Here is a 72,089-nt window from a genome sequence, read left to right as displayed (position 1 = left end):
ATAAAAATAAAGACATGAATTTGAATAAATATTATCTCTGTAGTAAGAAAGAGGGTAGTGGGATTGGGGATGGGTACAAATGGATCTTCATTTGGATCTATTGTATTTTATTTATTACATTAAAAAAAGAGTAAAACATGAAACAAGACAAAAAAGTTAAAGATGAGTAACAGGTAAATTTTTTAAAAAGAAAAAATTGTTCAGACAATTCTTGACAATCAGATTGGAAGCCTTAGATAAGCTTAAGAATTTCAAATAATCTACTAACAGTATAAATGCTGTCCACATGGGGAAAAAGAAAGATGTTTGGCAGTTAATTGTATTGGCATTAGACATCTAAGCTTAAAATTTGCATGAAATTAATTCATGTGAGGAATAAATTGTTCTTAGGTATTTAATATTGATCACAATTATCAAATATTAAAATTCCCACCATACTTTGTAAGATATGGAAACTATCTTATATGTATACAAATCTCCAAACAGTCCAGCTAAAAAAAAGTAATTTGTTTCTACACCTGGCCTTACTTAAGAAGAGTAATGCTTTATTTATTCAACATCATTGTGAAATGAAGTGTTTCAAATAATTTTATGCCTTTACATGCCAAGACTTTTTTATTAATAATTTTAACCATTGGAATCATTTTTGGATAACTTACCATTTGGATGTTTTTCTTCCCTCTTTAAAACAGTAGTCAGAATATGATTAAGGTTTTCATGTTGACCTGGGGTCAAGACCAATTAGGCTCCTAATCTCACTTTGTTTTATGATTCCACAGGACCCTTGTCCACCTTTGCCTCCAGGTAATGTATGTGGTAATAGTAGTTCCCTACATAATTTGAGCTGCTAAACAATTGATGGATATTTCTCCAGGAAATTGCTTTTTCATATCCATTTCAGCCATTACTTTGGTCCAGCTCACTGAGCTTGAATAATCTTGTGCTTGTGTGTACCTATTCATAAACACACATATGCCAATTCCCTTTTATTTCTACAATGCTTCTGACTGATCTGTCCATATTTCATTATTATCTTCACCAAAATCAATAGCAGTAATCTGTACATAAGGATTGTTTATCGCAGCAGTAAATGACTATGAGGCTGGGGTTTTGAATTGATGCATCTATTTTAAGCCTATGTCCTCCTTTACTCTCCAGTTGTTCGCTTGCTTATTCCCCCTTACTAATTTGCTGATTATGATCCATCCAAGGCTAGGAAATTAAGTAACTTACTCTAAGGTAAGAGTAAATATGCTGTCTGCCATACTAGAGTCTTTCCAATAGCTTTCCTGTTTGAGCTTGGGAGCACCAACTACTACTTTTCAACCTCTGCATGTGTGTCCATTCCTTGCTCCTCTGCAATGCCCCAGATAATCAAGCCACTAGAGGGCCCCCCACCCCAAAATGGTGGGCCATTGCTAAGCATGTGCCCACTGTCTGCAAAACAGGTGAATCACTTCCAGTAGCTCAGACTGTAGAATTTGCTCTTTTATTCCTCCTCTGGACAGACACAATGGCATCTGATATTGGTTCTTTCTTATTCTTGAAATTTTTCGGATAAAATTCTGATACTTGGGAAGTTTTCTTAAAGGGCTCCTGTTAGAGAGATTGGAAAAGCAGCCATTGTAATTTTCACACCATGCTAGATTTTATAAGTTGCTTACTAGCATTTATTTAATTCCACTTACTTCCGAAGGAAAAGTTTGAAGTGGACATTCTACTCTCTAAACTACAGTCTGCAGGCCAAATGCTCGCAGTTTTTATATATAAGTTTTTGTTAGAAGTCAACTCAGTATATATTATCTGTGAGTACTCTCATGATACAATGGCAGAGTTGAATGGCTTAGAGACAGAGACTATATAGTCCAGAAAGCCTAAAATTTTTATTTAAAAAAGTTAGCCTACTTCTGATTTAAGCTAAATAGTCACTCCCACCTAAACAGGTTTATTTCCACAAAGAGGTAATTATCAACAATATCTTTCTTTGTTGAAATACAAACATGGAAAAATGTAAACTAATCAGGCAGATTACTGGGCAAATGAGTAATAGTTTCTGAGCTACTTTAATGTTATTAATCAGTCTTAATGGCTGACGTTGTTTCTTACTGGACGAGGGCAAATAGGCAACAGTGGAGCCACCTCCCAAATCACCAATGATGATATCCTCTAACAGCAGCAAAAGTGAGTGAAAGAGTGTACATTACACTTTGCCTCAGACATAAAATTAGATAAGAAATAGAAAATACCTTAAATAATAGTCATGCTATACAATACAAGGCATATTGATGTGGCTTTAGACCAATGGTTAGGAAAAATACAGACAGAGAAATTGCTGGTAATTAATAGACTATTATTAAGGCAATCTAAAGTTTACTTTTTAAGAAAAAAAACACAAATGTTATTTGGACCTACTTGCATTTTACCTGGGTTGTCAATATAATATGAAGAAAAGGATACACAACATAATTCCTTCCAAAATGTGGTACCAGAAAATATACTTAGTACTTACAATTTAACTGTTATACTTTATAATAAATATCAAGTATTTACCTGATGGATATGGTTATGTTTCAAGACACACAATTTGACCCATGTTAACCTAAATCCATGAAATAACTATTTAAATGCCACATGAGTTCTAACATATTTATACATTGGACATATACATCTAATAGACCCATTGAGTGGGATTTCATTAATTCAACTTTATTTTTGTCTCTCCAGTGCCATTTGAAACTATTCAGCAAATGAAGATTTACACCTGCACTAGATAAAAACTCAGCAGATTTCTATTCATTTTAAAGTAAAAGACACTGACACACTTTAAGTAACAGAATACAATCTCATTTCACAAATTAAGTGTTCATTTCAGCACATTAATCAACACTTCAATTTCCACCCAATCTTACTCTCATACCTTAAGTTCATGTAGTTCTTACAAGGTGTGGGTAAAATTGTAATATTCTAGAATCTCTCACCTGGCTTTAGTACATCTCCATATCAACAGGCATTCCTAAGGGGTGGAGAGAAGTAGTTCATCTCCATATCAGTGGGTAACTGAGGGCTTATCTGAACCTGAGAGGTTGGGGGGAGATTTTGCTTCCTTCCTCCAGAACAGGAAAGGGACTGCCCCCAGACCACAATTTGTAAGCAATAAATGGGTTTTAAGTTTTATTTCTCCTTTTGACTGATTTTGGTTTTAGAGATATTTTGCCCCAGGATTTCCTCTCCCCAGAGTTACATAAGAGCAGGTACTTCTGTGTATTTTACCTAAAAAATAATCTTAAAAGCCACAATTATCAAATCAGCATGCATTGATGAAAGAATGGAGACATATATTGGAAAAGAACAAAATGGAATAAAACCCAGGAAAAGACCCAAACAAATACAGTCAACTGAGTCAACAGCTGATCTTTGAAATAGGAAACAGCAATTCAATGGAGAAAAAGTCTTCTAAAAAAATGCTGTTAGAACAATTAGATATACATATGCAAAAAAAAAAAATCAACCTAGATACATACGTTACACTTTTTACAAAAATTAACTCAGGTTAATTTTTTATGTAAATGTAAAATATGAAACATAATTTCTAGAAGAAACATAGTAGAACATATAGATGACCTTGGGTGTGGGCAATGATGCAGAACAATCAGAGCTCTCTCATTCATTGTTGATGAGAATGCAAAATCATACAGTCACATTGGAAAACAATTTGGCAGGTTCTGAGCAAGCTAATTATAGCTTTATCATATACTCCTGGGTATTTACCCAACTGATTTGAATACTCATATCTGCATACACATGTTTATAACAGCTTTATTTATAACTGCCAGAAACTGGAAGCAACCAAAACATTCTTCAATAGGTGAATGGGTAAACAAACTTTGGAACATCCATACAATGAAACATTATTCAGTGACAAAAATAATTGCACTACCAAGACACAAAAAGACATGGATGAATATTAAATGCATATTGCTAAGTGAAAGAAGCCAGCCTGGAAAGGTCACATACTGCATGATTCCAATTATTTTTCTCCTCACACTTTATTTTGGTAAACAGCATCTTTTGTATCTTAATATCTCAGTTGAAACTTCAACTTTAATGTCTTATTATACATGTATATAAGCACATATTCAGGAACTAAGAAATATTTAGCCATAAGACAATTCCAAATATGAAGTTACTAACTTAATAAGTTAACTCTTTGATCATAAACTACTCAAGAAGTATAGTCATATATCTACTTTTCTGTAACATGTACATGTACACACACACATAAACAAACATGATTTTTTCCCAAAATTGGCTCAATAATTTTTACTTGTTGGTGATGTTCCTGTGTATGCTTAATTCCACAGAAGTAATCATACATGAATCTGCAGTTGGAACCCATGACGTGGAGCCAGAACTTGGACTGCTGAGTTTTCAGCTACATCACTGGCTGACCACTCCAGAACTGGCAGTGGTTAGTGCAACCATCATCATCCACAGAAAGATCCAGATGAGACAGTTAACTTGAAGATCAATGGAATGGCCAATGACATCCAGAGCACAGTGAACCTGGAAATTACTATAATAATACATCACCCAGGTAAAGAATTATTTTGTACCATGTAATTAATTCATTTGAATCTGTAAAATTAGCATTTTCAATTGGGAGATTAGCTTCTCTAGAATTGGTAGACACAGCACTTAAAATATGGGTGAAATGCATCATTTGACCCAGAAGCTAGCAAACAGCTCATTCATACTGAAGTATGTAACAGTGGGAGCATGCGCATGGTTTCCTTGCATCAAACAGAAATCCAATTGGTTCTGAATAGTTGCTCCCCTGCCAGGGATGAAGTTTTCCTTTTATATCCCCTTCTCACACAAGGTGACCGAAATTCCTACCCCATTGTGCAGGGGCTTACAGGAATCCAGGACTGCAAACAGTCTGTGCAGGGGTGGTGAATGGACTGGTCGGTGCCAAGGGCCCGACATGTGCCCTGAAGGGTCCCCACCAGTAAGATGGCGAACTTCCGGCTTCTTTTCGGGGTCCTCGGTTCCCGCCGGCGCCACTTGAAGCCCAATCACCTCTCGCCCCCCTCCCAATCCCAGCACCTAGCCAACAGCCACCAGCCCCGTAGAAGTAACACCACAATCACCCTATGCCCCATCTTATATAACCCAGTACCTTTCCCTAATAAAGCGGAAATCTCCGGTGAATTGCTGCTATGTGTCGCTCCTTTCCTTTCATTGGTGCCGAAAGCCGGGAGACGGGACACCCCAACTGGGCCCCGTCTTCCCCGCGACACCAGCAGCAGCTTGCCCTCGTCCTCTTTTTCCGGCGCTGGCTCATAACACTCACCACTCCTCTCTAGCCATTAGGTAAGTTTTCCCCCCGGAGTGGGCCACTCTTCCCCAAGCTATCGCAGTGCCATTGACCGTGATCGTCCGGCAAGGCCCTGACGCTCGGGGATGAGGAGGGAACGCTCCCCGCCTCAGGCCTTCACGGCTGCGGCGGACCCTCAGGCCCCTCCCCAAACAGCCATAAATCCCCACCTCAAGCCTTTACGGCTGCAGCGGACGCTCAGGCCCCTCCTCCGACAGTCATAAATCCCGCCTCAAGCCTTTACAGCTGCGGCTGACTCTCAGGCCCCCCCTCAAACAGCTATAAACGAGGTGACTCCTTTGTGGATGAGAACGCTCCCTTTTCCACCCCTCCTCCTTCTGCTCCGTCCGCCGAAAACGCCTAGCGCTAGGTACCTCGTGACTCCGGCACTCTGCCTTCTTAGGGAAGTCTGGATGAGGACCCACACTTCTCAAGAAATTCCGACTCGTATACGAGTTTCCGTAGACCACCAAGGATCATCAGGGATGCCCTTTGTCTCCTTGTGGTCTGCTTACAGTCCGAGGATCTCTGTTCGTCTTCCCCTGTTTGTCTCCTTCTCTGTCCTTTACCATGGGAGCCTCCTCATTCCTCCCTCAAAGTTCACCTCTTGAATGCCTGCTTAAGCATCTGGATACCCTCTCCCTGATGCCTGATATAAAACCAAAACTTCTCCGTAAATATTGCTCCAAAGATTGGCCAACATACCCCCTAGACAATAAAAACCAATGGCCCGCAGGGGGAACTCTTGATCCTAACATCACTCGCGATCTTTTTAACTACTGCCAGCGCCTGAAAAAATGGAAGGAGATTCCCTATATCGAAGATTTCCGCCTCCTCCTCTCCCCGCCCCCTCCCAAGTTCTCCTAGCCTGCAAGCCGCCGCTCCCGCAGAAGCCTCCCGTTCACTCCCTTCCCCTTCTTCTCCTACAACAGCCCTTCTCCCTTCCTCCTCAACCATCTCCTCCCCCATCTCACCTCCTCCACCTTCATTCCCTGCAGATTAAGCCTGAACCTTTCAGTCCCCCTTTAACTAGGTCCCAGGGGCCTCCTCCGTCTTTGCCCTCATCATCTGTTTCTCCCCTGTTAGGGACGGCCTTTGTCTTCTCACATGTTTGTAGAGAGAATGGGAAAGCACCTCCCCCCATGTCTGAACGCAGCATGGGAAAGCACAAGCTAGAGAACAACCGGTGCAGTCCTTAGAAGTTATCTGTCCACAAAAACATATCTTGCCAAGACTCCTCACTCTGAAAATAGGGAGACCTTGAAGATGTGTAGAAACACCGCCCCTGCTTCTAGCTATGCCTTTCCCCACTTGCCGATGTGGCAGGAATAGAAAACAACGCATTCCATAAGCAATTAACTGGAGCCCTGCTGTAGCTCAGTAGAGCATGGGACTCTTAATTCAGAGTCATGAGTTCAAGCCCAACTAGAGCGGCAGAAGTAAGCAGCTGGGCTGCTAGCTGGCGACATGTGGGTCCGATTCTATCTTTCTTTATTTTCTTTGCCCCCCTTCTGAACTTCAGGACCTGCTCGACTAGGCACGCCTAGACCGCGTCACTCCCCCACAGACTGAGCCAGAACCCTTCAGTCCCCCTCAGACTCAGTTCCGAGAGCCTCCCAAAATTATCGCCCCCCTCCGGGAGGTAGCAGGATCCGAAGGCAGCGTGCGCGTTCACATCCCTTTCTCCTTAAGAGATTTAGCCCAACTAGAGAAACGCCTAAGTTCCTTTTCCACTGATCCCATGACATACATTAGGGAGTTTCAATACACCCTCCAGTCTTACAGCCTCACACATCATGACATTTTCATGCTCCTGCCCAATACTCTCCTCCCTGAAGAGCGTAGACGAGTTTAGGACATCGCCCAAATTCAGGCTACTGAAACCCACAGGACTGACCCCACCTATTCCCCTGGCCCCACTGCTGTCCCCGAACAAGACCCACACTGAAATTATAACACCACCATGAGTCTCCGCTCTCGAGATATTTTTGCCTCCTGCTTAATAGCAGGTCTGAAAAAGGGCAGCTTGTAAAGTGGTCAATTTTCAAAAGCTCCAAGACAAAATTCAAAAGAGAGATAAAATCCCCTCCGAGTTCTTAGACAGACTCACTCAAGCCCTATTACAGTATACCAGCCTGGACCCAGAAACACCTGAAGGAAGACATGTCCTTATGACATACTTCCTAGCTCAAGGCTACCCCGACATCAAAGCTAAACTCAAAAAGTTAGAACAGGGCCCCGCTACCCCACAGACTGAGATCCTAACAGTGGCCTTTAAAGTCTTCCATAACTGGGAGGAGGTAAAGAATGCCGTAAACAAAAAGTTGATCAGGCCAATTTCCAGATGTTGGCCTAGCTGATAAAACCACAACCTGGGCGCCCCTCTACAGACAAGCCCTCCCCAGGAGCTTGTTTCAAGTGCAGAAAAGAGGGACATTGGTCAAGGGTGTGCCCCTCCCCCAGATCTCCTACCACCCCATGCCCCAGATGCCACAAAAAGGGCCACTGGGGGTCTGATTGCCCAACCACCCGAAGGGGAGGCTGGACGAACAACCCCCATCCTAAGCCCGCCGTAGTGGGGCTGGCAGAAGAAGACTGATGGGGCCCGGGGGCTTCTCGCGCAACCATTTCCATCACCAAACAGGAGCCCAGGGTTACTTTAACAGTAGACGGTCGCCCCATCTCCTTCCTCCTAGACACAGGAGCCACCTTCTCACTCTTGAGAGAATACCGGGGCCTTACCATGCCTGCCATTACTCCTATAGTCAGGGTAAGAAGTAAACAGATTTTCCCATTAAACCCCCCCCCCATTTATGCACAATCCAAGACAATCCCATACCTTTCTCCCACTCCTTCCTGGTTATGCCCCAGTGTCCCATCCCTTTACTAAGATGGGACATCCTTTCCCTCCTCCACGTTTCCATAACTATATCCACTCCCACAGCCCCCAGTACTCCCTTTCTGATGGCCCCTATAGCCGACGACCCCACTCTACCCAATGAAAGCTCCGGTTCTGCCCTCATACACCCTGTAAATCCCAAAGTTTGGGACATTACAAGCCCCTCCGTGGCCCTATGTCCCCCTGCCTCTATCAAATTATGTGACCCCTCTCAGTATATCTGTCAGGCCCAATACCCCCTAACCACTTCAGCCCTCATGGGCCTCCAACCCATCATTCAAGCAGACCCACTCATTCCCCATTTAATACCCCCATATTAGCTGTTAAAAAAACCAACGGATCTTGCCGCCTTGTCCAAGACCTTTGCCTCATCAACATAGCCATTGTCCCTATCCATCCCTTAGTTCCAAATCCATACAGCCTCAGCATCCCACTTCTCAGTCCTAGATCTCAAAGACCCATTTTTCTGTCCCTCTAGACCCCTGCTCCCAAGATTTTTTCATCTTCACCTGGACGGACCCATACACAAGACATTCTAAACAACTCACTTGGACAGTTTTGCCACAAAGCTTCCGAGATAGTCCCCATATTTTTAGACAGGTCCTAGCTCAGGACCTCAAACAGTTTCATCATGATCACTCCAAGTCCACCTTATTATAATACATGGACAATCTTCTACTCTGCAGTCTCTCGTGAGAACAGTCTCAACTTGACACTGCCTCCCTACTTAACCTTCTAGCTTCCAGAAGTTACCGAGTATCCCCCGTCAAAGCTCAAATCTCTTCCCCTCCTGTCACTTACCTCAGATTCCTTCTATCTCAACAAAGAAAGTCCATTACCTTAGACAGAAAATAGCTCCTCTCTGACCTGCCTGTTCCCAAAACCAAGACAGAAATCCTTTCCTTTCTAAGCCTGGCTAGATATTTTAGAGCGTAGATCCCTAACTCCTCCCTGCTCCCTGTTGGCAAGACCCCTATACAACCTCAGCAAGAGCCCCCCCTAAAAAACCATTATCCTCACCCCGACACTCCTTCATTAAGCTCCATCAAGCCCTTGCGGAAGCCCCAGCTCTCCATCTTCCTGATTTGTCGAAGCCCTTCTCATTATACATTCATGAGAGGTCCAGTCAAGCTCTAGGAGTCCTAAGCCAATATTATGGCCCATGCTTTGCCCCAGTAGCTTATCTCTCTAAGCAATTAGACCCCACAGTTCGGAGATGGGCCCCCTGCCTACGAGCATTAGCCGCTAGACAGCTCTTGCAGAAAGAAGCTCATAAACTGACATTCAGAGCGCCCCTTACCATTCTGTCCCCACATCACCTAAAAGATCTCTTAACCTACAAAAGTTTACAGACTCTCCCTCCCTCCAGACTCCTGACCTTACTGTCCTCTTTCCTCCAAAATCCCATTCACCCCCTTTGCCATCCATACCCGAATCATGACTTTTTCCTCCTTTACTGCTCTCTCACTTTTTTTCCTCATTCCTATTGTCTTCCCCACCACCCCAGCCTCCTTTGTATGGCGATTCAAAGTCAGACAGACTTACACACAGCATCAAACAAAAGTTACTGCCCTCATTGCCACACCAGACTGCCCTCTGAAAAGCTGCTCTGAGCCTTTATACCTCCACTTTCCTCCCTCCACTGAAGTGTTCACTAGCAGCTACCCTTATTCTCCCTACCTCTGCTTCCTCTATGACCAAAAACAAGCCTATTGCAGGTGATAGCCAGGAGATGGTGGCACCTACAGGAGATGTCCCTACTAGTCTTGCACCATTCACTACATAGGTAACTTCCAGTACCCACAGTATTACTCCTCCAACCATTTCATGAAATATCCCAATGGCTCATTCTCCTTATCAATCCCAGATCCCTGGGACTCTCGATGGGCTGCCAGAGTCACAGCCTCAGTTTACTATGGGGGGTCCTCGACACCCCACAGTACCCTTCATATCTCTCGAGAGTATGTTCCCTCTCGCTCCCAGATCTCTCAAGTTGCATCAGATATCAGACATTCCAAAAAAGTCATTATCCAAACTCTTGACGGCGCCTCTTCATCTTCTTATTCCTCCTACTCTTAGTTACAGCTCATTCAAGACACCACCATCTTTCTCAACCACACCCTCAACACCGCCAATTGTTTCTTGTGTGCATCACTACAGCGCCCACTGCTGGCCGCCGTGCCCCTTAATATTTCCAACTACTCCTTCCATGCAGAAGGACAACCCCTCCGTCCACTGGCAGACATACCCCTATGGGAACCAGAATACCCAGATAATCTCACCATCCACCACTGTGTAGGCCCAACTCCACCCCCCTCCAGTGCACTTCACTGCCTCTCTATCTACACCCCTACCTCCAGCTCTAAGACTTTTACACAACCGGGACACTTCTTTTGGTGTAATGGCAGTCTTTTCAACTCACTACCTCTCAACTCCGATACACCCTGCATTCTCGTCACCCTAATCCCACAGCTTACACTTTACAGCATGGCAGAATTCCTTGAGCTCCAACCTCCCTCGCACTCGCGCACAAAAAGGGCTGTTTCCTTCCCATCATGGTCGGTATCTCTTTAATCACCTCAGCCATTGGGGTGGGGTTTTCGGGAGGAGCCTTGGGTCACTCTCTATGGGCAGTTAGAGATCTCGACGCCAAACTTGAGGGAGCCCTGACATCCACTGCCGATTCCCTAGCCTCTCTCCAAAGACAGGTCACTTCGCTAGCTAAAGTCACCCTTCAAAACTGGCGGGCCCTAGATCTGCTTACAGCCGAGAAGGGCGGCACCTGCGTCTTCGTCCAGGAAGAGTGCTGCTATTACATCAACGAATCCGGCATTGTAGAAACTGACATCACCAAACTCACTGACCTTGCCTCCAGCCTCCACTCTGCTTCCAATTCCAACCCATTCTCGTCAATACTAACAAACCGCCTCCTCACCTGGCTCTGACCCATTGCAGGCCCCATAATAGTCATTCTTCTCATCTGGCTCTTCTTACCCTGTATAATAAAGTTCATCAAATCCCAAGTCGGAAAAATCTCTAATCAAGCTTTCAACCAGCTTTTACTCAGGAACTACCAGCTCCTGGCCACGGAAGACCCCTCACCCTCACGTAACCTCCTCACCACATGCTGAGATGGACCCCTCTCTCCGCTAGAAACTGTTCATGGAAACAATAGCCGCAGACGCCTGGCTCCTGACACCCATATCCTCTTGGCACCATTGGAATCAACAGGTCCTCAACCTATGGTTACAGGGAACCTTCATTGATTTCCAACCTGAAGAAGTCCACATCTACTCATCCTTACTGTGGGGAGTCCTATCAACCCTTTCCTCCCAATCCTCAAGCCCTCACTCCCTTCTCCGCCCCTGTTCAGCAGGAAGCAGCCAGAGAGAAAGCAACGTCCACAAACCCATAGAGGAGAAAGGGGGGAATGAAGGGTCCCCACCAGTAAGATGGCGAACTTCCGGCTTCTCTTCGGGGTCCTCAGTTCCCGCCGGCGCCACCTGAAGCCCAATCACCTCTCACCCCCCTCCCAATCCCAGCACCTAGCCAACAGCCACCAGCCCCATAGAAGTGACACCTCAATCAATTCATGCCCCCTCCTATATAACCCAGCACCTTTCCCTAATAAAGCGGAACTCTCTGGTGAATTGCTGCTATGTGTCTCTCCTTTTGTTTCATTGGTGCCGAAACCCGGGAGACGGGACACCCCAACTGGGCCCCGTCTTCCCCCGACACCAGCAGCAGCTTGCCCTCGTCCTCTTTTTCCGGCACTGGCTCATCACACTCACCACTCCTCTCTTGCCTTTAGGTAAGTTTCCCCCCCGGGGTGGGCCACTCTTCCCCGAGCTATTGCAGTGCCATTGACCGTGATCGTCCGGCAAGGCCCTGACGCTCGGGGATGAGGAGGGAATGCTCTCCGCCTCAGGCCTTCACGGCTGCGGCGGACCCTCAGGCCCCTCCTCCAACAGCCATAAATCCCCGCCTCAAGCCTTTACGGCTGCGGCGGACGCTCAGGCCCCTCCTCCGACAGTCATAAATCCCCGCCTCAGGCCTTCACCGCTGGGGTTGACTCTCAGGCACACCCCTCCAACAGCCATAAACGAGGTGACTCCTTTGTGGATGAGAACGCTCCCTTTTCCCCCCCCTCCTCCTTCTGCTCCGTCCGCCAAAAACGCCTAGCGCTAGGTACCTCGTGACTCCGGCACTGTGCCTTCTTAGGGAAGTCTGGGTGACGACCCACACTTCCCAAGAAATTCCAACTCGTATACGAGTTTCCGCAGACCACTAAGGATCACTGGGGACACCCTTTGTCTCCTTCTGGTCTGCTTCCAGTCCGAGGATCTCCGTTCATCTTCCCCTGTTTGTCTCCTTCTCTGTCCTTTACCCATGGGAGCCTCCTCATCCCTCCCTGAAAGTTCACCTCTTGAATGCCTGCTTAAGCATCTGGCTACCCTCTCCCTGATGCCTGATATAAAACCAAAACTTCTCCGTAAATATTGCTCCCAAGATTGGCCAACATACCCCCTAGACAATAAAAACCAATGGCCTGCAGGGGGAACTCTTGATCCTAACATCACTCGCGATCTTTTTAACTACTGCCAGCGCCTGAAAAAATGGAAGGAGATTCCCTATATCGAAGATTTCCGCCTCCTCCTCTCCCCGCCCCCTCCCAAGTTCTCCTAGCCTGCAAGCCGCCGCTCCCGCAGAAGCCTCCCGTTCACTCCCTTCCCCTTCTTCTCCTACAACAGCCCTTCTCCCTTCCTCCTCAACCATCTCCTCCCCCATCTCACCTCCTCCACCTTCATTCCCTGCAGATTAAGCCTGAGCCTTTCAGCCCCCCTTTAACTAGGTCCCAGAGGCCTCCTCCGTCTTTGCCCTCATCACCTGTTTCTCCCCTGATAGGGACCGCCTTTGTCTTCTCACATGTTTGTAGAGAGAATGGGAGAGCACCTCCCCCCATGTCTGAACGCAGCATGGGAAAGCACAAGCTAGAGAACAACCGGTGCAGTCCTTAGAAGTTATCTGTCCACAAAAACATATCTTGCCAAGACTCCTCACTCTGAAAATAGGGAGACCTTGAAGATGTGTAGAAACACTGCCCCTGCTTCTAGCTATGCCCTTCCCCCACTTGCCGATGTGGCAGGAATAGAAAACAACGCATTCCATAAGCAATTAACTGGAGCCCTGCTGTAGCTCAGTAGAGCATGGGACTCTTAACCTCAGAGTCATGAGTTCAAGCCCAACTAAAGCAGCAGAGGCAAGCAGCTGGGCTGCTAGCTGGTGACATGTGGGTCCGATTCTATCTTTCTTTATTTTCTTTGCCCCCCTTCTGCACTTCAGGACCTGCTCAACTAGGCACGGCTAGACCGCGTCACTCCCCCACAGACTGAGCCAGAACCCTTCAGTCACCCTCAAACTCAGTTCCGAGAGCCTCCCAAAATTATCGCCCCCCTCCGGGAGGTAGCAGGATCCAAAGGCATCGTGCGCGTTCACGTCCCTTTCTCCTTAAGAGATTTAGCCTAACTAGAGAAACGTCTAAGTTCCTTTTCCACTGTTCCCATGACATACATCAGAGAGTTTCAATAGACCCTCCAGTCTTACAGCCTCACAGATCATGACATTTTCATGCTCCTGCCCAATACTCTTCTCCCTGAAGAGCGTAGACGAGTTTAAGACTTCGCCCAAATGCAGGCTACTGAAACCCACAGGACTGACCCCACCTATCCCCCTGGCCCCACTGCTGTCCCCGAACAAGACCCACACTGAAATTATAACACCGCCATCAGTCTCCGCTCTCGAGATATTTTTGCCTCCTGCTTAATAGCAGGTCTGAAAAAGGACAGCTTGTAAAGTAGTCAATTTTCAAAAGCTCCAAGACATAATTCAAAAGAGAGATGAAATCCCCTCCGAGTTCTTAGACAGACTCACTCAAGCCCTATTACAGTATACCAGCCTGGACCCAGAAACACCTGAAGGAAGACATGTCCTTATGACATACTTCCTAGCTCAAGGCTACCCCGACATTAAAGCTAAACTCAAAAAGTTAGAACAGGGCCCCGCTACCCCACAGACTGAGATCCTAACAGTGGCCTTTAAAGTCTTCCATAACTGGGAGGAGGTAAAGAATGCCGTAAACAAAAAGTTGATCAGGCCAATTTCCAGATGTTGGCCTAGCTGATAAAACCACAACCTGGGCGCCCCTCTACAGACAAGCCCTCCCCAGGAGCTTGTTTCAAGTGCAGAAAAGAGGGACATTGGTCAAGGGTGTGCCCCTCCCCCAGATCTCCTACCACCCCATGCCCCAGATGCCACAAAAAGGGCCACTGGGGGTCTGATTGCCCAACCACCCGAAGGGGAGGCTGGACGAACAACCCCCATCCTAAGCCCGCCGTAGTGGGGCTGGCAGAAGAAGACTGATGGGGCCCGGGGGCTTCTCGCGCAACCATTTCCATCACCAAACAGGAGCCCAGGGTTACTTTAACAGTAGACGGTCGCCCCATCTCCTTCCTCCTAGACACAGGAGCCACCTTCTCACTCTTGAGAGAATACCGGGGCCTTACCATGCCTGCCATTACTCCTATAGTCAGGGTAAGAAGTAAACAGATTTTCCCATTAAACCCCCCCCCCCATTTATGCACAATCCAAGACAATCCCATACCTTTCTCCCACTCCTTCCTGGTTATGCCCCAGTGTCCCATCCCTTTACTAAGATGGGACATCCTTTCCCTCCTCCACGTTTCCATAACTATATCCACTCCCACAGCCCCCAGTACTCCCTTTCTGATGGCCCCTATAGCCGACGACCCCACTCTACCCAATGAAAGCTCCGGTTCTGCCCTCATACACCCTGTAAATCCCAAAGTTTGGGACATTACAAGCCCCTCCGTGGCCCTATGTCCCCCTGCCTCTATCAAATTATGTGACCCCTCTCAGTATATCTGTCAGGCCCAATACCCCCTAACCACTTCAGCCCTCATGGGCCTCCAACCCATCATTCAAGCAGACCCACTCATTCCCCATTTAATACCCCCATATTAGCTGTTAAAAAAACCAACGGATCTTGCCGCCTTGTCCAAGACCTTTGCCTCATCAACATAGCCATTGTCCCTATCCATCCCTTAGTTCCAAATCCATACAGCCTCAGCATCCCACTTCTCAGTCCTAGATCTCAAAGACCCATTTTTCTGTCCCTCTAGACCCCTGCTCCCAAGATTTTTTCATCTTCACCTGGACGGACCCATACACAAGACATTCTAAACAACTCACTTGGACAGTTTTGCCACAAAGCTTCCGAGATAGTCCCCATATTTTTAGACAGGTCCTAGCTCAGGACCTCAAACAGTTTCATCATGATCACTCCAAGTCCACCTTATTATAATACATGGACAATCTTCTACTCTGCAGTCTCTCGTGAGAACAGTCTCAACTTGACACTGCCTCCCTACTTAACCTTCTAGCTTCCAGAAGTTACCGAGTATCCCCCGTCAAAGCTCAAATCTCTTCCCCTCCTGTCACTTACCTCAGATTCCTTCTATCTCAACAAAGAAAGTCCATTACCTTAGACAGAAAATAGCTCCTCTCTGACCTGCCTGTTCCCAAAACCAAGACAGAAATCCTTTCCTTTCTAAGCCTGGCTAGATATTTTAGAGCGTAGATCCCTAACTCCTCCCTGCTCCCTGTTGGCAAGACCCCTATACAACCTCAGCAAGAGCCCCCCCTAAAAAACCATTATCCTCACCCCGACACTCCTTCATTAAGCTCCGTCAAGCCCTTGCTGAAGCCCCAGCTCTCCATCTTCCTGATTTGTCGAAGCCCTTCTCATTATACATTCATGAGAGGTCCAGTCAAGCTCTAGGAGTCCTAAGCCAATATTATGGCCCATGCTTTGCCCCAGTAGCTTATCTCTCTAAGCAATTAGACCCCACAGTTCGGAGATGGGCCCCCTGCCTACGAGCATTAGCCGCTAGACAGCTCTTGCAGAAAGAAGCTCATAAACTGACATTCAGAGCGCCCCTTACCATTCTGTCCCCACATCACCTAAAAGATCTCTTAACCTACAAAAGTTTACAGACTCTCCCTCCCTCCAGACTCCTGACCTTACTGTCCTCTTTCCTCCAAAATCCCGTTCACCCCCTTTGCCATCCATACCCGAATCATGACTTTTTCCTCCTTTACTGCTCTCTCGCTTTTTTTCCTCATTCCTATTGTCTTCCCCACCACCCCAGCCTCCTTTGTATGGCGATTCAAAGTCAGACAGACTTACACACAGCATCAAACAAAAGTTACTGCCCTCATTGCCACACCAGACTGCCCTCTGAAAAGCTGCTCTGAGCCTTTATACCTCCACTTTCCTCCCTCCACTGAAGTGTTCACTAGCAGCTACCCTTATTCTCCCTACCTCTGCTTCCTCTATGACCAAAAACAAGCCTATTGCAGGCGATGGCCAGATACCTACAGGAGATGTCCCTACTAGTCTTGCACCATTCACTACATAGGTAACTTCCAGTACCCACAGTATTACTCCTCCAACCGTTTCATGAAATATCCCAATGGCTCATTCTCCTTATCAATCCCAGATCCCTGGGACTCTCGATGGGCTGCCAGAGTCACAGCCTCAGTTTACTACAGGGGGTCCTTGACCCCCCACAGTACCCTTCATATCTCTCGAAAGTATGTTCCCTCTCATTCCCAGATCTCTCAAGTTGCATCAGATAGCAGACATTCTGAAAAAGTCATTATCCAAACTCTTGACGGCGCCTCTTCATCTTCTTATCCCCACCCCTCTTCTCATTTCTCCTACTCTTCATTACAGCTCATTCAGGACACCACCATCTTTCTCAACCACACCCTTAACACAGCCAATTGTTTCTTCTGCGCATCACTACAGCGCCCACTGCTGGCCGCCGTGCCCCTTAATATTTCCAACTACTCCTTCCATGCAGAAAGACAACCCCTCTGCCCCCTGGCAGACATACCCCTATGGGAACCAGAATACGCAGATAATCTCACGATCCACCATTGTGTAAGCCCAACTCCACCCCCTTCCAGCGCACTCCACTGCCTTCTCTATCTACACCCCTACCTCCGGCTCTAGACTTTTACGCAACCGGGACACTTCTTTTAGTGTAATAGCAGTCTTTTCAACTCACTGCCTCTCAACTCCGATACACCCTGCATTCTCATCACCCTAATCCCACAGTTAACACTTTACAGTATGGCAGAATTCCTTGAGCTCCAACCTCCCTTGCCCTCGCGCACAAAAAGAGCTGCTTTCCTTCTCATCATGGTCAGTAGCTCTTTGATCACCTCAGCCATTGGGGCGGGGTTTTCGGGAGGAGCCTTGGGTCACTCTCTATGGGCAGTTAGAGATCTCGACGCCAAACTTGAGGGAGCCCTGACATCCACTGCCGATTCCCTAGCCTCTCTCCAAAGACAGGTCACTTCGCTAGCCAGAGTCACCCTTCAAAACCGGCGGGCCCTAGATCTGCTTACAGCCGAGAAGGGCGGCACCTGCGTCTTCCTCTGGGAAGAGTGCTGCTATTACATCAACGAATCTGGCATTGTAGAAACTGACATTACCAAACTCACCGACCTTGCCTCCAGTCTCCACTCTGCTTCCAATTCCAACCCATTCTCGTCAATACTAACAAACCCCCTCCTCACCTGGCTCTGGCACATTGCAGGCCCCATAATAATCATTCTTCTCGCCTGTCTCTTCTTACCCTGAATAATAAAGTTCATCAAATCCCAAGTCGGAAAAATCTCTAATCAAGCTTTCAACCAGCTTTTACTCAGGAACTACCAGCTTCTGGCCACAGAAGATCCCTCACCCTCACATGACCTCCTCACCACACGCTGAGATGGACCCCTCTCTCCACTGGAAACTGTTCCTGGAAACAATAGCCGCCCACGCCTGGCTCCTGACACCCATATCCTCTTGGCCAACCTATGGTTACAGGGAACCTTCATTGATTTCCAACCTGAAGAAGTCCACATCTACTTTGTACCATGTAATTAATTCATTTGAATCTGTAAAATTAGCATTTTCAATTGTGAGATTAGCTTCTCTAGAATTGGTAGACACAGCACTTAAAATATGGGTGAAATGCATCATTTGACCCAGAAGCTAGCAAACCAGCTCATTCATACTGAAGTATGTAACAGTGGGAGCATGCACATGGTTTCCTTGCATCAAACAGAAATCCAATTGGTTCTGAATAGTTGCTCCCCTGCCAGGGATGACGTTTTCCTTTTATATCCCCTTCTCACACAAGGTGACCCAAATTCCTACCCCATTGTGCAGGGGCTTACAGGAATCCAGGACTGCAAACAGTCTGTGCAGGGGTGGTGGATGGACTGGTCGGTGCCAAGGGCCCGACATGTGCCCCATCTCTAACTCTCACCAAGTCTAGGCTTCCTCTCCTCCCCACTTCAAAGACTCCAGTCTTTGAATATAACATATAAACAAGCAGCATGCACCAGAGTCTTTCCTTGGGTGAGGCCAGCAGCTCCCTTAAGCCTGTCTTTCTGCTTCTGTGAGGGCTGGGAGGGGAAGACAGCCTCCAGGGCACAGGTGAGAGAGCAGAGGAGGAAAGGTACACTGAGCATGGTCAGAAAACACAGAAAACACAGACTGAACGCTACCACACACAGCTCAGCTCTGACTGTTTTCCAATCAGTGTCCTTTCTGCTCTGAAAAAGCTGAAAGCTGCTATCCTTGTTCACCTCCCATGTTGTGTTCCTTAAAAATGGTTTGAAAATAAAGTGACACAATTTGGTTTAACCAAGAGAGTCAGCAGAGGTTAATAGGCAGTGCAAAGGTCATGACCAAACAAAAGATTTTAATAGGTGAGGCTATGTTGAGGTCATGGTCAGGAGCAATAAGAAGGGAATCATAGGCAGTGTTAAGCCTACAATCGATGGTCAGTGACCAGGTAAGGCAAGTGATCACAGGCTGAGAGAAGCCATGCCTAGTGTCCGGGCAAAAGTGTTGACTGCACCAGATAGGTGCATTTTTTCTGCTTTGAAAGTGGGGGTATGGGTTACTAAAGCTCTGTAGGGATCCGCTAGTCCCACAAGAATGAATTGAAGCTCCTGGAGGCTGAGTATTTGAACGGCATCAGTTTAAAAGTTTAAATGGATATGGATTCTAGAATAGCTCCAAAGATATTCTGATATGTAAGCCTGCCCTGAAAATTTTTAATCACTGTGACTTTTTAAATTCTTAGTCTACTCTAAGAAGGCTAGGAAGGGAAGTTTAGGTCAATAATCCTTAACCTTAACCCCACCTCTCACCTCCAAGTACATGGGAATCCCTTAAGAACTAACATCAAGTGACTTTTTGTAATTTGCTTTTGATTAAGATTTCAGTGTTAGGAAAAATCCATCTTCTATACTGTTATAGTAGGTAGATAGACATGAGCAGGAAGGGGTTGGGGACTTTGGCTGTTTTTTTATACTCATTAGATGCTTGTTTGTATTCTAAACATTTCATGCAACTGTTCTCCCTGGATGTTGGTGGGGGAGGGTATAGAAACCAGACCTGCCAACACTGACTGGTTCCCAAATGGAAGAGAAGCTCACCCTGACTTCATTAAACATACTAAAATTCACACCCCTTGGAGCCATGACAGTTCCTAAGAAGACTATCTGTAACTCTGGGGGAAAATATCAGGGCAAAATACCTTTGAAACTGAAATCAGTCAAAGGAAGAAATACAGTTTTAAGAAACCCATTTATTAGGAAGAAATGTGGGATTCACATACAAATCAAGTATAAAAATCAAATGAATAATCATAATTGACCTGACTGTTTATAGTTCATGATGCTTGATCAGAACCAAAAGTTTCTGTGATGACTGCCCTTGCACTGTTCACCATGTAAAAACTTGTTCGTTATGCTTCAGAAGATTGGAGACTGTTGAGAATTAGGCTTGGGGTTGATTAATGATTGTGCATTGAGTCCCCTATACAGAATTTTATTGTTGTTAACAACCATATGATCAATAAATATGAGAGATGCCCTCTCAAAAAAGAAAAAAAAAAAAGAAACCCATTTATTTCCTACAAGCAGTCACCCTGTCTCTCTCTAGACCAGGCTGCAGCAGAACAGAGCTCCACCCAACCTCTCTGGTCTAGATACCCTCCCCCAACCCGAATGCCCCTGAAATGACCTATTGATATGTAGATGGACTAATTCTCTCCACCCCTTGGAAATATCTATTGATATGCAGATGTACTGAAGCCAGGCAAGAAATTCTGGAAATACTGCAATTTTACCCACACCATGTAAGGACAAAAAGAGGGTATCACTCTCTTTCCCAGAAACCCCCTTGCTATTCTGAGAAAACCCCACCTATCCTGATGAATACTCCACTAGTTGCTTAAACTCCGAGGATAAGATGATCCAGCCCAAACCCCACTGTGCTGCACACCCCTGGAGCCCATTCTCACTCCCTCCTTGAGTGTGTTCTTTTGCCTTATTAAACACTGTTTATTTGTACCTGCTTGACCTGCTGAATTTTTCTCCATCAAAGTTAAGAACACTTCCGTGGGTTGAGGTCTCACCTAGTGCATAGGAAGATTTCCCCAGACTGGATTGCCTGGCAACAATACTAAAAATTTATGACTTTCTACAAATAAAGGCATCTCCAGTTAATACTATAAACACTTCTTTTAGAGATGCCTGTGTCCCTTTGGGGACAAATGGTTTTTAGAAGACTTATAATGAGTATATAGCTTTGTCTCAACTCAGTGGTGCATGAACATAATATAGTTTTATTTTTCTCTAGTTACTGCCTAGAACCAAGCTCAGTCAAATCGGCCATCTGCATTCCTTAGTGATATCCTAGGCAGATTTCAAAACTTTTCTGGTTATTTTCTATTATTAAAACTCAGTCCAGTTGCAACTTTAATCTCAAACTAAATTTGCATATCATATCTTCTCCTCCCATCATCAGAGTTTTGTCCTGAGACCTTTGGAGTCAAGAGAAGAAGGGGACCCAGGAAGCTCTGAGCTGCCTTCCCATCCCTTCCCTTCAAAGCCTAGTCTCTCCAGAGTGTTGGAAGGAATGAGACAGAGAGACGTGTCTCTTATTTAACTGGATCCTATGGTTTCTTTCTGCACTGGCTTCTCTGATTCCCAGGGTAATATTAGCTATACACACAGGCTCATGTGGTTGGTGTTCAAGAGCTTTGAGTAGGAACTCTAGTGTATGGCCTGGAGGCTCTGCCACCAGGAATATGGTCAACTGGAAGAAGTTCAAGACCTGAAGGACAGACCAACGGTTATGCCACCTTTGTGGTCAGAAGTAGAGCTCTCCCAGTTCTTGGACCAGGCGAGAAGAGCAGTAAAGACATGGCTGATACTCTCCCACAAGGGCCAGCAAGGTGGCAGATGGAGCCTACCAAGGACCAAAGTTTGTTCTTTTGATCGAGTATCTAACCTGGACAGTGCTAGTAAATAATAGTTTTGCTTCACAATGTAACAGTCCTGATCCCCACTTTAGAGATACTAAACTGAGGCATGGAGAAGTTGTGTGATTTGCCTGTATTTCCATAGTTTGCAAATGGAGCCAGCGGATCTGGAGCCTGTGTTCTTAATCACTTGGCCTTGCTGCCTCTCCTGAACAATGAGGGGTTTCCACCCCAGAATCACCCAAAGAAAGAGGCTCATCTTCATACGCTGTTATCTACTCCAAATAGCACAAAGGGCACACAGTGAAAGTCAGAGGAATAGGCAGAGAAGTTGGGAAAATTGCTTCCTTTTCAGAAGACTGTTATGGAAAGAATATTTAAGTTGACTTCCAGCATTTTCGGGAAGAGTACATTCTTCCACGTCACTTCAGTGCACCCCCCAAAAAATCTTTGCTCTTAATCCAGCGGTCATCCTTTTGTGAGCAACTGGAAGGGTTGAGGCACCACCTAGTGGCTTAACCTGAATATAACCCCACAGTATGTCCTTAGAGAATGAGAAGCGAGGAGGGAAACCTATCTGTGCAAGGCAGGAAAGGGGAACCGAAAGCAGTAATTACCTTTTCTGTTTTCCCGTGTAACCTACAGCCACAAATCATTAGAAGATGTCATTTTTATGCCAGCCTGTTTAAGGGTTTACCCAACATATTAGGAACAAAGTAAGAACTGGAATCCAGGAAACCTAAACTCCAGACCCCAGTCACTGATGCTTCAATAGAGTGAAAAGGTGTGTCTCCTAAAATCTCTCCCCAGGTCTGAGAACAATACTGGATATCTGTGGGCCTCACTCAGCATTGGGGAGGGGGCGGAGGTAGGGGGTCATTCAGAGAACTCAATAGAGAAGTTAGTGGCAATGAAAGAACAAGAAAAGAAAGGGAAAATGGGAAGAGAAGTTTCTTCCTTCTCAAAGAAAAGTTTCTGTTGAGCTTATGCAAAAACCTAAGAATCAGAAGGAAGGGCTGTGGAGGTACTATTACACAGGGTGCCGTCCTTCCTGCAGCCTCAGGAGCTATTAGTGGATGTCTATCTTTTGTCCCTTACTTGGCACATGTTAAAGTGCAGCCCAAGGGGACACACCAAGCCCCAGAGGCAGTACACTGGAGAATGAAGTGCCACAGAGTTCTAGAGGAGAGAGGCTGGCTAGTCAGGTCAACGTCCCCAGCAGAACCCTTGTCTAGATCAAGCATGTGGAGCAGAGAGTTATAGGGAAGGGGGACAGTTTGGAGGTGCAGTCTGAGGGAACGGGATGTAAGCACAGCTTTTAGAGCGCTGAGCAATGTTTATGCTTTGTTATCTGGTGCAGAGGGGGATGTTAACTGATGAAACCAATTCAGGGTGGTTAGTAAGAAGGGTTTGTTGGAAGGAAACCAGGCAGCAGACTAGGCTCCTCCCATCCCATCTCTAGAAACCTAGGAAAATGGAGTAATTCCAAGCATTCAAAGAATCAGATAGGTTAAAGCAGACAAAAGTAGACTGAGGAAGCAACCAAAATATAGTATCAAGCAATGCCAGTTTGGGTGCTGGTCATTCTACACAAACTTAATCTCAAGTCAGCTCAGGTTAGTATCATGATCAGCGTGACAGACCCTCGATCCTGCAGAACCAGGATTCTTATACATCTCCTAAGAATGAGACTACATGTTCCTTTCTGTCCCTAGGCTTTATTATACCTACTCTGAAGGCATCTTGTCTTCTGGCCTCTGCAAACGTCCAGAATTCAGGCCAAGGCAGAGGATGGTATTTCTTGTATTTGAGCCCCAGGAATTCTAGCTCTTCAGGCACACCTGGACTGTCCTCACAGCCCATTCTTTCACCCTATTAGTTTCTATGCTCACATGCCTAAGGCTCCGGGCTCCCCTGACTCTGTTCTCTCTTGTCTATTTTGGCTCACCTTTATTTTCACTTTTTAATGCTGGTTCTATCTTTTGCAAAATTTGAGCTGCTTTGCCTATTAATCTAAGCTAAGCTCGGGGCTTCATCTCCCCAGCCTTACTGGTCAGGGCCATCATTACAGGAGCCCTTCACAATATGTCAGCTCTCTACCGGACCTGCCAGACCGCTGTCTCACCGTACTACAAAGGTTCAGGCCGCTGAAGAGCTCCGTGAACTCATTCTGACTAGAGGAATCACCCTGAGTCTTCATCTATTCGTCCTGCAGAGCTGATTTGCATCCCCCATGAACGGTTGAGACATCCTCTGTAGATGTTAATGTCATCACCTACTTACCTATGTTCCCCATTGTATTTGTTTGAAAGCCTAACATGTTATATAACAAAGAGGTCTTGAACTACAGTGGCTTAAAAATAAAGTTTATTTCTCTCTCATGTTACAGTTCACAATAGTAGCAAGCTGTTCGCTAAGCTCAGTCATTCAAGAACTCTTTTACTTTGTTTCTTTGCCGTGTTTTAGAGAATTCTCCGATGTTCAATAAATATTTGAGCACTATTTAAAAGATGCTGGGTTACATTCTGCAGTAGATAACAATCTCAGCCTTCTGGGAATTCATGAACTAATGGGAAGACATAGCAAGGAAATAAGTATGTTCCGAGAAGAAAAACAAGGACAATAGAAAGTCTGTAGGAATGAAATGGGGGAGCAGTCACCTTCCCTCCAGAGGCAGAAGGAAAACCTTCACAGAGGAAGTTGTATATGAAATGGGATTTGAAGGATAAATAAATTTCAGTAAATAGAGAAGAGGAGAATAAAATATTAGCAGTGGAGAAAATAGTATAAGCCAAAGCTTGAAGATAAGAAAAAGCAGGAAATCTAGGAAGCGATGAGCGTGACGGCACAGGGTGTAAGCGGAACGGGGTTCCGTGGGGAGGTCAGAGCCCACTGCAGAGGGTCAGATGATGAACCGGCCCTTCACGTGGGGAGCTGAGGTGTACCTTTTAGGATTCCAAGTTGAGTAAATGGTCGGAGCTCCGAAGCTGGTTGAGATAGGTGGACTGAAGAGGGAAGTTGGAGATAGAGAAACTAATAGAAAATCACCACAAGCATCAGGGAAGGGAAACACAGACTAGAAAATCAGGTTGTAAGAACAGACAAGGAGCCTAAGGGGAAACCCACAAGGGAGGCAGGACTGACAAGATTGGACAACTGCTTGAATGTTGGAAGTGGAAAGGAGAAATGAGACATGACTCAGGGTTGTCACGTTTAGCTGCTCAGGAAATGGCGCTGCTGTTGATTTGAAAGTCAGAGCATGAGCGAGACGAGGCGAGGATGGAAGGACCAAGGGTTCAGATTCAAGTATTCAGCTAAATTCCTAGCAGACCCAGATAGAGATTTCTAAAAGCAGTTTAAAATGTATATCCGAAGCTGAGAAGATCAAGTTATTTCTAGTGCCAGATATGAATTTTAAGCAGTCTGCAGGGAAAGAAGGCTTAAAACAAGGGGCTGGCAGGACTTCAGAAAACCCACATGCAGTAATAGTACAAGGAAGAGTTTCAGGAGGAAAAAGAAAAATGAGACTTATCTGAAAAGCTGAAAAAGTGTGTGGTATCCTGGGAGAGAAAAGAAAGGGCCAACTATATCAAAAACAAAGAGAATTCTGGGATGATGCAGATAGAGGAATGCCATTGAATTTGATGTGTGTGTAAAGGTCATATAGTTCCAGGATGTTATCTGAATAAAATGGGGAGGATAAAAACAAATGTATTAATCAGTGAGTTAGGAAAGTTAGGGAAAGAACACAGAATATTAAGAAAAGAACAACAAAATAAACCAAAGGAAAGTGGAACTAAAGAATTAACAAAGCAGAAATTAATGAGTTAGAAAATATAACTAATCAATAAATGCAAAAGGTGTATATTAAAATACATAAATACTAGTTAACCTAGTTAAGAAAATGATAAAACAAAAATAAATGAGAAACCATCACACAATAAAGATGAAATTAAAAGAATCAGAATAACCTACTGTTTTCTACTATACACAAACCTGAAAATCCAGATTAAAAGAATAATTTTCTATGGATATGTAATTTACCTAAAACATCCCCAGATGACACTGTTGTATATTTGAAAAACACAACACAAATGACTGTAAAACTGCTAGAAACAATAAGACATTTGGTAACATGGAGAGGTGCCAAACTGATACAGAGAAATCAACAACTTCCAAATATACAAACAATAATAAGTTAGAGCATAATGGAAAGAAAGACTCCATTTTCAATGTCAATAAAATAGATAAAGTAACTGGAATGAAGTTTAAGAGCTAGGCAAAACATATAAAGACAATATAAGCAGTACAGAGATATACCAAATGACATACTTTTTATTGAGCAAATAAAAAAGCATTAATTCGTAAATGTGACATGAACCCAATAAATAAACATGCCAGAAGTATTCTCTCCTTTTTTTTCATTGGACTAGACAGGCAAATTCTAAAGTTCATATAAGAAAAAAATAAATTAGAGTAACTAGGAAGACCCTGGGGAGCAAAGAAGAGTGACTATCCCCATCAGATATTAAAACACAAAATGTCAGTAATTCAAATGGTGAGATATATAAACAGACTAATCGAACAGAATAGTAAGTCAAGAAATGCACTAAAATATGTAGCAATTTAGATCATGGTAAAAGAGTCATCAGTGAAGGAAAGATAAACCATTCAAAAACAGTTTTGCCATCTGGATTCCAATTGGATCCAAGGGTTAAATATTCTTAAATAAATAAATAATAAATACTCAAAGAAAACATGGGAGAATTCCTTTGTGAAACTGGTGTAAAAAAGTCTTCTCTCACTCTCACTCAAAAACTAGAAGCCTCAGAGAAAAGATTGATAAGTCCTGTTAAACAAACATAAAAATTGTGCAAAAAAGGAAAGACTACAAAAATTAAAGCCAGAACAAAGTCAAAAAATAAAGTGACAAACAAGGGAAAATTATTTGCAACTCAAAATCACAGGAAGAGCTGATCTCAAAGTATAAAATACTCCAAGAATGTATAAAAAGATGTTCAATCATAATAAGGAAATGTAAATTTAAACTACACAGAGATAACACTCTACCTTAGATTGGCAAAGATCTATACATTTGATAACAGTTTATTAGTTTTCAGTTGTTACTGTAACAAGTTACCACAAACTTAAAGCTTTAAACAACTCAAATTATCTTACAGTTTTGTAGGTTAGAGTCCAACATTGGTGTCATTGGGCCATGACAATAGTAAACAGGGTCTAAAGTGGATAGTGGAGGGCAGGGGAAAGATCACCCTAGTGATATACCTTGTCAGTACCACATATGTTGGATTTAAATGTCACTCAAAATGTCTTCAATTAGAATACACTGGGATGGCACTGTATTTAGAAATGTCATGTCAGCAAAAAGCATAGAAACAGCAGTGGGCATAAATTTGATACTAGTAAAACAGTCGTTTTTGGAGAAATGGCCACAGTTCCATGTTTCCTTACAAATAGCAAAACTCCAGTGTTCATGGGACTTAAGTAGACATTTAAACTCCATAGAGGCATGTTACATTTTTTTGGTGGAAAATATGCAAAAACAAGTTTTTATTTTTTAATACATATTTTTTAATTCCTGTAACTCCAGGGAGAAAATCCCAGGGCAAAATACCTTTGAAACCGAAATCAGTCAGAGAGAAATAAAGTGGAGAAACCTGTTTATTTCTTACAAGCAGTAGTCCACTTCTGCTTTCCCATGTCCCTTGCAACCCAGCTGTAGAAGAAGGGCCCCCACCCAACCTCTCTGATCCAGATATGCCCTCTCCTGTCCTTGTAATTACCTGTTGATATGGAGATGGTTACTTCTCTCCACCCCTTGGAAACACCTACTGATATGGAGATGCACTAAAGCCAGGTAAGAGATTCTGGACATACTGAAATTTTACCCACTATGCCAAACAGTGCAACTAAAGACAGGAAAATTATCACATCCCTTGCAATTGTTGAAAGTAACTTCAAAACAAGGAGAGGCTGTGACCAGTTCAGGTATCAGCAGTATTGTTTAGGTATTAAATCATTCCTTACAAGATAGCTTTTGCTTTCTTTCTCAGTGATACACAAAATCATTAGTGTCTTAAAATCAATGGCATCTTAGCTTCAGCGAGACACGATATTTTCAAATAAATGCAAAGCCCTTCTCACCACTGCAGGCAGGCAGTATCTGACTAGAAGCTTTTTTAGGGTAGTTTATTAAGTCCCCTCAGCTCCTCCTAGAAATGTGCTCAGGCACAAGCTTCAGGTGTAGCTCCTGCCTGAAAGCAATTCCTGGTGTAAGAGGGCTTACCTACCTCTTGCACCTAATAAATGTTAAATAAAATCTCTATTTAAATAAAATCTACTGAATCTACTTCTTGACTTGTATAGTAAAGGTCTGCATTTCAACTATCACATTCAGGATACCTAAATATATGGGACACCTATGATTTGTAAAATCCTGGCATTTTTGCTCATCAAGGATCATAGTTGGAAAAAAGCTTTATTTTCATCCCTTAGGTCACTGCTTCTTCCCCTGCCCACACCATAGTTAAGGGAAAAGGGTAGGAGAGTTGGGGTGGTAGTGCAGGCATTCACCTTCAGCACAACCAGACCAGCTCTCGCAGCTTTTCCTCAATCCCTAAAATCCCCTCTCTGATGGACTCTGGGAATGGGCTCAGGGAGTTAACTGGTTTCTTTAAGTGTAAAGTTCAGGGTCCAAGACCCTCTTCAGACCCTATGCACTGCCCAGCAAAAAAACCCATCCACCTCCCCTGCCTCAACGAGATACTTTCAGCAATCTCACTGCTTCCTAGAGGTTCCTGGGTATCACAGAACGGTTTAACCTGAGAAATGAAATAACTGCATCCCCTAAGGCTTCCTTCGGCTGTCTCATTCATTCTCTCTGGCTGTGGGTAAACCTCCCCTTGAAGCATGTTCTGCTGCCAAAGCAGCTCCCCAGAGGCGGGGCCTCAGACCTCTCATGTGCCTATTATAACAAACAAAACACTAGGATCGATTTAATCTTTTTTCCAGGGTGGTGGTTTCCTCTGACCCATCAGGTCTAGAACTGCATTCAAATTAAGGAATGTAGTCTGTACCATCTCCAGTGTCCCATCCAGCAAAAACAGCCTCTCACCCATATTTTATTCTCCAACTGAGCTTCCATATGCCCAAATGCCAGAGTATTTGCAAAACAGTTATTTTCAGATTCAAGGGAAAGCTTACAACTGGGAAGCTGGTCACATGTAGGATTGGATAATACTGGCCAGGTCACTCAACAAAAAATCCCGAGCTGGTCCCTCAAAATGACAATTCAGCTGGCTTTGTGTGGCCATATCTGGCACCTTCCCTACCCTTCTCTGCACCTCCTGTCTATTCTCAGGCAATCTTCACCCTTACATGACAAACTGGTGGCCAGGCCCCTCCTCTCTGCTCAGTTTTCATCAGGCTCACTGTGCCCCCCTCAGTGAAGCTCAAGGCTGGTAGCAACTTGAGTTGGAGCCACAGAAGTAGACACAGCTGCCCTCTCGGGGGTGCCTAGGCCACACCAATCTGCACAGATCCTCAAATGCAGGGGAACTTTAGTTGGCATCTCAGAATCCCATCAGGCGCACTGGGCACGGGCTTGTGCATGCTGAAAAGAAAAAAAAACCAAACTGGTTTTCCTTCCTCTATTCATAGAACTTCTGGCACCAAATGTGTGGGTTTGCACACACCACGCAATTCTCCAATTCTCAGCATGTGCCACCTGGATGTCCTGCAATTTAACTCAGTTTTGACACTAGCTACCTGGAGTTAGTGCAGACCCCACAGGTTTGCTCCCCACTTCAGATGCCAGTTCAAAGTCCAAAGTTATCACCTATACTTCTGACCAACAGGCTATAAATCAAGGCTTCCCATGACCCCCTCCTGGCATTCAATAATTTGCTAGAACACCTCACAGAACCCAGGGAAATAGTTTACTTACTTTTATGGGTTTATTATAAAGGGCACAACTCAGGAACAGCCAAAGGAGATATGCATAGGGTAAAGGGTGCAGAGGTTCCGCACCCACTCTGGGGCACCACCTTCCCAGCACTCCATGTGCCCTTAAGCTCTCTGGACTCCAAACTTGAGGGATTTTTATGGAGGCTTCATGTAAATATGATCGATTATTAACCCAATCTCCAGCCCCTCACCCCACCCAAGGATGAGGAGTGGGACTGAAAGCTCCAAGCTTCTGATCAGGGCTTAGCCTTTCAGGTGACCAGCCCCCATCCTGAAGCCATCCAGGAGCCCACCAGCAGTCACCTCATCAGAACAAAAGATGCTCCTATCTTCCAGGAGATTATAAGGGTTTTATGAGTCCTGTGTCAAGAACTGAGAGCAGAAACCAAATACGTATTTCTTATAATGTTACAGTGCCCATTCTTTTCACCATTTAAGAGGCATCTCATGTGTTGACTACACATTTCCTCTCCACCTCCCGGTGGAGAATCCTCTGCCTGCTACCTGTTGCTGTGGTAAGGGCATTCCTGGGACCCTGTGAATTCTGCAAGAGGAGCCTAAATCCCTGAGCAGGCTTAACCACCCCCTTCAAACCTGCCTCAAAGATAGGCCTTGGAAATAGGAAGCCTCAGAACAAAGGCAGCAAGGGAGAAACAGGGGGTGCCTCGGTTCCCACCTTGGCATGCCCACGCCAGGGTCGCTCACCCCTGCCTTCCACCCCCTCACCTCCACCGTGACGGCCTTACAGTGCTTGTCAATGAAGCCCCGGTCGTCAGGAGCTGCTCAACCCAGAAGGCAGGTGCCCAGCCCTGGAATGCACGAGGAAGCTGATACAGAAACACTGCCGTTGGTTGAATCTGATGGGTGCCCCTGATAGAAGGTAAAGGAGGCAAACACTAATCTTGCCTGTACTATGTGGATTTGCGTTTATTCTGCCCAAACCTACTCTCGTTTTCCCTTTTTTAAGGGAAATGGGTGCTCCAGACCACCATCAGACTTTACTTTGACCCAACAATCTGTCTGACTGACTGCACTCTTGCAGTTTCTGACCCACCAGCAACCGAGTACAGACAAAACCTGACACCAACCCACATCCTTCCAGCCACAACTCAATGGGCTGAAGACTTGTTTCCTTAGGATAAGAAAACAACTTTTTGGGATTTTTAAAATTATCTTAAACTCTAAGTAAACAATACTGGAGTTCTATACAAATTTAACAAGTGCCAGAAGGCATTTTAAAGCACAAGCACTTTATCTATTGCGAATCGATCTCTCAGCTTCCATGCATCTCAGCTCCTTGGATGACGTCTAAGATCTGAACCACTTCTGCAGGGCATTTCTACCTCAAACTTCCTCTAGCAAATCGTTATCTTTGAGTTTTGGACATAGGACCAGCCTACAGGTAGATGGTTACACACTCTTCAGTGTTGTGTTCAGTTGTGGAAAAGAAAGTTTATACCCGTGGTTACCATGAAAAATAATGGAAAACCCTCTGCTTTGATGTCCTTGCTGCTCGTCCTCAGACCCGATGGTGTCAGCTGCAGAGCTCGGCAGGGCCCGCACTGGCTGGGGACGTTCTATGTGCTCAGCGCCATGAACGGTTAAATGCTTTGGGAATACATAGAGGAGAGAGACTGTCTGGTTGGGGGTGGGGGATGGGTACACAAACCATCGAGCAGCATGGAAAGGAACATGAAATCAGTACCATGACAGAGATCCAAGCAGCCGTGAAATGGGCTATTAAATCCTTCTTGGTGAATATGCAAGCAAATTATGTCGAGAAGGTACCACAAGGTGTCAAACCTTGAAAGATTTGTGGAATTTTAAGCACACAAAGTGAGGGAAAGGTGCTTCAGTTTGGACAGTACTGTTAAAGGTAGAGGGATGCGAACATCGACTTATTTGTAAACTACTGGGTGTATATCAGTTATAGCTAGAGGATGGACCCTCAACCTTCAGTATTTATTAAGAATCACATGGAAGCAGGGATTTACTTAAAATGCAGATTATCTGGCATGATTGCCAGATACTCCAATTCAGTAAATCTGGCATAGACTATATTTTAGAAGCTTTGCAGAAAATTCTGAGGCAGAACCACACTGTGAGGTGGGATAGAGGCTGTGTGGAGGAAAGAAATGGTAGACAAGATGAAAATTAGGGTGTGCCCAGATCCTAGAGAGCCTTGAATGCCATGCCTAGGAGGTTGGCCTTTATCCTGTTAGCAATAGGTCTCATATCTGTGTTTTAAAATAATTCCATTCTGCTTAAATGGTTTAAAATGTTCCAGACTCTTTTAAAAGTACAATGTTGAGAAGAATCTCCATGCTTGGGGAATTTACCATAGAAATAATAAATTTTGTGCAATAATTTTATATTTTATTTTAATATAAGGCTATTGGTTGGAAGAGTAAGAAAGAATGAACCAAAAGGACTGCTAGGGCACCCCTGCTTGAAGAAGGATACAAACTACAGGGGCTCTCAGGTTAGGGTGGTTAAGGTCCTCCTGTTCCTTCTCACTTGAAAAAGTAAAAGAAACAGGTTCTGGAGACTGGGAAACTGAGACAAGTTTTACCATGTCAGTTCTCTTTGAAAGATGTTGAGACTGTAAGAGGTATATTCTTAAGAGAAGTACAGACACAAAGTTCTCACATTTGACTGCCATTAGAACACTCTAGAAATTCATTTAAACCACCGATGTTCCTCCAGAAAAGCAGGTTTCAGATTCTTTGATCTCAGAATTCCATAATTTATTGAAGTCTTATAATTTATTGAAGACCCCAAAAAGCTTTCTTAAAAATATATATAATTTATATCCCCATATATTTATCATATTAGAAATTACAACTAAGAATTTTTGAAATATTTATTATTCATTAAAAATAACAATAGGGAACCATGACATGGTTATGTAAATGACCTTTTAATAAAAAACGTTTTCCAAACAAACAAAAAAAAAATGAAAGGTGACACTGTTTTACAATTTTGCAAATCTCTTAAATGTCTGGTTTCATAGAAAACTGTTATATTCTCTTATCTGCTTCTCCATTCAATTTGCATGACATCACTTGCCACATAGCCTCTGGAAAACTCCTCTGTACATTTATGAAAGACAGAGTAAAAGGCAAATAACCAGTTGATTATGACAATAGTCTGGACTTTGCAGGTGCCTTGAATCAGTTTCCAGGACCTCTGGGGCACTCCAGAGCACACTTTGAGAGCTAGTTCTTTAGACCACATTGCCCTGAAATGGGTAAGGGTATGTGATGCAGAGCCAGGTTAGAGGACCATGACATGACACCCATTTGACTCACTGAATACCAAGTGTTGGATAAATCCAGCCAGACGAAAATGTCCAGGAATTAACTCTGCTCAGAACTGGGAGATAGAACCAAATTACAGGAAGCAGAAATTATGGGTAGCTAAAGATGAATGAAGGAAATGTCAGAAAGTACCTAAAATCTGGTTTCTTTAAATTTTGCTCTAGAGAAATTCCTGATGATGACTCTGCATCAGAAAGATTCTTTAAAAAAAAATAAATCGAAGTTTTTTTTTGAGGTATAGCTATCTGGGTTCTACTTCAAATGATGATACTGAATAAAAATTGGATGGGGGCTGGGCAAAAGTATGTCTGACCAGCTCCACCAAGGGTTCTTATGCGCTGCTGGTTTGGGAACCTCTGCTATAGATCATAGATTTATATATTGATAATTCTATTTATATATTTTATATTTTAATATATAATGACATATGTTTATATATATTTATAGATCACACATTCATGTTTATATGCATATCATATATTTATCCAATTGCATTAAAATGTATTAATTTTGATTTTTATTCCTAAATAAAAATATCCTCCAAGAATTCTATTTATATTTGAAAGATGCCTAGCTTTAAAATTCATGTACCCATAATCTAAGTATTACAAGCATAATACCTATATTTCCTACTAGAAAATATAGGCTTTATCATACATACTATTTTTTAAAACCTAACTCTAAATCAAAGGGATAGGAAATGCTACTGTTATTCAAAAAACAAGTGTTAGATTCCTAGTAAACTTTTAAGAGATTTATTCCTAATGGAAACTCATTGTTACTGGATAAAAATCTTCTTAGGGAGGAAAAAAGTACCCTCATATACAATCTACACTGGGGATGCAAATTGTAGAGAAACAGTCACCAAAGGATTTGCATTTAATCAAATCTAAAGCAAGTCATTTCAGAAGCGTCACTACTGTGTACAGAAGCCTTTCCCATCAGAATCAGAATCAGGCTGACATTTCCAGGAGACCAGGATCCCTTATCAAGGAGAAATTCTACATTGCCACTAAGAAGGAAATTCATCAGAGCCATCCAGAATGGAAAGTGGTGAGTCAATATGTATTATTAAAATTGTTTAAAAAGACCTCAATAATCCTAATGTTTATTTCTGACATCACAAAGTCATAACATGAAGAAAAGGACAAGAAGAAATACCCGTAACTCCAACTAGAACATACAAACACACAAAAACACCAACCAGAGACCAACAGTTGAGAACTCTTGGTAATATTTTCATAATTCTAATTACTGATTTTTAGATTTATTTTTCTGCATAGATTTTAGGTGGGTATTTATTCTGAAAGAGCAACTCTATTGGACAGGAACAAATTTGAGATTAAAAAGTTAGAATTTAAAATTTTAATAAATAAGAACAGAAGAAATATTTCAAAAATGCCTTGTAAAGTAACTTGAAAGAAAAATTCATATTTTTAAAGACACTCCAGGTCTTCAAAGTCTAATCTCAAAAGGAGACAGCAAGAGCCATAGGAGCATCTGGGCACTGACACCTCTGGGGGTCCAGCTGTGAGGCTTACAAGGTGGGAAAGTGATTCTTAGGAGGGAGTCGTGATACCCACTGTGTGGGCCAAGCAAACTTCTGCAAAATCCTAACTTGTTAACTAATTTGGCCTCACTTCTTTAAAAGTCTTTATTTCCAGTTTAAGATTTTATAAGTGGTACATATTATTTTCAGCTTATTAATTAATATTATGAACATTTCAAGATGAATTGCTGAACCTGCCTTTCCTTGTATTCTCCTGGAGGTTTCCTATAATAAAACAAACGACTTCATCTCCCCTGATCAGCAGGGGAACCACAGACACCAAGCCTCTAGCAGGTGTAGAGCTCACTCCTAAGTGGGCATCTGCCTCCCCTTGGTGAGGGGGCTCTGATTCTCAGCAAGGCAGGCTGAGCTGAGTCAGTGGGGAAAGGAGAGGGGTAACTGTAGCACCTGCCACTGGGCCAATCACACTGTATTGCCACCGGGTGGTCCAGGACCTCGCTCTCGGCAAGTCCCTGACAGGCAGAGAAATGGTACAAACACTGAGGCTGCCCATCAATAATCCTTCATGCAGGATTTTTATTCTGTCTGGTCAGTGAGAGTGTGCCTATATTCCACACCATTAGGGACAATAATACAAAGAGATATCATCTATTATCTTAATTTTGCCATGGTATAACTCAAATATGAGTTGTTCTTTTCTTAAGTTATGGGACAGTTTTTTGTTTATCCTTTTTTTTTTGTTTCAACTCCTAAATCCCTTACTTTATGTAACAAGCACCAGCGTGGCAACTCTAGAGAATTTAAAAGCATGAAAATGTATTCCAGAGAATATCATCACAAATAGTAAAATAAGAAAGTGCTTCAAATATTATAAATGTATTTGACATTTAATGACTAGAAATACTTTAGATATTACCTACATTTCAAATATTTGATTTCAGAATGTATGATCTTGATTTGATAGAGAAAATGCTTAATTTTCAAAAAGAACATTAAAGCAACAGCACCATTAAATCTACTATGGGCCAAATTCTTCATTAAAATAAACAAGAATAAGGGAGGACTGACTGAGACTTTTTTCTGCATACACATATTAACAACACTACAGTACAACTTTTTTTTCCAAATTCTAAAGGATAAATCAACTGGTATTAATAAATTTGCTGTGTTTTCTCTCCAGAAACACATGTCTTTGTTTTCTCAACAACTGATATGAATGCAAGTTTGTATCTAGAGTATTTGAATAAAATCTCTTAAGCATCTCCAGGCTTATGCAGACGTGGATTCTTTAAATAGAATGATGGAGGGGAATGTTTGGGAGTAGGAATACTGGTAACATTTTTAAGCTCTAAATATCACTCCTCTGCAAAAAAAGGAGGGCAGGGTAGGTAAAGAGCTTTCAGAATTCTCAAAAACGTGAAAGATACTCCAGGTGGTAGTTTAAAGAATTTGTTCTAGGTCCATAGCTTAGTTAAAATTTATTTTAATTCACCTTTTATGCTGTGTAAAATGTTGGCATTTGTTTTTTTGCACCACTGCTTCTTACATGGTTTGTCCTCATCCATTTTCCTACCACCCATGCTCCCATGAAGACCCAGAGAGGGGTCTGAGCCCCCGCCTCTTAGGAAACCACTCTTTGCACATCCTAAAGATCTTCATGCCCTATGGCCCTTCTGTGGTTTTGTTTTCCTTAACTTATCTGAAGTATTTATTTACTCCACAAGTATTTATTGAACACTTACTAGGTAACAGATACTTGACAGCATTGATTATTCCTCTTCCTCTACGCTTTCTCTTTCCCAGTTCCTGGCTTGTCACTCCACTTTGGTACATTGCATTCCTACACGTCTGACCTCTGCTCTCTGCTTCCTGACCTTCCCTGTCCCCTGCCTTCCACAGTCATCAGGACTGAAGCCATTTCTCAAGCCTCAGTGCCTGGATTTCTACTATTGCTGCAAAGTCTTCATTGGAGAACTTAGTTTTAATTACCATAGTTTTAAAGATATTTCTTAGATGTACAGCTCTAATTCTGGTCAAAGCTCTCATTGTATCTACAGGGTATTTTTATTTGATCATGCCGCCATAGCCTCAGAGTCGGTGGATTCAGAGCTGGACTCTTCTTTCCCGATCAAAGCCAACTCTCTTCCCTGCCTTATTGATTCCTCTTCTCAATAATAGTCTTTCTGATTGTGTGTACATGCATGTATGTACGCACATGCATGTGTGTGTGTGTGTGTGTGTGTGTGTGTTCCTTTGAAAGGTCTCTTAAATGTGTCCTTGTCATTTCCACTGTTTCTGGGTAGCCTTTGTTTTACCACTTCCCATCCTCAACCTATCCTAGGATCTTCTGTCAGTTTAATCAACCAAAAAGTATTCCAAATCATCCAAAAACTATGATGAAGTATTAATAGTCTCCTCTTCAAAATGATTAGTGGTTTCCATCACTGACAACAAAAAGTATAAATTTTTAAATCCTGGTTTTCAAGACTTTCAACACTTTCATTAATCTCAACTAAAAAAAAAAACAAAATGCTTTTAACAAATACCTACTGAAAGCCTACTATGCGCCAGGTGCTCTTCTAAGCATTTGTATTTGAGATATTTTAATGAATAAAAATAAGCAAAGATTCTCACCCTCATGAATCTTACATTCTAGCAAGGAGTGGACAGACAATAAACAATTAACTTAATAAATAAGGAATTTATAGTGGATGCTATAAAGTGACAAGTGCTACATAGAAAGAAAAATTAGGATGGAGTAAGGTGGATCAGAAAAGTTTTATGGGGAAAATGAAACTTTAGTTATGTTTTCACTGAGAAGATGACATGTGAGCCAAGATGTGAAAGAGACAAAGGTACTGAGTCATGTGGGTAACTGGGGGAACATTATTCCAGGCAGGGTGGGCAGCCAAAATGCGGAGACCCCAAGGCAGAAGCGGGGCACTCACTGCCTTTCAGAAACCGGCTGGAGCACAGTCAAGAGTATCAGGAGATGAGTCCAGAGGTACCGTGGGACAGGGTTACACAGGGCATCGTAGGGACTTTGGCTTTTACTCTGAATGAAATGGGAAACCATTGTATGGTTTTGAGATGAAGAATGACACAATTGGACTTTCTTTTTTAAAGAATCAGTCTGCTTGTTGTGTTGACAATAGACTTGAGGTGGTGTGAAGGTGGAAGCAAAAGAGAGTGGTCAGAAAACAGCTAAGGTGACCTACATGCAAGATGGCATCAGACTGAACCTACATGCCAGATGACAGCAGGCTAAACCTGGCAGCAGCAGAAGCAGAAAAAAGTCAGCAGATTCTGGATCTGTTCTGTAGGGAACACCATTAGGAATTCCTAAAGGATAGCTTGTGATGTATGGGAGAAACACAGGAATCAAGGATGACTCTATACTTTTGGGACTGAGCAGCAAGAAGGGCAGAGTTGCCATCAGCTGAAATAGGAAGTTTCAGATGAAGCAATGTGAAGGGGGAGAATGGAGTTCAGATGTGGACATCTGGGGTTCAGAATATCTCCTGGACATTCAAGTGGAGATGGCTATCTGAGTCTAAAGTCCAGGACAGATATGGGCTAAGGATATCCATTTGGAATTCATCCACATATGGATGATATTTAAATCCACTAACCCCATTATACTAGTTCCTTACCCTTTCTACACATACCTTTCCCCTTCCCACCTCTGCTTTTACTCACGTCATGTCTGATGTCTACAAGTCTTCTCTCTCCTCCTAACCTGTCCACATCCCTGTAAGTACAATCTAAGTCTCATCCCTTCTCACAGAGCTTCCAATGATCCAAAGTGTACTCTTTCCCTCCCCTCCCCTTTCACATGTGAATGTCTTATTTCTTTCACTAAAATAGAATCTCTTTGAGGACATCTGCTATATGTTCTAAACATACTTTGCACCTCCTGTGGCATACAGTCCATACTTTTCACTCAGTTGGTGCCAACTGGTACATAAGACTGTTTTATGACAATGCATCGGAAGTTTTGATTAGGTGATTTGCCACCTCATGAACTTTATTAATTACCATGTGGTTATTTGTTTAACTTATTTAGAAGAGGTGTATTTCCTCTAGGCTTTTGGGCATGAACATAAAGCATAAATTGATAAATCAAGTTGAAATCATCAAAAAGCCCTTCAGAAAAAAGTGAAACCCAAACTGTCTGCAAACGCACCAAGGATCTGGCCCAGACCCCCTGAACCCTCTCCTCATTCCCAAGCCTAAGTCCACCCCCACTGTCATCAGTCAGCCAGATACTCCCCTTTTGTCCAGCCAGGAATGCCTAGGTGAGAGGTGGCTCCCACCTCCTCAGGAAACTTTTAAAGTCCTTACTGTCAGGTTTACCTGTGGTTTCAAACTTCAGAGAACATCGGAAATCATCTGGAGGCTTACTAAAAAATGGATTGCTGAGCGTCCCCCTCCTAAAGTTTCTGATTCAGTACATCTGGAGGAGGGCCTGAGAATCTGCATGTCCAGTAAGTTCCTAGCTGACTGTGTTGCTGAAGTACAGGGGTTAAACTTTGAGGATCACTGGTGCATGTTCTCACTTTGTCTTGTCTATTTGGCTTTGACCCCTGCCTTGTTCTGGTCTTAGTACCGGAGTGGTTCTTATACTTCAGGCTGTTTCTAGGGGCATTAAAGCTGTCTTAGTCACTCACCACCCCACCCAGCCACCACCCCTTCCTTGTCCTTCTTTATTCCAGTCTCAGGTTGAGAGTCAACTTGTACCCTTGACCACAATTTTTTGCTTCCTCTTCAAGATCTCTTTCCATCATTTTCTTCCTCTTCCCTAAACCTTCCTCTGTCCCTGTTCAAATATCCTCAAATCCTTGCCGCCCAAAAATACATAAATAAAAAAGAAAAACATAAGCAAACCTCTTCTTGACCCTATAGTTCTCTCCAAATATCATTCAATCTCTTGATTCACTTTCTCATTCAGACTTCAAGAATTTTATCTCTACCTCCACCCTTGATATAACTATCTGGCTTCTAGCTACTGAGCGCTTCCAAAATTGCTTTTGCTAAGGTCAACACTAACCACCAAACTGAAACCAATGGATGCTTTGCTGTCCTTATCTTCCTAGAACATTCTGCTTCATCTCATACTGTTTCCTTCTTTCTTGAAATCTCCTGAATTTGGTGATACCTTATTCCTGGTTCCTCCTTCAACCATTTCTTCTTCATTAGGGTTCTCTCTCCTGCTCTATGACAGCCCTTCAGTGTGGATGTTCCCCAGGCTTCCATCTTTAACCATTTAGTCCAGAGTTTCCCAACCAGTGTGTCAGGAATCTGAATTAAAGAAATTCCAAATATTGATCTTAATCCTCTCAACCATTGGGAGTGGCCTGGACTGTTTATTCCAAAGTGCCAGACATATGTTGCTGTTCTATGTGTGCCTTTCAAACCACCCTCCAAGAGATTTCATCCTTGTCCTGCTGTCATTACCGTCAGCATCACAATGGCTCTGAAAGGTGTGCAGCCAGACCAGTCCAACGGTGGGAACTTGAAAATTACCCTGAAATCTTCCCTCTCTTTTCTCTTCCACATCTAAATAATCTTCAGATAGCCCTCCTAGCTTTCACTGCTCAGACTCCATTTCTTTTGCCTGAATGATTCCAGAATCTTTATGACTAATCTCCCTGTGGCTTTGTGATTCTTAAAACCATGCTGCACAGAGCTGCCAGAAAAGTCCATTTAAATACACATCTAACCAAACTACTCCCTTGCTTCATTAAAAGCCTCCAGTGGCTCATGGCCAACAGAATGAAGTCCAAACTCCTTCACACACAAGAAAATTCATGACTGAGCCCTGTCCATCTCCCTTCCCCATCTCACTTCCTCCCTCACCTCCTTCTGTTCTTGCCTCCAGGCCTTTGCTCACCACTGCCTTCTATACCTGGCATGTTCTTGCCCATTTTGCCATCACCACACACCCCTTATCTCAGCTTGAGTATCATCTTGCTTTCCCTGATTCCCTCCACAACCTCACAAGGAACTGACATTCAGTGTTTTTCTGAATTTTCTAGGCATATTTCTGTTGTACTTAGCACACTTGCAATATAATATCATTATTCTTTAAGTATTTCTCTCCTCCCACTAGATGGCATGTTCTTTTGTATCCCCAGTTCTAATACAATGTCTGACACACAGAAAAATCATTGATAAATAAATGTAGACTCACACTTTTAAAAACTAAGGCATGACATGCAATTCTAGGAGCAGCACTTAGATTTCTTTGGAACAAACATAAGGTCCTTAGCTTTAAATTGAGGCTGATTTGAAAGAAGTTCTTTGAATGTCTCTAATTAAAAAATATATAGACCAAAATTAGAACCAAAGGACCATTAAAATAACTTTGTTTTGCCAAAATCAGGTTGCATGTGGCTTTGAGTTAAATAATGCATCAACTTGGAACCTAGATTTTTTTTCTCCTTCATTCTGTGCAGACATTCTGTATAAAACTTGGTAGTTTTCAAAGCATTTTCATTTGCCTATCTTATAAAATCTATAGTGAGCTACAGAGAGATAACTATACCCATTTTATGGATGAAGAAAATGGGACTGAGAGATTGTGATGGTCCCAAGTCAGTGACTGATCCATGACCATGTGAGCACGGACTCCTAGGCCAGCAGCCTCTTTCCTCCAGTGCACCACTCTGACTCTAGTTTTGGTTTTAGTTTCCTCCTTTCTTCTTTTCTTTGTGATGAGATTTGACTCATAAATCAAATATATCCTACCTACAAATTCAGCCAGATTAGAGAATATTTTTGATTGTATGCCTAATACATATCTATGTTAATATATTCTGCCATACACTCTCATGCTGAATTCTGTGCCAGCTGAAATTGCTAGTAAGCCAGCAACAACTCATTTAAAATGAATTAAAACCATCCAACCTACTATAGAACAATGTCAGATTAGAAAATATAATTCCTTCAGTTCAACTACTAATTCAGTGCTTAAATGTTTTCTATGATCGTTTGAACAAAAGTTGTCCTGTCATTGCTTGAGTGTCCTCTGTTACAAGGAATTCACTACCCCTAGAAACAGTGTTGCCAATTTCAGAATCTTGGGGAAATGTTCTTTTGGGTAGTCTATTATTTCTGTGATTTCCTCATGGTAAAATGACGTATTTCCCGTCTGTTAGAGCTATAGCTCGCCCTAAGTTTGGATCCCAACTTGACTGATTATCAGCAGCTAGGAGATGTTGGCAAATAACTTAGTCCCAGGCCTCAGTTTTGCCATCTATAGAATTGATAGGGTGAAATAATATATGTGAATTATCAAGTGCAGTAAGTACATGTAGTAAGTGCTCAATAAGAATTTGTTAAATGAATGAATGACTTTCTTTAACCTGGTTTAGTTTCAAAGCAGCAACTCCTCATGTTGTATCACCGTATTTCAAGAAGTAAAAATACTTAATTTAGTACAGTAAATGGAAACAAATGACCTTTTTCTTAGGAACATATCTTCTTAAAACAGTCCAGTTGACTGTTCAGGTAGAACACTCACATCAGGTAGAAATATGGTATGGCAGGAATATTGCCACTCTGTAACCTGAACCATACAAATCCACTTTTGCCTCATGTAGTAAGCATTATTTCAAATCACATCAAATCCCTGATTTTGCAATTAAAGCATAAATTGTAAGTCTTCCTGGAATGAATTTTGACAAATCAGAATACAGAACAGAGGACACTTTGAAAAGATGTGTAGAAGTTGGAATGGTGTTTCACTGAAGCAGAGTTTGCATGAGCTTCTATCAAGGACCAGGAGATAGAAATCCAGCCTTCTAATGAGAAAAGAGCATCACAATTATCAGCCTTTGAATATGCCCCTGGGGAGGTTAACCTAATTACTCCATCCACATTTGATGTTACTATTCCATTTCCTTAAGCCACAGGAGACTACAGCAAGAGAGTGTATCAAGGCGTGAGAGTGAAACACACAGTCAAAGACCTACTGGCAGAAAAGCGATCCAGGCAGACAAATAACTCAAGATTTAATGTAAGTCTCAATGTAACCCATTCTGAAATCTTTGGGGGTTTAAGTGCTCTATTAAGGTTAGTTATCTCCCCCTTCCTTAACTACCCACCCTTTCTAGTCAGTATTCTCTGATGTTCTCCATAGCAAAGCCCTCCTTTAACTGACACACACTATATAATTACTACTATCAACATTATGGTACATCTGTCAATCTATGGGCGAGTATTCTAAGAACTCGGAACTTGCTGGCTGGGCACTTCAGCTGGTGGAAATGAAAAGGATGACGTGTCTTTTTTCTTTTCTTCCAGTCATAAATTAACAAAGGCTCAGTTAGTGGTGATAATGCTGACCCTCATCTACATGTTATTCTAAATCTGATAAAGACAATTTAGAAAAACTCTCTCTGTAGCATGCAGAAAACAGACTTAAAAACCACAGTAGACAATGCCTTAAGTCTGAAACGTCTATTTGCCATCCATGTCTCTTAAATAGTTTCACTCTGTGCCTAATTTAAGTACTAGTACCCAGATCTCCAAAAATAATGCAAAAATGGAAATAGAAGTTAGCTATCAAGGTGGGTATATAATCACATATTCTATTAACTAAAATATAACAACATGAATGTCAGGCATTGCTGGGTGCAGGATGTGAAAGCAGATGACCAGGAGTAAGCGAGGTGACCATGTACAGCAGCCAGCACAGTGGCATAGCAGTCCACCCTCATGACCTAATTACCTTCCTAAAGCTCCACCTCCTAATACCCTCACATTTGGGATTGGAGTTGTAACATATGGATTTTGGGAGGACACAAGCAGTCACGCTACAACACATGCAAACAAAGGAAATCAAAACATAAGGAAATATATCATGTAGAAAGAACTTCTAGCACTAGAAAGATACAAACCAACCCCACCCATGGTAGCTATTCTCAGGCACCAAGTACATAGGCAATATAAACTTAGCCTTAACTTCCTGTTCACTTATATCACCCAGTGTCTCAGGACCAGCATCTTAACCTCTTCACTTCAGTGACCTTTTCAATTTGGGTTATTAAATGCTTATAGTCCCCAAAATGCAGCTATTGGACTTCGGGTATCTCCATGAATTGCTTTTACTGTCCACCTGCTCATGTTTCTTCTTCTCAACTACTATTTTAGAATATCTTTATATCCCAAAAAGGATGTTGTATTAATTATCTACTCTCCGGGACCTATTTCTATCCATGTTACAAATGCAACCCAGTGATTAGGAATCATGGAGAATCATGTTACTGGCAGGCAGGTGTGTGATTCTGGTTGCATGGATAATAGGTGACCACCTTTTCTGTTTCATACCAATGTTAGGTGACAATGAGCTGCATATCTTGGATACATTCAGACAAGGAAGCCATCCTTAGGCTTCAAATATTCAAAATATGCTACTGACAGCACGGGTAATAATCAAACAGAGGGTAACTTAAGGAAACTGGAGGCCATACCATGCAGTTTTACCATGCATACTGTGCTAGGACAAATCTCACATCAAAACCTTGGAACCTGGGTATGTTGCCTTACATGACAAAATATGTGATTAAGTTAAGTATCTTGAAAGGAGACACGCTGGATCATCCAAGCAAGCTCTGAACACACTCATGTACATCCTCATAAAAGGAAGTTTGAGAACACACACACAGAGAAGTCACATGGAGAGGAAGAAGCAGCGTGACCACAGAAGCAGAGGTTGGAGCCCTGCATCCTTGAGTTCAGAAATGTAGGCAACCACTAGGAGCTGGAAGCGGCAAAGAGTGGGTTTTGCCCTAGGGTCTCACAGGGAACACAGCCCCGCCCACATATTGACTAGGACTTCTGGCCCCAGAACTGTGAAAGAACACATTTTGGTCTCTTTAGGCCATCCAGGCTGAGGTAATTTGTTTGAACAGTCATAGGAAGTAAATACACACATACTATGAAAACTATGCCCTTCTGGATAAGTATCCCTTAAGGAAGCATCTATTGATGTACAAGTTAGTGTTCTCTTTGTGACAACAAAATTTACACAGGCCATGTTAACCCATCTTTACCACAATTTCCTCAAGAAAATCTGTTTTTGATACCGTGGAATGTTTTTCACATCTTTGCTGTAGGAATCAGAGGAAAAGAAATCCCTTGTATCAAAAGAGACTTTCACCAAAAACTGGACTTAAAACCGCTTCTGTGAAATTTAGCTATAATCCTGTGGTTTCATACTATTATTGTATATATCTGTTTTTAAATAATGGCTTTTCTCCTTCCTTCTCAAATCTTTATGTGCTTTTCTTTACTATACTACTAGGTCTTTTACCAGAATATTTAAAATATGAGTCATTCACCAACACCTACTGACAAAAAATATATAATTAGACATTTGGTATAGGTTTATGTTGTATTTTTTAAATTACACTATTTTAATTGAGTTCCAAAAAAGTTAATTTTAATAACATCACAAAATTTAGTGAGCTTTCAATTTCCTATAGGAAAGGAGAAGAGTAACAAGCAGCAGGACTAATAGCCACCATTTTTCATTTTGCTTGGAAATTCACCAAACAGTTTGCAGGCTATTGAGCTGTCTAATCAAGTTTTTCCTAAGCCATCATAAAGATTCACTTAAAGTCATTGAATATACAACAGCTGGCATGAAGGAAAAAATGTTTAACAAACTGAAATGAAGATCAGTTTGGAGTTAATTTGTGTAGTGGAAGGGGAGGGCCACTGTGTGGTCTGGGGGAGCTAAGAATGGGCTCGAGAGCAAGGCTGATGCTCCATCTATTGCTGGTTTATAATAGCTGTCATGCGCTCTACGCTCATCAAAATGATATGGTGAGGAACAATAAGGAAATAGATATCAAAGTTATTTTAAGTTAAATTGTACATCAACAAGAGGAAAAATAAGTAAAGATTTCTGGTTATTTTGGGAGATTGGAACTGAAGAAAACATTGAAGAGATACATCCCAAGTGGAGAATATATTTAGACTCTATCAGCCTTGAATTAAACATATCCTGCATATACAGACCAAAATTTAATTATTTCCAGCTGGCATGAATCTTTTATAAGAACGTCAAGTGTTTGATTTTCAAGTCATAACTACTTATAATCATTTTCTTTTCCTAAATTTTCCTAAATCCTTACTTTTAAATTAGCTGCAACCTTTACATCAAGAACATATATGATAAGGCCATATTGTCAGCTGGGAGTCTTGGTTAATAATCCTTTCTGATTATTTTTGGAAGGAAAGCATTGTGAATGCAGGAAGAAGCATGACAATAGTCCATATTGATGGAAAAGTCTGGAGGAACAGAAGGTAAATGGGTGCCATGTTGTGCATTTACGGCACAGAGTAATTGAAAATGTTTGATCATTGTCGAGAGATAGATAAACTCAAACTGTAGAACATATGTGCACCGCCTAGCTCTGTCCATAACCCAATCTTTCTAACAGGACTGCTAGATAGAGTTTTGTTTCATTATATATCCAGCTGCTGTTTTGTGGCACCAACCACATACACACCTTGGTTACCACCAAGTGTAAACACTGTGATGTCCATATCTGTGATTTGCATTTGGATTTCTTGTGAAGTACTAAGAAAAGAAGATATGAAATTGGAAACTGTATATTATAGCACATGAAAATTTCTCTGATTTCCTTGAAGCTTTGGAAAACACATCCAAGAGTTCTCTTCTACCTCGAAAGACAAACTGCTCATATTTGAACACTTCCTTCTCACTATCAGTGGTCTTGGGCAAGTCCTTTCCCTCCTCTGGGCCTCAGTGTCCTTGTCAATAACACTAAAGAGCTGGGTTCCTCCCACATTGGTATTCAGTTTTAATACTCAAACTTTTAGAAGTTTAAGCCATTCCTTTAATCTTCCTGATTTTTATTTTTCACATTTCAAACGTTTCTTTCTCACTATTTAGGATTTAAAATGGATCAGAATCACTAGCTCATCTTGGAGCTGATGTTTCAGATCACTCTGTCACCTGGGAAGCTACAGCACTTAGGCTGACTGAAGTTCAGCATCTAAGACACAGGCAGCACAGCAGGGGGAAGAGTTTGGGCTCTGCGTGCAGATGACCTGAACTCAAATCCCAGCTCTGTCATTTGCCAACTGTATGATGACAGTAAAGTCACTTAATCTTGCTCTCAAAGGAAGATAATATCTCCCTCACAAGGTTATCACAAGGGTTAGATATAATATTTGTCAAGGGTTTGGCACATGGTATATGCTCAATCAATGCTATTGCGATTATATACTGTATGTAAGGAACGTTATACTGCAGAGATGTAAGAAATTCACAGACCTCAAGAAACATACAGTCCAGTTGTAGGAGAACTGGCAGGGTGGAGAAGTGAAGGAAGTTTGGAAACCTGGCCTGGTATGTGACCCTTCAAAATTCAGTTCTAGTCTTACCTGCTAAGGTCTCCTAGACACTCCCTGCTGCTCCCAGAGCGTCCAGCACATCTGTTTACTAAAATACTTACAACATTGCACTATAACTTCTTGTTTTTTCGAGATCTCTCCCCCAAATGGCTAACTTGCTATTTCCTTGGTCCCTTTTGGAGCCCCCCGCCCAGGAGGAATGGCAATGTGATAGAATGAATGGTTAGGAGCTTGCATTTCAGAGTCAGAACAACTGAGGAAACTGAGGATCTGACTCCAGCATGTGAAAGTGTTTAACTTTTCTGGGCCTTAGTTTCCTCTGATGGAAATGAAGATAGTGATGCCCATCACAAAGGTGTCATGAAAATGAAATTAAATAATGTATATAAAGCACCTGGCATAATTGCTGTGAAGCATATTTTAAGTGCTCAGCAAATTGCAGCTTTTATGGTTTTTATAGTACCTAGAGCTTGGCAGCCCTTAATAAATGTCACAGTGAAAGTGTGCCACACAAAGGCAGATGCCTGCAAGACTGGTGACCTCTGTATAGCAGACTTGAGAGTTAGATACTCCTGTTTTCCTTACTACAAATTTTAATAAAATACAAATAAGTCAGACCATTAGAAAGGCCACTGGGTGAATTTGTAGGTCTGAAAAATTGATTCACTGTGAGCAAATGAAACAAGAAAACAATAGAAGCCACAGTTAGCAAATTGATTTTATTTAGACTCAGCAATGCCATCCCTCCATTCCATGGGACAAGATGTTTAGAGGTGAAGCTCCAATGTGGTGCATATCATCAAGATAAAGTCAACGGTTCCCATTCTGCAGTCATAAATATCCAAGGCTTAACCAGTCTTGGATTAGTATGGTACTTACCTATCACAGGCTACTGTTTTAAGAAAACCCCAACTTCAAATGGCAGGAAAAAGAAAATAAAACTCTTAACACTTTGATCAAGATTTGCTGCTACTTTACTGACCTAGCAAGTAATGATACTTTTTAAAGCCTACATGTCCTAATTACAAAGGATCATACAATATTATGAGTGGTCCAGTACTCAGTGTTTTCTCTGTGTCTCCTTCCCACTGGGCATAGCTATTTCTCTTCCTAACTTGACAGCTCTCCCTGACCTCAGAACATGTTCCACCCACTCACACCCCTACTCCTAACTTCCAAGACCAAGGTGAACACCCTCATATTATGAGAAAGATAAATGCCCTTTCCTCTGGTTCAGCTAGTCTTTCAAATTGAGTTTGCAAGGGGAGTAGAGAACATAAAAATCACAGAAAGCACAAGAACAATTACATGGAGTACAAATGTTCTGACAGTAGCTTTAATATCTAGTCAAACACTGGCCTGGATGGAACAGATGAGGTGGTGTCTAGATCTGAGTCCCCTTGCATAACCTAGGTCTGCCTGGGGTAAGTAAGAATTCTTAATAATAGTAATAGCTATCATTTACTGCTGGGCTCTGAAATAGGGATTTTACAAATATGTTCATTTATCCACTTTAAAATATATTTTACTTATCCACAAGAAGCACAACAACCTTAAAAGGGTAGCCTGTAAACAGACAGAAAGCAGAGGAGCTGAGATTTGGAACCAGGTTAGTTGGACTCCTCGGTCTTTATTTCACCCAAGGTTTTGCCTTCTTAAACTCACATTTCTGGTCCAAGGAAGAATGAGCTTTGGAGCAACTGCTTTGCTTCAGGTCCTCCACTCAGTCCTCATCTCACCTTTCAGATTCCATATGTGATGTTGGGTCCCAGACATGACTTCTGCATCCTCTCAATGTGTCTGGCTCCTCACCCATCTCTGCCATGATTCTGTAGATTGCTTAGACGGTGCCATACCCATCCCAAACCAGAACCTGCACCGTCCTTCCCTACTACACCACTCAGACATCTTAGAAGAAATTGGACACAAGAAGTTCTTAATTCCCTTGAGAACCTGTCTCTAGCTATATCCCAGACCTATTTCCAGAATATATTCCTCACCACACCACCCTCTGATCTCTTGGGCTCTCCACTCAGCTGGCCCTCTTTGGAAAGGGGAAAAAATTTCCTGACCTAGAACCAAACGTACCACACTGACCTTGTGGGAGGCTTTCTGCTGCTCTCCTAGAGACCTCTGGGCCTACCTCACTCAGCCTATTTCTCTGTGCCCTTTTCCTCTTGCCTAACACTACTCTCCTGCCTTGCCTTTGATGGAGTATGGCTTCTTTTCTGAATAATGCTGAGCTGGCCCGAGAGGCTGGCATTCCTGGCTTATTAGATGTGGGACTAGATGTGGAATGGCACTTCTCCCACTTGAGAAGGCAGAGAACCTACCTGCTCCCATTTGAGGGCTGGAAGGGGTCCTGATGCCAGTGAAGTATAGAGCTTACCAGCTGTCCCTGGTAATTCACCTCTTAGACACCTTCCCAGCCACCATGGTGTCCAGCATTCTCTCATAGTTTTACACACTGAAAAACTATATGCATATTCTCAATAAACATAATAGCCACTGAAAAAAGGGGAGGGTAATTTCCTTAGGCTATTGCCTTCTTACAAAAGTATGGAAAAAGATGGGACAGGGTATTACCAATGTCTCATTTCCTAGATACTAAGACAATTTTTAGAATTCTAAGCTAAAAGTAGTTAGAAGCCTTTACTAATATCAAAATTTGATTTTAATCAAGATACAACCCCCTAAACCTGTTAAAACTTGGACAGTTTATTTATGGTGCTGCATCTCTTTGGTATTCTTATGGTGGTGTTAAGCAACAATAAAGAGAGTAAAAGAAAGAAGCAGAATGTAAATAAGAGCAAACTGATTATCCATGCTTTAAATTGAGGGAATTAGCCATACACAAATCCAAGGAAGAAACTGCAGCCATTGCGGCCATTGTTCTACTGTCAAATCTAAATACAGAGCACATGCATGTTATTTTGAGTTCAAGGTTAGAAGGGTAAGGTTTGGACAGGGGGATCCCAAACTCTGAAGATATGTAAGTGCAAAAAAGTTTGTATCCTGCTATTACAAGAAGTACTCATGCTCTTCTCTGATTTCTCAAAATTTACCATAAAAATTATTTTTCATTTCTTCAACTCTCATAAACTGAACCATCCTACAATGTGTTCTGGTCATAGTAAGATTTTCATGCTTGCACAACAAATGGTCATCAAATGGCCCAACGTGTCTTCCCGCCTTGCTAGCGTTTTATTTTGTCTTATGTCATTTTTATTTTTAGCATTTTTTAGAAGTACCTGTTCTCTTAGTGCTGACTATTCAATCTCAGGAAAACTAGTTTTTCCTTAATAAATACATCTTATTTGCCCTTGCTACTTTTTTCTGAATCACTAGCAGAAGGACCAATTCATCTGTAATGTTTGCAAGGCTAATGATGAAGAGAATCAGTGCTTACCACGGGGTTCCCCCCCTCACCTTGCGCTCACTCCCACGGCACGGCACGGTGCTTTGCATATTGCTGCATATTGCTAGTTAATGTTGTCAACTAACCCCTTTCTTGAGCCCAGAAAGAATCTGAAAAAAGAAAAAGGCATTTTCTGAATAGGCAATGCCCTGAAAACTCAAAATACGATGTTTGAATACAGAGGTATCTATTATATCCTTGGCCTTCATTTGAGTGACTGTCTTATCTAAGGCCTTCAACATGGTCTGTTGTCTGACTTTAATTATCCCACTATCCTGCCCTGTTTCAGGTCAGAGAACCGAACTACATTTCCAGGGCTTTCCGTGCTCCACACCCAACTATCTGCTCCTTCACAATCACAGAAATGTTTAAAAATAATAATAATAAAGGCAAATTTTTTGCAAGCAACTTATTTTTTCAGCTGTCCTATTGGTTCTGCAGAGTTTTTTTAATGTCATGAAATTTAAAACATTTCCTGGTGGTGAATTCTTTCACACAGCTTGCAAAAATAATCAGGTTTTGCAGTGAAACAGTCCTGACAAGTCCAGCTGGCAGGGCTGAAGTTCTGCAGATTCTGTTCTGGCCAAAGTGTACAAGACCACTTATCAGCATGCATCCCATTGGTCCTTGTTGTTCTAACTGAGCTACGTAAATACAAATAGCATTCCAAAGGCACACCAAGACCCAGGGTTAAAAAAATGTGTTTCACTTTGTAACTGAGGCAACAGAAATCACTTTCTCATGGATATAGACTGGAGATAATTTTTTGCCCAGCAGGAGAGTTTTAACAATAAAATTTCAAGAAAACTGTCAGAAAGTTGTGGAATTCTGCAACTGTATAGCTTTCCAAAGGACATAAAAGGAATTTAAGACAATTTAAATCATAGATTTTTTTTATTTGATTTACAATAAAGATATAAGATCTAACTTCTGTTTTTTAACTTCTGTTAACTAACTAGTCGTTGTAATTACAAAAGTAAGGCATGGTAAAATTTCAGACAAAATGAAAGAGTGTAAAGTGAAAAACAGAAGTCTACTGACCTCGCCTTCCCACTCCCTTCCTTCATTCTGCTTGCCAGGGGTCACCACATTGAGTTTCATGTACAATCTTCTAGAATTTTGCTATGAAATTTAATTAGAAAGAAATTAAATTGTTGTACCAACAAGTTAAGGAACATCAGAATCTGTTAGATGTTTACATGTGCTATTACAAAAATGCAAAATTTAATGCTTTCATGGTAAATTTCCTTCCCCCAAGAGAGAATTTGCACAGGACTTTGTCTTAATTTTACCTTTGTACATTTGTAGCCTTTAAGCAAATCACTCATTACTTTTGTCTCTGTTCTCTGTCAGGTGCAGAGGATCTACTTTGCTTGAGGCTAATGATAATGGGAACAGGATGAGCTCTTTCTTTATAAGATAAATCCTCTATAGTTTAGACTTTGTAGACACAAGGTAAATGTTTTTAAGGATGTGTGTTTCAATACTCCTTCATCACAAATTTTTTGGCTTTAGGGTCGGACCTCTATAATGTACTATTAAATTATGTAAAAATGTAGGGGTTTTTCCTTTGTAAATTGTGCAGTATGAGACATGCCAGCTCTCTCTTCATACAGAGGTATCAGCGGAGAGTTTGGCGATAAGAAAAGACAGAGTCCTGGGAATTGGTATAACTGGTACAGGTGGCTAGCACCCTAGCACCCACAGAGCGAGTATCAGCCATTGCCAGACTCTAAAATAAAGTCAAACAGAAGTGGACATAAATGCTACCTGCTGGCCTCCTGAAACCCCGCCCCTCCTGAGCCCATCAAACCCTTATCACTCAATCTCTATTCAAACTACAGCACCTCACATACTCGCCCCATCAATCATTTTTGGCTCATCATTTTCAGCACCAGATTAAATTTCCTACACTGCCACTATCACCATGTCTACACTGCTAAGCAACTTCTAAGGGACCATTGCCTGCTATTGTGCAAAGTTCAAACTCGTTAGTGTGGCTCAAGAAAACCCTTTATAACCCGGCTTCTACACCCTCCTCCAGCTTTCCTGTCTTCACAATTACTGCCCACCTTTCCATGTCTGTGACATGCTGTCCATACATTTGAGCCTTTACTTTTCCTCCCCAACCACAATGCCTCTTATCCTATCTGCTTACTGATTTCCTTCATCCTCCAAAACTGGACTCAGGTACCACCTATGATACAATGTGGTCAGTCATCTTTCCCCAAGGCAGCAATTCACCTCCACCCCAGCTCATTCTCACCTTCAACACCCCACTACCTGCACTAAATCATGGTTAGGGCAGACCTAGATTAGAATCCAGGTTGTGTCACTTACCAGCTTTGTGACCTTGATTAGGCCCATTATACTGCCTATTGGTGTTTCAATCTATAATCTAGAGATAATAACTCACAACAATCTATTTAATTGATCTATAGGGAGGATTTAATGAGATAGTGCATGTAAATCACTTAACACAGTAGAGTATATAAAGCACACAAATGTTAGTTGTTACTGGAAATGATGAAACACACACTGTATGTGTAAAGTGTCTTACAAAGAGTCTGCCATGAAGGTAAGTATTCATGAAATACTAGTCTTCTCAACTCTTATTTTTATTAATGCACTAGTTACATATGCATTTATGCAACTCTTTCCTATAAAATTGTGTGCTCCCTAAGAACAGAACTCATGCCTCTAAAAATTACCACAATCCTGATGCATAATAGGCACACAATACCTCTTTATTTAATCAATTAAGTGCAACTCCTGTTCCCCACAAACCAACTTACTTATTATTTCTTGAAGAAAAGCCATGCTTTCCTACCTCTGTGGCTTGGTTCACAAAGTTCCTTGCATCTGGGAGCCTCCTCCCTCCTCTCTGCATTTCTTCATTCTTCAGTGTTCGAATCAAATCCTCAGCACCTGTATTCTCCCTTCTATGACTTGCAGTGTATGTAGAGCATGCACCATGTACTTGGAAACTGAGTACATCCTGCTCTGTACCATGAGTGGCTTTTTACTGTGTTTGTTTGTATCAGTCACGTATTGCTGCAAAAGAACCCACCCAAAGCTTAGCAGATGACAATAGTGATTTATTATTTCTCATAATCCTGCTGAAAGTGCTTCTGCTGGTTTCCCCAAGACTCACTCATGCAGTTGCTTTTAGCTGGAGGTTCAGCCATGCTGGAAAGTCCCAGCAGAACTGCTTCACACGACGGGCAGTTGATGCTGGCTGTCAGCAAAAGCACCTGAATTCACCACCGTGTTGTCATTCATCCTCTAGGAGGCTAGACTGACTGCCTGAAAGGAGATTGTAAATCAGTATTTCAAACAGATGAAGGTAAAAGCTGCAAACACTCTTGAGGCTTAGTCTCTGAAAAGCACACATCACTTCTGCTACATTCTATTAGTCAAAGCAAGCTACAAAATCATCCTAGATTTGAGGGGTTGAGGGACTGACTCCACTTCATGATGGGAGGAGCTGCAAAGAAATTGTGGCCATATTTAATCTACCACAGATGGCTAGTTTCCCTAATCTCCACCTGTTAACTGTGTTTTTTCTAGTACCTGCAACACTTAGTACTATACCTTACCCGTGAGAGGTGCCCAGTCTGTGGTTTGATGGAAGGGCTAGTGCAGAGGGCTTGCTTGTCATGTCATTGAGAGGCTGGGGGAGCATAAATCTGGGACTCAGAGAGTTTGAGTTTAAATCCTACTTCTGTAATTTACTAGATTGGTGATCTTGAGCACATGACCTAACTTCTCTGATGCTTGGTTTCCTCTTTTGTAAACCTGGGATGATAGTATCCACTTTATACTAAAATAACATTACATAAAGCATCTGGTATATGGTAGATGCTTATAACTATTGTTCCTACTCATTACTGAGCATTTTTCCTTTTACGATTAAATTACTATGCAACTCAGATAAGTGGTCCATAAATCAAATCCTGTTTCAGACTTTAGAAAACTAGTCAGACTTATTAGAGCAGGCTTGGTATAGGTCGGTTACTGTATTGAGGATTCACCCTGGTCAGAATGCCCCTGGTTCCACTACATACCTGTTACGTGCATTAAGGCATTTAACTCTTTATGCTCATGTTCTGGAGGAGGATGGTATTCCAACCTAAGGCGGTACTCATTTAAAGGATGGGTTACATCCAGCATTAACTTTACATTCATTTCAAAGTTGGAGGAAAATCATTTGACCTATGGTAGGTCCAAATTCAGATAGTAAAACAGAGTTTTAGAATGTTCAGTATAATACAATCAGTTCCACCTCTCTCCAACCATAGATATGATGACAATGAGTAATTAAATATATAAAGTACCATGAATTCCTTGAAGAGGGATCCCAACTATTCAGAGGTGACTAGGATTATTATCATGTAAGCATTAGTAGCAATATCTTTAAGTTTAAAGAGACACTTTCTAAACTATATAATTATAATTTGATTATAAATTATATAGCAATGTGAAAAATCTTATGGTAGACAGAAATCTCTTAGTATCTCTTTCAGTATATTCCCTCAACTAGGTTGGCACCTAAAAATGTTATAAGGTAATAAAAATGACTATAAGTGTACTCAAGGGAAACTTCGAATCTTATCACTTTACTACCTTTGTAACCCATTAGTTCAAATTAACTCATTTTCATGGAGGGGCTTTTGGGGCAGCTATGAGGCTGCTGTGTTAGCTACAGGAAGTTGCAGACTGGCAAATTTCATTCAAATATAAACCTCTAAATTTGGCTACCTGGCATTGCAGGATCCTGTTGTTTGCAGTATGCAAAATAAAAAATTATATACCAACTTGCCTGGGCAAAAGTTATGGGCTCCTCAATATTAATTTTGATATTATTCCTGGGGAATTTGTATGGTAAGAGGCAACTGTGTGAATACAATACCTTGAAAAAGGAAGAAAATGTGTTTTCTCTTCACATGTGCAATAACAATAGTGCACATGTTCAGCACATATTTTAGACTCTTCTTCTTAATCTGTAAAATCTGAGAGTGGGGTGAAGTAGTAAATCCAGCTCTGAAATCTACCCAGTGAAATCCTTCCTAGTCCCAATGCAGGCCCTTTAGAATTCTTCTGTGTCTGTGAGATGAACTGATGAGGAACATTATCATTGCCTTTTATATTTATCCATCTAAGTATTTCTCAGGCTACCATAGAGAGGGCAGCACTAACTATAGCTATAAAGTAATTAATTTGATGGCAATGTTTTCTAACATGATTATGTTGGTGGGTCACAGAAGCTTGTCAAAATTTATCTAATTGTTTCCCTAAAATGTGTGAATTTTATTATATGTAAATTGTATTTCAATTAAGCTGATGCCCCAAAATAGAATATCCATTGAAGAACTAAGGAGATATATATATATGTGTGTGTATCGGACAGGAAAGTGTGGATCCCACTCGATGTCCTTTGTGAGCTCTTACATAATTGTATGGCTGATCTCTCTGGGGGTCCCTAAGTGTCCTTTATACTAAAAAAAAATCTTGAAGCTGTTTCTATTTTTATCTTTGAGATATTAAATGCTTGGGAGACAGCATGGTGTGGTAGTTAAGAAACAGGCTCTGAAATCAGGGAAGTCTTTATTTGATCCCACTCACCACCACCGACCCTGCCTCTGGGGGAACGTGGATGATTCCCTCGTGCTTCAGGTTCTTCCTCATTAAGACAAGAATACTGTTACTTATCTTATGGTGCCATGTGTTTAATAGTGTGTTTGTGGGGTTTCAAAACTACAGGTTTATGAATTACTTCCATTATAACTTAAATCTCTGCTAGAAAATATTGAAAATTGTAGAAAAATAGAAGTTTTGTGCTATGTGAAAAATGGGCAGGAATCTACATCTAGTTTCAATATTTAGAGATTCAATTCTGTTTCAGTCAAACTAGATGGTCTGAAGATGGGGAGATCTTACCCACAACAAAACTGGATCTTGAGTAAAACACATTTTAATGAGTTGTTGAGCTGGCAGAAAGAAAGAAAAATCCCCAAAGTCGGGGCAGCAGGGTGGGGCCAGGGGTGACATGGGAGGCTGAGGAAAGGTTTGAGCAGAAATTAAGATGTTTTGTGATGAGAAGGTGGTCACACCAAAAAGGCAGGTTCCTTGAGGACAGGTGTCCAAATGGGCAAGTAAAACAATAAACTGCCTACGTTTGAAGAATTAATGCACTAGATGTAGATCTTAAGAAATCTATACCAACATATACAAAAAATGTATAGAACAGAGAATCAGAGACGAAGAGGAAGTAACAACAGGTTAAGAAATACAGAGGAGAAAAGTAAAAGGTTTAACATACAACTAAACAGAATCCCAGAAGGAGACAAAAGTGACTATACATACAAGGTAATATTTAAAGAGTGGATAGTTGAAACTTTTCCAGAACTTGTGAAAGACATGAATCTGCAGACACATGAGGCACATCCTATACCAAACGGGGTAAATTTTTAAAATCAACCTCTAGATAAAATGAGGTGAAATTAAAAAACCTTAAAAACCAAAAAAAGTATATTAAAAAGAATAAAGTAAAGAAAAATTGTCTCAGAGAATAATTTTAAAATTAACAGCAAACTCCTCCACAGCAATCATGGAAGCCAAAAGACAGCAGAGTGGTATCTTTAAAGTGCTGAGGGAAGAATGACTAATTGCAGTTGTGAACTCAGAAATATTATCTTTCAAGTACAAGGGCAAAATAAATGATATTTTCTGATATAAAAACTGAAACAGTTTACCACTAATACCACCTACACAAAAGGAATTTTCTAAAGGTTTACTATAGAAGAATAGAAATGACTCTAGGAAAAAAGTCTAGAAAAAGAGTAAGCAAAAAAAAGGGGTGAACATACAAATAAATCTAATACAGGTTTACTTAATAAGATGGTGATTATAATAATTTTGATGTCTAATTTGTGGAGGTTTAATAAAATGAAACAAGCCAGAATGCAAGACAGTAACATACTCATGTAAACTGGGAGGAGTTAATGTCCCAAGGATCCTGTCTATCAGTGGGAGGTTTAAGATATCATTTGTAGTCTTTGTTAAGCATGTAAGGCAAAATTTTATGGGTAGCCATAAAGAATGGAAATAGAGTATTTAATTTCCATAGCAGGTAGAGAGCAAAATTATATAGGAGAAATGAACACAAGAGGCTTCTTTTCATCAAATAATAAATAAAATCAACTAGACATGAAATTTTGAAATCTTTGTATAGTCTTCAGGTACAAAAATTGGGCTGGGGAGGGTATAGTACTGGCAATTCCACAGTAATAACTGAAGCTGGGCAGAAGGAAGAGGAACTTAAGAAGATTCTAGGGATTGTTGGTGGTAGAAGAGAATAGTAGGAAGCTGGAGATGTCAAAAGCTAAAGGAGCTGTATTAGCATAGACTAAGCTTTATCCAGGTCTTGGAAAGAAGCAATGCCAGCCAACGAATGAACAGCTGATAGGTGGTCAGGGGACAGTAGAGTGATACTTACATCCATCAGATTGGGCGTTATTACTGCGTCTCACAGAAGCCTCCCTTCTGGCCCCCAGCCTCAGGCCAGAGCAGTTTAGGGGAGCAGGCAGGGTGAGCAGGTAAAAGAGCAAACAGACATCTCCCCAGGCAGCGCCCAGGACAGCCACCACCCCACCACACCCTGTTTACACACAGGAGGAAGCTGAGGCGGGAGCTAGAGCACATGCCTTGGCACATGCTTCGGAGAAAAGACCCAGCCAGACAGAGCTGGAAACTGGAGGGAAATACTGGATAACATGATCCTGGCAGCATGAGCAAATGTGCCCAAACATGAGTGCTTCTGTGTTTAATCAGTGCCTCCTTCCCATGTGAGGTGTTAGGGCTCCCTGCTCTGCACTCACCTCTGACCCTACACACCCCAAGTTCCCTTCTGCCACTTCAAAGTATTTACTTATTAAACAGGAAAACACATAAATCAAAACATGTTTAGAGGAATACACCATAGATTTGAAGGGACCTAAAAATGCATCTGAGTGGTAATAGCTAACATGTATATCCTGTTTACTCTATGCCAAGAACTAGTCTAAGGGCTTGACATATACGATCTTGCTTAATCTTCATGTGCCCAATATCAATAGCTGGTAAGAGGCAGAGCTGGGATTTAAACACAGACACTCTGGTTCCAGAGTCTTCACTCTTAAATATTATGTTACTTATGAGTGTTTGGAGGATATTTTGCCTGGAGAAGATAGAATTACAAATTGGTGCTCTGGACTGAATATTTGTGTCCCCCCAGAATTCACATGTTAAAGCCCTAATCACCAGTGTGATGGTATTTGGAAACGGGGCCTCTGGGAGATAATGAGACACAAGAGAGAGATGATCTCTCTTTCTGCCACCTAAAGACACAGTGAGGGGACAGCCATCTGCAAATCAGAAAGAGGGCTCCCACAAAGACCCCAGGGAGAAATGTTTATTTTTGAAGCCACCTGCTCTATGGTATTTTATAGCAGCCCAGACTGATTTAGACAGTTGAGAAATAATGGGTTGTCTTCAGATATTTGAAGGCCCATATATGGAAGAAGGGTTAAGCTTATTCTGTATGGATCAAAGATATTAGAATTAAGAAATGAATATTTCAGGCTACTTTGTAATGGTCAGAGGTCCCCAAAGAAGAAATGTGCTTTCTCAGCAGGTGACAATTTCTTCATCACTAGAGGCTAAATTTCAGCATTATATGGGTGGTTGGATAAGACTCTTTATAAAACCTCTTCCAGCTTTCGAGAGTCTGTTGGGCTGTGAGGGTCGGGCCTAAGAGCTCACATACAAAGAGCGAGATGCTGAGGACTCCTAACTTTTGTAACAGCCAAATTTTCCGCATAACTTTGCTCCTGGGCATCATAGAGCCAGAATTTGCCTTTGTGTATTTTAAGACTCTGCACACCTGGATACCCTTCCTTCAGAGGTCAGCTTAGATATCACCTCGTCCAGGATGTATTCCCACCCCACCCCCAATACCAGGGTAGGTCCACCTCACTCCACCAGCCGCCTACCATGCCACTTCTCACACTATAGTGAGTCTTTCATCTCCAGTCACACCCTGTATGAGTTTCACAGGGCTGCTGTAACAAATCACCAAAAATGGAGTGGACTAAAACAACAGAAATTTATTGTCTCACCATTCTGTACACTCTGTGAAATCCAAAATCAAGGTGTCGGCAGGGGTAGGCTCCCTCTGAAGACTCTGCGGGGTGCGCTACCCTGTCTCTTCCTAGCTCCTGAGAGTTAAAGTGCATTCCTACTCTCGTTCTTTATTCAGACTTGCAACTAAGGAAGAAAACATTTGTGCTCTCTTTGCTTGCAGGGCAGTGCCACTTCCTCTTCGTCTCCATTTGTCCAGGTGCCAGGTGAGTGCTTTTGTTCAATGAGCAATTCATTAATTGCTTCCATTCTTTAATTTTTAAACTGCCTTGTGGTGCTTTCAAATTTTTGCTCCTTTAAAATAGTTGTTTTTAAAACATAAAATCAGGGAAGATAGACCTCATTCAGTCATTCCTGAATTTAGAACTCCTTCTGACTTGAAGGCAGCCTTTTTATCCCTTGCCTAGCAGAAGCTTAATGTGCAAAAGCAATATCGGTTAAGACCCTGATACAATTCTAAATGCCTAACCTGCTATAGAAGAGAGAGAGAAACTTCTGGGTAGTTAGAGGAAGTACCATTTATTGGATACTCTCTATATGTCAGGGATATAGTTAAGCATCTTCTATTCATTTCAACATATGTGTCTCATTAAATACTCCTATAAGGATGGGAAAAGGGCATTCTTAATAAGAGCGTTGGGCCTTCTCATGTGTTCTCACATACACATGCACACACATACATGCATACCTATACATTACTTCCAGACCCCAAACTCAGGTGGCATAGGTTTTCTCAATAATTTTAGTAACCTTCAGAACTGGATAAGGGAAAGGAATAAGAGCCATCAAAGATCCCACATATCTGAGTGTCTGTCCGTTGCATTTCCTTGTCACATTTACTGTCGCTGGAATCTGGTTGTATCTGCTTCCTCCTACAGAAGAAAATTTCTGCATCTTCTCTTATCATAAAATTATTGTTTATCTTTTTGAGGAGAAAAATACATGATTGAGAGAGCAGAAGCATTTTTCTCTGTGGTTGTTTTCATTTGGAAATTGGAAATATAGACATGAGATCCTGAAAGCCTTGTTTACATATTCTTCATTCAGTTCTCAGCCTTAACCACTCCCATGAATATCAATTCATGGCATGAAACAGAACCTTATTTATAGATAGCAATTTTCACTTGCACAGATTTTTTTTTCCTAGGCAAGTATGCTTACGATGAAACCCTTAACTTCAGCTTTCAAATTCATAAGCAGATTAGAAGTTTGGGGTGATAGAATTTAAGATGAAAATGGAATGAGTAGAATAGGGCTGTTAGTTTCCACGAGGAATTCTTATTTCCTTTGAATGAATGAAAAGCTACATGTTCGAACACAGTATTATACTACCGGGTTTATGGAAAACATACATATAAGACTAAAATTCTGTCCCTGTGGAGTTGCAGTTTGATTTGGAAAAAGGGAGGCACCTCAGGTGAAAGAGTAGCAAGCATGATATCAGGGCCACATCAGGCGGGGAGGGCCGCAGAGGAGAGGGGTCTCCCTGAGCCTGTCTCCTCTCCCCAGAAGCTTGGGCAGGGACTAAGCTCACTGGGGGTAGGAAAGATAAGAAGGAGCGCAGCATGTTTCTCCCAGCTCAGGCCCTTTTGTGACCCCAGGGTGTTGGTTAGTCAAACCACACCCACCATGGCTGCAACAATTAAACCTTCAGTTTTTTAGACCTTGAATCTTTGGCTCTGGACCCTGTTCTAAATGATAACGTGTTTCCTGCTACAGCTGAGCTATGGGGTCAGAAAGTCTTTAGCAAACACATCACTTCCCTTCTGGGACAATTTCGCTGGCCTTACCTGAAATGAGACTCTAGTCAGTTTCAAATTCTTCCTGCTTTCCTCAGGGGAAACTTTGTGTGCTTGGTATTCTCTTCCCAAACTCCATATCCATGGGTGAGCTGAGTGAGGGACTCGGTATGGACACAAGAGGGCAGCAAACAACATGAGATCCATCAAAGAAAAATATTTTGGTGGTCCTCTAACTTGGCTGCACATAACCACATCATCCCAAAGCTGCTAGACAGGAAACGTGGTGTTAAAGGTCAGTATACGAAGACTTGAAGAGTACAACCTGCCTCTAATTTAGGGCACAGTTACAGTACCACCTTATCTGGAAATACTGAATCTCAGATAACACACCCGGAAGCAGCCTCTTGTTAACAGCTCCATGTGTATGTATGAGGACAGAGCTCAGACGCCGTGAAAAAGATGCTTTATGCGATAAAATGTAAATCCCAAGGAATTCTTTTTCTTATCTCTTTAAGTCCAACCTTTACCTAGCACAGTCCCTGGCCCACAGAAGGTTCACAGTAAATGTTTGTTTACTTTCAGTGAATGACAGAAGGCTTACTGCACCATCTCAAATGCACTCATCCCCTAAGGCAGAGTGACCTTAAACATACTAGTTCTTTGAGCTGGACCAGTTCAAGGAGAAAATGCAGTCATTTATAATGCTTTTCAAGACATTTGCTTAAATGTTGGTCTTCGTGTCGGCCTTACATTATAAACACCGTTTTACATGTGGAGAAACTCAGCTACAACAGAGATGCCTTGACTTCCTATGAGGAGATTTTTGCCCATTTGTTTTTCCTTTGGCAACAGGTTCACCAGTAATGTCAGGTTACTACGGTATCAGAAGATCTTTCCTATCTGATTCAGATTTCCACAACACTAAACAGTTTGCAAATGAAGTCTGCACCTCTAGTGTAGCAAAGCCGGTTCCCTGTGAGAATTCCGCAGGGCCGAGTCACCCGGCCCTCCTGGACTCCTACTTCCCGGAGCGCTACGGAGACCACCGCACCCCAGCCCTGACCCCCGGCACCAGCTCTCTGTTCAGTGCCTCGCCCCTGCCGCCGCTCCTGCCGCCGCCCTTCCCCAGCGACCCCACACACTTCGTGCTTGTGAGTATGCAGACATTTCATGGTTAGGGAGTGAGGTAAGGGCTGGGCCCGCGTGCATCTGGTCAGCCCTGCGCTTGACCCCGGAGACCCCCGAGGCTGCTCTGCCGCGCTCTGGAGAGGCCGGGACGGCGCTCTGCCGGAACACAGGCCGAGGGCGCCTTCCTCAAAGACCCATGCGGGAGGGCCTACCCAGGGGTTCGGGTGGGGAGCACCAGGAAGGCAGGATTTATATCCATTTTGTTAATACCCTGCTGAGTTTACTTGCTGTTCCCCCGCCCTCTTCCAGCACATGAGGAGAGCACCTCTCAGCCGATGCGGGGGCTGGGATCTCCGAGGGCCGGCACCCCAGGGCTTCCTGCCCTCTCAGTCCCCTGCCTCTCCTCCCACAATAGTTCTGCCCTCTCGAACCTTGTTCCTCCTCCACCTTTCCAAAGAAGTGAACTTGTAGAGATCTGAAAAATACTAGCACCTTTATTATAGAAAACTGTGAAGCCTTTGACTACAAAGACAAGAATCTCTAAAGACAGGAGTTTAGACAAAGGTATGTGGGGGAGTGGGAATTCACATTGAGTCCCTACCCCAACCAGAAACATTTGTGTGCCTTTTTTCATTTAATACTTGTAACACCTCAGGATATAGTTATTAAAGCCCCATTTTACAGATGAACAAAGTGAGGCACTCAGGAAGGTAGGAAGTGGCACAGCCATAAATTGAACCCAAATCTTTCCAGCTCCAAGCCTATGAGTTTCCTCCCTCTTTGCTCACTGAGGGCAAAAGCCCACCATGTAGTTCACAGCCTACACCATCCAGGAGCAGCCAGAACGTACTTCTCCACTGTGGAAAGGGCATTCTAGAACTACGAAGCTCAGGAAGAAAGCAAGGCATCATGTGTTGTAACTGGTAAAATGCTGTATAAATGTTCATTTTATTGTTCGCCCATTTCAATCTTTCAATGTTTTCTGGGGAAAAGAATCTTAATATATATTAGAAATCTAATTCTAGACTACAAAGAGAACTACAACTTTCACTGCTAGTGTCAAACGCCAGAGGGAAAAGCTGTCGGGTAAGAAGGCTTAGGAGAGCAAAGGAAGACACCAACTCAGCTCTGGAAGCTACAGTCCAGCAGCACCCCGCGGGCGAGGAAATCTGTCCACATCACAGTTACTGCCTAATGACTAAACCAGTGATCTCTCCATTCTCCTTAGAGGGACTCTTGGGAGCAGACAGTGTCCGATGGTCTCAGCCAGCTGGACCCTGTGCCCACTGATGCCCTGCAGACCTTGCCGCCTAGCACCAGTTGCCTCTCCCAGCTGGAGACAGGGAGCACTGCCCAGCACAGGAGTTCGAGCTGGGGGGGGCCCATAGCTGGGGCCCAGACATACTCGCTGCATGCACTGGAGGATCTGTACCACATGCCTGGGTACCCCACTGCACCCCCCTATCCCTTCCCCCCTTTCATGACTGTGTCCAATGACCTCTCCCCAGAAGAAGGGACAGACACCCCTGCCCTTCAGGACCCTTCTGCATGGACCAAAGAAGACGGGGGCATGGCTTGGGGGTCATATGAATGCCGTAGAGCTTACTGAGGGGTGTACCAAAAACTTCTACATGCTTTTCTTTAAGCTGGGTTCTGTATTGCAGATTGTCTGTGGTATGGCAACTCCTTCAGAACTGGATTTTCAGGATAAGCCATCATATCACCTTTGGTTAGTGGATGCTGGCAATTATTTTAATCCTCCCCACCATAACCCCACTGAAATCAACACAATGTTAATTCAGCACATCAGGGACCGTATTCTGGTGAGACAACCTGATAGTGAGGTCTTTTGGGAGTGTTAGTAACCCATTACATTCTGAATCTTCTGTTATCTTTGAAGTATCATTTGTGGCACTGATATTTTTTTCTTAAATTACATTAAAAAGTTTATGCGGATCATAAAACATACTGACTTTCCTGTCGAGTATTTCTTAGTTATGAACTATGTGTGCTCTTTAGTGAAAGAGAATGAATAGGATATAATAAAGATTAGGACACATAAACCCAACTCATGCTATAACATGCGACTTTAAAGAAAGAAGTGTTACATACATTTCTCTCCTTACAGTGACTTGTAAAGGCCCAGTACCAAATAGGGCACCACATATAAATACTTTATTGTCATTGAAATAGGATGAGGTCAGAAGACTGTGGCTGCATAAATACATAGTTTTGACTGCCCTAAAGCCTAGGATATCCAAAAGTGAGTCTAATCCAAAAAACAATAAAAGTCAAAAACTTCTTTTGATCAATGGTAGCCTTAATTAACTTGGACATTGTCCCTCTGATGCAGTAAATCTAGTTATCAGAGTGGATTAGTAAAATGGGCAATCTGTGATCAAGTAAGAATGAGCACATTGTAAAAAAAATACAGAGAGCAAGACTAGACAGTCAGCAAGAAGCAAGAGAGCACAGAAGCAAGAAGCAAAGGGACTTTGGAGAAGGATATAGTGTCAGGTGTGTACTGGCATTACATACAACATACCCATTTAAAGGAAGTCTTTGTTGGTGTCTCATTGCAGAAACATACAGCTTACTTTTGTAAAAATGAAGAAATCTGACATCTGAAGCATTCATCTGTCTCACGTAAAGTCTGGTTAGAGTGCATTTCTCGGCCAGTTCAGTTCCCAAAGTAATTCCCACACAGTGTGCCTGTCTGCGAGCCAAGCCCATCATAAATGCCTTGAATTTTCAAAGCATGAGTTAATTCCCAGTTTCACCCACACTGTTCCTCCTATCTTCCTACTATCTTCTTTTCTTTATTCCCTTTTCATATTTTTCTGACCCCTCAAGTCCCTCCTGACCCAATTGCCCCGATCTCCTGGGACCCTGTGTTCCCATTTTCTACCTGTTGCCCAAAGCGCCTCGATACAGTCTTCATTACATCGTGTTACAGGGTCCCATGCTCTGCCTCAGCTAGGTAAGAGTCCAGAAATCAAGTAAGGACATTCACACTTAGAAGTGAGTCATTGATATTCCTCCATCTTCATGCCCTCAAGGGTATTTCCTGACAAAGCAAACACACTCCTAACTTATGGAATGCCCACAGAAATGTCTGGGTAGGGAAACTTCCTTCACCTCACACCCACTAGCTCCCTCCTGGGGAATCTGGAAGGGCATCAGTGGTCCCCAGCTGCCAGGCTGTCCTCTCCCGGGTCCCCTGTCTTCTTCTTCTTCCCTCTCGCCACTTCTTTTCACAGCCTGATCTTTACTTTGCTCATTATTTGCTCTTCAGTGGAAGGGGACAATTTCACTGAGGAGAGAGAGCTGTGCTTTCTTAGGTCTGGTCAGACAGGAGACCTCAGTTCTGGCTCCCAGAATCTTGCGCAGAGCCATCTGTCACTTAGCCTCACTAGTACCTGGGCATTGGAAAGGAAAGATCTCGCCCTCTCTATAGATTTAGGGGTCTGCACAAGGGTCTCAAAGCCATTTTTCCCAGATTGGTTGTATGAAATTTATGATAATTATAGTCACCTGCTGCTTACCATTTGTTACTAAGTACTATACAACACAATAATAGTAGTATAAATCATATGTATGTCCACATCACTTTAACTTTTGTCTGATTATAACACTAAATGTTAGGCATACCCATTTCTCCTAGTTCAGTTACTTCTCAGGTGTTATGCTCATCTCCCCACCATAGGAGGCACTGGCTTTCAGACAATAAAGCTCAGCAACCAGACCTCAGAATGAAGGTAAAGGTAGTGAGCGCAGCATGTGTACATTCTTCTTCAAGTATCCAAGCACTTCCACAGTGTTTGACAAAATTAATTTACAAAAGGGAGACATACTCAGGCCCATCCTCTGTCTAGCATCCATTTCAGTTACCAAGTTGAAAGTGGAAAGAGGCAGTGGAGAGAGGTGCTAATAATTCCAAATTGTAAATGATTTTTAAGAATTCTATTTAGCTTGACAATGTCTTTCTTTGTTCCAAGTATTTCAAGTTGGTTCTCTCTGATTGTGCTGGGAATTTACAACACTTTGTAAAAAAAAGTAAAACCAAGCTATAATATTATGACAAGAGAAATTAATTATATTTCCTATCTCACTTTCCATCCAAGTACTATTTCCAACTGCATGCTGGGGACTAACTGCCCTTTTCATCATACGTGACAATGCCGGCATAAGAGAAAAACACACATTCTCCTCTCCCTCACCTTCCTTAAATCTGCTATCCTGTGAAGCTTTCCTGGGGAAGCCAGAGAAAATTAGAGAGCTTGGGTTCAAAATGCCATCCCTTTCAGGTCTTTTAAGATTGAAAGTAAGCAGAGATGGTGATGTCAAGCTCAAGCTGCTTAAGAAGCTAACTAAATAATAATGTTAAAAAGAAACTGAAGGCAAAACTTGCCCACACAAAAACTGCCATATAGACCATCGTCCCATAGGTTACTGGAAATAGACATTACAGTGTGTAGTTGAAAGTATTTGTGTTTCTCCAACTATGTTATTCAAATGCAAGAATGAAAGAAAACCACATTTATTTAATAAATATTAATGAATAAATTTATTTAATAAATATTAATAAAACTTATATGAGCATTATGACTTGCTACAGCCCAATTAATGACACAATATGATGATACTATTGTAGAGGAAGAAGAAATTCCACAAAGGGAAAAGAATTACTAACCCCAGTAATAAATATGTATTTATATGCATACATACATATATATATATATATATATATATATATACATACATACATACATATACATAAGTATTAACTAATATCTTTGTCATTTTTCAATATATAAATATAAATAATACATTCATAAGAAATAAAATATCTGGTATATTTAAAGAACTGAAATTACATTTGATGTGGAAGATTTAAGACCCATTACATTACAATGTTTCTACCAACCACACGCAACACTTACAATTTCTTTAGGTTCTATCATTGAGTTCTGTCTCAAGTATCCTCTCTATTCAAAACATTACACTGTTCCTCTTACACAACATATTCAATAACTACTGACTCTGTAAATGACACCATATTATCTTTGATCTTTTATATAGAAGTATCCTCTAAGCTTAACCTTAGATAATTAAGATGTATGGGTTTTCAATATGCAATATAATTGTCAGTATGTTACAAACTAAAAGGAGAGAACAATAAAAAATTTTACAAGTTCCAAAAGGAAAAATAAATGAACAAAACAAATAATATCTAAGAATTAGCTCTTCTGCATTGGGAAAATTTATAGATGTCCCAACTAACCTCCCTAACCAAATTATTTTAAGTGGAATAGTCCAAAAGTTTAATGTTTAATAAATTAATTTATTCATAAATGAAAGATCATTCAACTATTTTATTTCTTAACCTTGGTAATATATTCATAGGTTTCCATCATGGCAATCTTTGCATGTTTTTGTATGTCTTAAATATTGCATAATAAGAACACTTAGGTAAAAGATGAACTTTTCAAGCAGTATCTAATGGTAGTTTTATTAAATGATAAATTATCAAATGCTTGTTCCCTATGGAAGCCTTTAAGGAAAAGTTAAGACAGAGTATATTTTATGGGAAGAGATGGACTAACCATAATTAACCTCCATCCTATAGTCTTTCTGGTCATTTTCATAGGGATGATTCTCTCTGGGTCAGTAAGTACCTGTTTCTTCCATGTTTTTGGAACTTGATATTTCCACAAGGTTTGGTAACAGTGTTCCAAAGTCAAAATGACAAAAGAACTTTGCATTAGTATAGAGAATTAGAGCTGTAGTCAAATTTGGAGGAAATAAACTCCCTCTTTTCTTTATACTTAAAAGTCTTTTCATATTCATGTGCCTATGGTTAACATCTACTTTGGAGAAAAAAATATAATGGTCTGCAGTGTTATTTGCATATAAAATGCCTGCCAAAAAATTTCAGTCAAATATCAGTTAAAAACTTTAAAAAGAAATGTATTCTATTCCTATTATTCTGGGTGCTAAATGAATTTAAGAAGGTCTATGGTAAACTAAAGGGTTTCTGAGTTCAGTGGCTCTGAGATCCAGAAAACTATAATGTATGAAGACCTAGAAAAACTATGGATGGTCAGCCTCAAAAGGAGATGGCTAGTGCATAACTTATTCAGGCTTGGCACTGGGTGTGAGTAGAGTAGATAATCAGTATACACTTGTTGAATGAGTGAATGAATGAACCAATGAACCAAACAAACACATAGTGGAGAAGCAGTAGTATGGAAGTGGGAGAGCAGCACCCAGTGTCAGAGCAGTTGATGGCAATCACCTTTATACCCTCACACTTTATACCATGCCTGATACATGCTTGGTACTCAATGAATACCTGATTGGATTTTGGCTCAGTCGATGATTATCATATTTAAACCAGCCCGCTAGTCAAACGAGATGTGTCACAAAGCTCGAGCTCCTACTTCCTCAACACACATCTACTGTGGGCCAGGAACTCAGCCAAGCAGGGAAGGGGGCCAGAGGCTAGACAGCCATCAGCAAGGGTATCAGAAGGCTCAAGTCTCTCTCTGCACTGCAAGTTCTTTTCCAACATCCAAACAAGAAGACCCTATGTTATATTTTTAAGCAAGAGAGCCTTTTAAGGTCTGTTGAATGCCCATATATTTTTTAGTCTTTTATTAAAACTCCCAAATGATTATCAGGACTTCAAGGCAGACACCCTGGGGGTGACAATACCCCCAGCAGGAGGGAAGATCTCCTAGTCTGAGAAGTACAAACTTTAATTAGCATAATTACCAGCTCAGCCTCCTCTCTAGACAGCCTCTTCCTCAGGGCGTTGGTGTCCTCAGTGTGAGGGCACACTCTCCAGTCTGTGCTGCCCTGCCTCAGTCTCCTCACACACCCTGACAGTGACACAAGCAGGCCACCAAAACACTGCCACATGCACAGTGACAGGTGTGTTCACGTGTCCTATAGCAGCAGTTTTCCAAGGCTTGACACACCTCACTGGTGGGTGATGAAATTATTTTAGTGACTCCCCAAAAAACATGTATTTTTCAAAATAGAATGTTTTTGAATAGAATCTTTCAAAAAAAAACAACATATTCTCAAAACAGGGCTTAGGCCTGAGGAAACCCAGTTTTCTGAAGTTGCTGGCCAGCAACCACAATGGAACATCCATCCTAGCAGCACGGGCCAACACAGAAGCCCCTGGGACTACTGCCCAGGTCCTGGTGGAGGCTTCCAGAGAAAGGGACAAAAAGTCATCTGCCATCTCTGCACACCTGGTGACTTCCAAGGAGCTCATCTCTCACCCAGCCCTGCTGTCCTCTCCACAGGGCAGTCAGCCATCAGTGTCAACTGTGATGACATTGCCAAGTGATCTCCAAGGCCTCCCACCAGCCCTGTCCATCTCCACATGAAAGGAGAGGGTAAGAAGGCGATTAAGTCTGAAAAAAATGAGACAGCACCGCAGTGGGGGAAAACAGACACACGCAGGGAGCCTGGGATAAAACAGCAATGAAAGGCAAGAAATGGAGGAAAGCAGTGACAGGAAGACAGACAAAGAAACTCAGAAAAAAATAAACAGAAAGGCCAAAGAACAAAGAGGAAGGTTTTAAAAAGCAAACCAAAAAATAAGTGTAAAACAAAAAGGAGAACAAAAGAGAAAGAGAATGGAAGTCACCATGAGGATGAGAGACGGTCCCTAATTCCATGCTGCTTTATTCCTTATTCCTTCTGAAGGCACAGTGCCAAGCAGGACTGGGAGGAAAGAAACAGGGGCTCCCTCAAAGCTCCCAAGCATCCTTCCCCAACTCCTGAGTCTGGTCCTCACACCGACTTTCATCAAGGAAATAGAACACAGGCTCAGGGGCTTTGGAAAAGACTCCAGAAGCTGCCAGGTTCCAGCTGAGCTAGAGACAAACATCCTATCCTGCCAGGCACTGCCAGGTGCCACCTCAGGGGTTCCCAGCCCTGATCCCCTCCTCCAGAGACATGGCTTCAGTCGCCAGGCAATGCCTACCCGTCACAAACTCCAGTGTCTTGTCACTCTCTGAAATCCCTGTTTCCCCACCTCCGTATGCTCCACCTTTCATCTGCACATTTGAGAGTGTTCAGGTATTTTTCTGGTGGCCTTACGGAACTCAGCTCCTTTTCACATTTCAGATAACTCAGAGAATAAAGAGCAGAGGCCTATAACTATTGCCTGGCCTGGCAGCATGGGAATTTCTTGCTTTATGCACAAAAGGAATGCATTCTGCCTCTACCTTCTAGTGTTGCCCCCTTCCTTCAGGGGTTCAGAGAGTGTTCAGCCTGGCACTTGCTCCCTCTCTGGACCACTCATTTTCATAAGCTTCCAAATCACATGGAAGAGGCACAGCAAGTGCTTGAAGAACAGAACCTAGCACAGTCCCAGGTCATTTGTAAGGGGCTCAGACCTGGACCAAGTGGGGAGTCTAACCTCAAACCCCCTCCACCTCTCACTCAAAGCATGAAGGATTGAACACAAATCCATGTCCTTTCAGCTAAAATTAGCAGGAGCCAAGCTTATCATTACTTCTCACACATACTCCTACAGCAAAAAGACAGGGATCTCTCTAAAGGGAAAAGGAAAGGAAACTTCATATTGAAGAAATACCAGCCTCACAAAATCCAGTGCAGGGAGGCCCCACCAGCATCAGCCTAGGCAGCAAAGGGTCTTAATGGGCAAGCATTGTGTGTTGAAAACAGAGTGTCTGGGGCCCAGACAGAGAGTAGGGCAAAAGGGGAGGGAAGCCAGCACATGGCCAGGCGGGGCGCCAGAAGGAGATGAGGCACAGAGCTGAGGCCCCTGCCAGGCCTCTGTCCTGAAATCTGGGCCCAGGGTGACTCCTTGCCATATCCTATCTACTGGGTGCCATGTTCACCCCCCAAAATCTGAGATTTTTCCCTTAAAATGGAGATGAGGAGTGTGGGAGTCAGCTCAGCCAGCCAGCCTGGCACAGGTGGTCATGAGGGGTGGCCCAAGCCACTCGGAGCTCCTGGAGCTGCCTTTAAGGCAGAAGCACAGAGCATCTTGGAGGACTCCTGCTCTGTCTGTGGGAAGGTGGGCAAAACAGCCAAAATAAAACAAAAGCAAGGGCCAGGACCCAAAGGGGTCTCAGTTCCTGTTTGTCTGGACTCTCTGTGGGGTGCCTGTGTGCAGGATTTCTGCAGAAGATAGTCCATTTTGTTAAGCCTTTGAATATTCAAATTGAAAGTATCGCGCAATCATTGATTGTCAAATCATGGGTTTCTAGAGGTTTTAAATACTTGGCATGAGGGGGAAAAAACTCAAACCTATACCCGAAGGTATAAAACATTAATTCTGTTTGTCTCCTGCTCCAGCAACCTGGGTGCAGCTGGATGCTTTGTGAAACTTTAAAAATGTGGCATCTCTGCTTCTCTCCTTGCACAGGAGTTCTGCTAGGCGCTGAATCCCTGCAGCTACAGCATCCAGCCACCGACCCAACTTCTGCTGACAACGATGTCCGGTAACTCAGCTGCTTCTCCTGGGCTAGGGTCACGCGAGCCAGAGCCTTTTGCATCCGTGTGTATTTCCCCAGCTTTTCCTGCATGGAACAGAGAGGCACAAAGTCAGGGCATGAGAGTATGAGCCGGGGATCCCGAGGGCACGCTGTGGCCGCTCCCACTCAGCGCCTGCTCGTGATAGCACAGGGCCAGAGGCCGCGCTGGTCGCCGGGGACAGCCGCGTACC

General features: G+C 42.3%; 1 protein-coding gene and 1 long non-coding RNA gene across 2 annotated transcripts in view; one reads left to right on the top strand and one right to left on the bottom strand.

Moving 5' to 3' along the window:
• Positions 1 to 39,980: 39,980 nt before the first annotated feature.
• Positions 39,981 to 64,321, top strand: POU2AF2 (POU class 2 homeobox associating factor 2). The gene is made up of 5 exons (XM_037026636.2): positions 39,981 to 40,017; positions 42,421 to 42,530; positions 59,665 to 59,707; positions 62,096 to 62,394; positions 63,600 to 64,321. Exons 1-5 carry the CDS (start codon positions 39,981 to 39,983, stop codon positions 63,978 to 63,980), a joined length of 870 nt encoding a protein of 289 aa, XP_036882531.1. The 3' UTR covers positions 63,981 to 64,321.
• Positions 64,322 to 71,620: 7,299 nt separating this feature from the next.
• LOC118973967 (uncharacterized) overlaps positions 71,621 to 72,089 on the bottom strand; it is a 1,255-nt gene continuing 786 nt past the window's right edge. The window contains exon 2 of the long non-coding RNA XR_005063528.2: positions 71,621 to 71,943. This is a non-coding gene — a long non-coding RNA (uncharacterized lncRNA). The remainder of the gene's footprint in view (positions 71,944 to 72,089) is intronic.

The sequence above is a fragment of the Manis javanica genome, chromosome 6, assembly GCF_040802235.1.
Source record: "Manis javanica isolate MJ-LG chromosome 6, MJ_LKY, whole genome shotgun sequence".
Classification (NCBI taxonomy): domain Eukaryota; kingdom Metazoa; phylum Chordata; class Mammalia; order Pholidota; family Manidae; genus Manis; species Manis javanica.
Note: the sequence above shows the minus strand (reverse complement) of the source record. Positions and strands in the feature narration are given on the sequence as shown.

Bases quoted from the DNA above. Each gene is read 5' to 3' on its own strand.
- POU2AF2 (XM_037026636.2), top strand. From the start codon at position 39,981: ATGGCTCTGAAAGGTGTGCAGCCAGACCAGTCCAACG. The intron at 59,708-62,095 runs GTGAGTGCTTTT...CTTTGGCAACAG, and splicing joins TCCATTTGTCCAGGTGCCAG to GTTCACCAGTAATGTCAGGT. The intron at 62,395-63,599 runs GTGAGTATGCAG...CATTCTCCTTAG, and splicing joins ACCCCACACACTTCGTGCTT to AGGGACTCTTGGGAGCAGAC.